Consider the following 72,089-nt stretch of genomic DNA (forward strand, 5'->3'; position numbering starts at 1 on the left):
CAACAGCCTGTGATTACTGTCTGTCTCCCAGTGGTGCCTCATCTGAAATAAACAACAGTAGCTTTTTCAAAGCAGGAGAATTTCAATAACACATTTTTCTTCCACGTAAGTTTTGCATGCCATTTTGCAATGTGAGGCTATTATTAATTTGGTAATTGTCAGCAAGGATATGTATATGTGTGTATTTTTGTCTTAAGGAAAAAAATAGCAGTTTCTTAAAATGCAAGAAACAGTAGAAGCTCTTTACAAATAGGAGAGGCAGAACATTTATGTGAAGTTATATCCAGCCATAATAAGAACTAAAATTTTTTAGTGTGGCTTATCATGATATCCTTGCTCACATTTCATAATACCATATTTTTCACTGTTCCATCAGTCTCCCTATGGTTACATATAGCATGGCATCTTTTGAGTGGAAGTAAGGGTGTACCAAGTGACCTAGATTCAGCAAAAGCATTATGACTTTCATTGCTGCTAGATCTTCTCAATTCATTGCTGCTAGATCTCAATTCAGAGATCTTAATTTTGTCTAACTGGTGCTTCAAGTTCCTCCAGAGTTTGTTAAATCTGTTTTCAACTAACTACTAAATTAAATTTTAGAAAACAGAGAATTAAAAAGGTGTATAATCAAACCGTGTTTCAGATACGCACATTCTGATAATACACAAGTCATTCAAAAGCAAATTCAGTACAAAATACTATGTCATCTCCATTGCCCAATAAACTTTCTCCTACTCACTGTTAGAAGGAGGTGGGTAGTTACCAATGCCATCAGGCCAGGAAGGGGCGTTGGTACAGTGATACCAGGATACCGTGATACCTCACTTCTACCTCGGTCCACCTGACTGCAGAAGCCGGCTCAGTTCTTATGGTATGGTCAGAACAATGGGTTTGGCCTGTCGTCCTGCTCCAGCTGCAGTGATCAACCGCAGGGCTGCCTGACAGGTACCCCCAGACAGCACCAATCTTATGGTTTGCACACCTTTTCCTGTTTCTTGACCCTCATTTTGGCCATTCTTGTACGTCCCTTTCTCCACCTCAGTATTCTCCCAAATAAACCACCTACCCCTAATTACTTTTTCCCAGTTGGTCCCAGTTTTGCTGTATCCATACCCAAACTTGTTTCTGACACAGCTACCTAGAGAATCTTGGCCTTACATGGTGTTACAGATACTTTTACCTAGGTGCTGTTGCCCTTGCAAGACTCTGATACCCAAATGGTCCTCAGTGCTCCCCTCTGATTATCTGTGGTGTTTGGCCATTTATCACAGAAATCCCCCTTTACCACCTGCAAAATCTAGCCATTCCTCATCACACTGTCTGTAACTTTTGTCAGGTTCTCACTCTTTTGTCTGCCACTTGCAGCAATTTCTCATGTCACGTCCGGCAGTTTTCCACGTCCTGTTCAGTCAGCATAACCTCAGGCCAGGACCTAGTCAGCAGTCTAGTCATTTGCCTGCAGCCCTAATGTACACTTTTTCAAAAGAAAGAACTTCATCAAAATGAGAATATTTCACGCTCATCTGAAGAAAACACGTATCATTATATCTTAGCTCTAATAGTTGTCATGTAATTTTTTTCCTCACTATTGCCTGCTTTTTGGAACTGTTCAAGATTGAAAAAGGCTTTGTTTCACCCACAGAATTGAGGTTTGGGTTTTTTTTTTCCCCCTCTAAATGAATTCCACAAAGAGGAACAAAGAGGTTTTTCAACTACAAAAGCCAAGGCATTATTCAAATACCACTAGATTAGTTAACATTTTAAATTAAAAAAAAAAAACTCAGAGAAAATAGCACAGAGAGAATAGAAATGGAAGGGGTTTGTAAACAGCTCTACCCCTTCCTATGCATGTTACGACCGAAAGATCCTCTTCTCTAAACTTGGTTTTAGTTGCTTAGTGGATTTTTAGTTGCTTAGTGCTTACTTATAGTAACATCTACATGATCTTCCTTGGGCCCAATTCTTATTTTTGTCACCCCAGAGGCCTGTGTGTTACTTAGTCTTCTCAGTGGTTTGTTAATCTCTGCATGAAATTCAGACCTCCACCCTCTTGCAGTGATTCTTTTACTTTATGTTCTTTTTGCAGAATCCTGCAGCCTCTTACTTTCTCTAAGCACTTTGTTTTCCAAAAGGGGTGAGATCTCCCTGTCTTTCCTAAAAGTCATAGCGTGACACCTCCTGACCAAGTCATTCTTCTTAGCCCTTTTCATAACACACACATTGTGAATTACCAAAAAGAAAAAATTAAAAGAGCAAATTCATCTAAGATATTGTCAACCTTTGTGTGTTTTGTGGTTTGTACATGATGGACTGAAAAAGATTTATATTTCTGATGAAAGGACTCTAAAATTATTTTCTTTAGATTTTAGCATAGTCTGAATTGATGTCATGTACAAAACTTTGTCATTTGCTTTGCTGAGCAGCCTCCATTAATAATTTACCCTAATTCAAAGAATCTCAGAATTTTTTTCCCTTACAGTTCACTGAAATCGAAAGGCTCCACTGTTGGAGCCTCTTCAAGCTTCTTCTCCTTTGCAGCTGTGCAGGATGAAAAAGATGAAGGTGCATGCAGTATTTCTTGTTCAAATACTGTATATTCTTCTTTTTAATATTATATTGTGTAGTGGTACATTCAGAAAATACTGCTTCTAAAAGATTTTCTAAGCTATTCCACACTATATACTGTATGATTTTTTTTGGTTTGTTTTGACAGGTATTAAATTTGCCTGAAGAGGAGCTGGGGAGAAGGGAAAATGGAAAGAGAGCAACATCTTCTTGTACTAAAAAATCAGATTGAAACTGATGAGCAGCTTGGGCTAAAATACAGGGGAATTTTTCAAAAAGTTTAAACATTGTTTAAATTAAATAGTTCATTTGGGGAATGCTGACACATTTCATTTCAACAGTTCAGAAAGAAGTTCTTGACTTTTCCATTCAGAACATTCTTCATTTAAAAGTAAATCTAAATTTTTCTAAAGAAATTTTTTTAAATATTTAATTCAAAAAGGGAACACAATAATTAACTTGGGATTGCTTAATTTGACTCCAAATTAATATTAATGTTTCTTTGTTTTGCTGAAGACAGCCCTACACTTTATCTTGAACCTCCTAAATCTCATTCAAAAACTAACAGGAAAAAAAATTGATTCAACCTGAACTATTTTTTTCATGAAGTTTGAATTTGACCGTGGATCATAAATGAATAATTTTCCTAGTATTATTTGAGACCCACAAAAAGCAAATATTCTCAGATAGTGAGATCTCCTTAGGCAAACATCTGCCAGTGCTTTGGGGTTTTTTTAAAGGACAGTAGATAGAGGTATTGCTGGGACCTACCACTGACATGATCAGAAATTCCCTTTGATGCTAATGGTGAGGTCTATTGATGGTGTTATAGTCAGGTTTAAAACACCTAAGTATCCTGGAGATACAGACTTAAATCCCAGCAGGACTGAATCAGTCTTTAACCTTCAAAGGTGGATAAATCAATTACTCGTGTGTGATGTTTGGTTTAGGCTTCTGAAATGGCAGTCCTTTCTGCTCTGTCCAGAGAGTGAAGTTCCAGCGGCTTTATTCCTGAAGGAGAGGAGATGCTTTTGTAAACATGGCTAGCAGCTTTCCAGAGTTGTGCAGTGGACTGGGAGAGGCACATGAAGTATTTATAAGACACCTTGGAATGAAAGACCCTAAATCAAATGTAAAATATGATTTCAGTGTATTTACATAATCTTCCCAATTAACTAATATTCTGGAGCTCAGATGTAGTAACAAAACTAAGACCTATTTTATTTTTCAATCATGTTTTTTTGTTTTCAGAGAATGCTTTTATATTTATGTGATAATGATTGGCTAATCAAGGAGTCTAGTAAGAGAGGGAAATGAAATTCTGAATGATTGCTGAAGTATAAAAAGATTTTAATAAAGAAACTTTTAAACTGTCAAAGACATGTTTCTTCCTATGTCCTGATTTTTCCTCTCTCTGAGAGATGATACTTTGCGGTTCACCCAGGCTGTGTTCAGAAATACTATTTTGCAATTATAATAGTATTTTTAAACTTCACATCACAAAATGAAAAAAAATTACAAATTTAAAATGAACTACTGAGTATGAAATAATACCCTGAATTTGAAGAGTTCCAGGCTTCTGTGAATCTGGAACGTGGGGGATATTTTTCATCTTTGGATCCTTTTCTAACAATAATTGAGGTACTTAAACACAAGGAGTAACAAAATCTTCATTTTTATATGTCATCTGTTTAAAGAAAAGTGTTTTGGAGAAGCAAAGTATGTCTTCTAGAACTATAAATATAAAATGCAAAATTAATTTTAATAAACTTTACATACCCAGTAAAGGTTTTAAGAAGATTAGTTACCTGTCTAGACAGCTTCCAGACAGATTAGGTTTCACTGGTATATATTTTTCTAACATTAATATATGTTTTTGTATCTATTATCAAATTAATACATTTTAGACAATACAAGGATTCTGCTGGTGAAGGCAATTGAAAACATTTGGAATTCATTCTTCTTTCTTATCAGCAGGTTTTCTTTGCAGCCCCCCAAGCAGACAGTCTCCAGCACAATACCAGCCGAGGCTGTCATCAAACCCTCAGCGTCTGGTTTCCGTAGCAACAGAAGAGCTCTCCCTGCTCCAGGGTCTGCGGCTGAAATCCAGAACAAAACCAGTTAATTTTATGGTGTTCTACGTTTTTTGACAGCTTAAGTCTGAGACCTTCTGTATCTCAAAACAAGTGGTAAGTAGCAGTTAAAGTTTGCAATTATTAAATTATAAAGCTGTATTTTACTTGTTGATGTACGTGCACACCAGATGGTGGCCTGCTGTATTCATCACCAGATTAGAAAGATAAAGCCTAGGCTATATGTAGGCCTGCACATGCTCTTAGGAGTTTACTTTGTAAAGTGTAAAAGGTTACAGGGCTTATAGTGCCATATTTAAGAGAGCAAATCTTGAAAAAGCTTTACTTTCATTTGATTATAATTTTGACAGGATAAACATATTCCCAAGGTAAATAAGTTAGATTGAATGTTACCGTTTTCAAACTGTTATCCCTCTCCAGGCTGACAATAGCAAGCAATACATAAGTAATATACAATGCACCTGGTTTAGGAGTTGTTATTCACAGAACGGACAACTATATTTGACTCAAAATATATAATGTCACCAGAACTCACATGATTATCATATACAAAAACTGCAAAATGTTTCTGAATGAGATTTACAGACTGCATTTTTCTACTTACTAGCATGTGTTGAATAAAAGCTTGTGTTCTTTTCCCTAAAAACAAAGACACAAACAAAAAGAGTCTTCTGAAATTAGCTTTTTCATTTTTAAGAAAGCAAATTATTCCTAAAGCCAGTAGAAAGCCCAGCTAGCATGGAAAGCTCCCAGATTAGTGGAGTTTTGAGTTTCGTTTTAGTAATTATTCGTACTTTCTCATTATATATTTAAGGTCTTATTTGTTGTTGATATTGATAACTTGCCTGATGTATTAAAGGAACTTGACTTAGACAGAGTATCCATTTTCTTGAAGCAATATATACACAAAATGTAGTTGACATATTTTTAGAAATGCCTTCAGAAAGAAGCCTGAATTACTATAATTTCTCAGTGTTCAAAATTTGGTAATGTTAATCATGAAAATTATTATGTAGTTGTGATTGTTGTGTTATTGCCTGAATTAAGCCAAGAGACTGTGCCTTTATGCTTCTGAAAATTGGGAGAAACAAAGTAACATTTTGGTATTATGAGCATTCTTGTTTATACATTTAGGAGAATATGCCTAGCCATTTTATTAATGAGACAGGACATCACTAAGGGGAAGAGATACGATAGCAAGTATCAAAGACAACTTTGCCAGAGCCATTATTTTTGCCTTTTTATGAAATCTCCGGTAATGACTTCTAGATATGTTTAATAGTTTTGCACTAAAATCATATCTGCATTACAAATAAGACTGATTTTGAAATAACTGTAAAAGTTGAGTCAAACGAAAGTTTCATATTTCATTTTTAAGTAATTTTCTCATTAGTTCTGATTATTAGTAAGAAGTATTTAAGCAACTTGATTAAAATACAATGCCCAACTAATTAAGGGTTAAACTTCTTTTCTGAAGTAACCAGGATGATAATAGTTATTGTCCAAGGGCCTTTTCCAAGTAACACTAGTGATAGCTGGCCTTTATTAAAGAATGGTGTGATATTAGAGTGAGAGCATAGTCATGTGAAAGGCACATAAATATTTACAGAAAATAGGATTATAAGGTAAAATATTATTTTAATATGTCATCTTCAAAATGTTTAAAATATAAGAAGACAAACACACCTTCTTTATACATGGGTGTATTTTAGGTTCAGAATGCAACAAAAATATCTCATGGTTCTAACACATCTGTGAAGTGGAGTTAGATAAACCCACCTAGAGGTGTTTGTGCATTTGGGTGCCTACCTAGTACATTTTCCCACAAGCGAGTAGGAAATAAACGTACTCTTGACTACATGGTATTATCCTAGCAGCAGCAACGAATTGATTTAAGGATGAGCAGGCGATGGAAACAATCTACACTTGTCAGACTTTTGGCACAGATAACTCTTTTGCAAACATAGATATGAAGATGGTAAAAAGAGAGAGCATTAGAGAGGAAAAAACAGATATCTAGGAGAAAGAGATCTCTGGACTGCATGTAAGTCATTAAAATGGCACACAGCGCCAGAAACGTCAAGCTAGCAAAAACTCATTTACGTCCACACAGTGCAGGGCAGCACTCCACGCTCACCAGTGTAGGCTAGTCCAGTTGTAGAACTCAGGCTGTATTTTTAATGATATTAAGCAAGTTTCTTAATCTAACCTTGTTATTTAGATACACTTTCCTTTCTTAAAAATGAGGTTGGTAGTTTTCTACTATACGGGTGTTGTTTCAATAATGTAATCAATGTTTTGATAATAAAAGTTTGAGATATTTCAATGATATAATTCCTGGAGCTGTGTAAGTACCTAGCTGGATCTTTGTTTATCTTACCGAAAAAAAACAAAGCAGCTGATCATTCAAACAAATGTTTTTGGAGAAACAATTATGCTCATGAGAAGTCAGCTAAGTAGTTAAGGCTGAATAGAGGCAGAGTTTGTTCATTAGTTTGTTCATAAAGTGCTTGGCCTGGAGAAGCAAACAGGGCAGCTGATCTACATCTTAATTATCCCTGTCTCACTGATATTCATGATAATGTTAACTATTTAGTAATTTTCTGTTTAGATCATATACAAACAATCCAGCTAAAAAATTATGTGAGCAAATTTTAACAAATAGTGAACACATTTGCCAAATTTGTGATCAATTTTTTACTTCCTGTGTGCAGTTAAGTTGCACAAGATGTGTGGAAATTTGCATGTAGGTTCATCTGTATTTTCTTCCAGGGAGTTCTCATTCTTTATATGCTTTCACAAGTTGTATCAGTGAGTTTTTACATAAACATGGAAAAAATATTTAGTCTTTAATATTTAATTTTTTTTTCAAAGAGCCCACACTATGAACAATACCATTCAATAGATGTTTAAAATTAAGTAATATGATAATCTGTTATTATAAACCCAAACAATCTGTGTTCCCAAAAATGTACAGGGAAGCTGATTTTCTTCCTAATGTCATATGTTGGCTTGATTTGTGGTTTCTGCAAATATATCTTTTTTTTCATAAACATTTGGTTGTGAAGAAGAAGATTTATAAGAAAATAAGATTTATTATAGAATGAACGTGCTGACAGATATTGACTGCAATAGATGCAGCAACATGGTGATTTCATGGCTAGAATGATGCATGTTGGTTACTGTTACCATATCCTCATTTTGTCAGTTTAGCATCCATATTCCTGTGCCAACACATTAGTCAGTTTTGAGCCCCAAATTCCTGAGGTTTACTTGGCTAAAGAAAATTGAGAGAAAAAGAAAAATAACATGGTTGGTTTTACCAATCAAAACCATTTCCCTGGAAAAGATGCTCATGACAAAAAAAAGTAAAGTATATAGTAGCAGAATTTTCTATACTAAGTTGCAAACTTTCAGTCATTTTGTGAAAAATAAACTTTATAAAGTTAACAAATCAAATGGACAGATGATCAATGTCAAACCTACTGAAAAACTGCCTGTGGAAATGGAATGCAAGATTAGATCATAATCTGTCACTCAAAGTGCTGATGACCATGTGTATGTTGCAAAGCATGCCTTGGACAAGAGTTGCAGTAAAAGTCACCTTGATCTTAAAATGTATTTAACATGAATTTCATACTGAAGTGTGAAAGATATTTAAGGTTAATAAAGATTTCCAAGGTACATGATGAAGAAGTTGTTATTAGGTATAAATATACCTTGAACATTGACTTTCTGGATCAGCCTAATTATTGCAGCAATTATAAATCATAATAATTATTTATTAAATCAAAAGAGACAAAGATTCATTTTTCTATAAATGGTATTAATTGGTGCAGGCTGTAAAATACCTTGGCACACTTTAGATTGTCAAGCTGCTGCTATGTCTATAGGTCCCCTCTGCTCCCCCAACTTTTTTCTGACTTTTTAAATTTTGTATGACTCCCAGACTATGTATTCCTATGGAAATCTCTATCTGCAAGGCATTAGCTGCCATTGTCTTGTGCATGAATACTGAAAAGTTAAATATGGTAAATATGTTATGCAACATGAAAGCAGTGGTTAGGTAAAGCTGCTCACATAAGTAAGTGGTTGCAAGGTAGGCCCTGGATGGCCTCTTTTTTTCATTAGACACTCTAAAACATAATAGAATAACAATGTTGGAAATGGAATAATATGTTCTACCCTGATAAGTGCATACTCTGACAAATTAAATGTAGGCACCATGTTTCTTTTTGCTCTCATTTTATCTTCAAGGATCTATAATGAATTTGAAACTGTTCACTTTACAGATTGACTGGATGCCTTTTGCATGCTTAATAGCATATAGAGCGGTCATTGGTGGCATGTATGCATTTAAATTTCAGCTAGAGGAATGAATTAAACACAAGTATTTCCTTTCCTGGGTGCATAGAACAGTGCAAAAAGTACTCTTCTACAACAGAAGGAAAGAATTTAGGTGGGAGATATGTGTTATGCAGCTCACCCTCATTGGCCATAGGGTATTTAAGGTGCCTGGAAAATGTTAATGGAACAAAAGAAAAGAAGGATATTAGGTTCTTCTAGGATAGGTAATTTGGTCTGAACTGCAGAGCTGTTTATCTTCTCCTGTAGTCAAGAGATTAATGTGGATTTCTATCACATGAGAGACATCTGCTTCTTACAAGATTTAAAGCTAATTCTTACATTTTCTTGGGGAGGGCACTAGCCTGTAATTTATATAGTTGTTTTTTTTCTGCTTACTCACTGAAAACTTACATATTGGGTTATCAGATTGGGTTAGCTTCAATGAGATACTGAGAATAGCTCAAATCCTGGTATTTAAGGAACGTTATGGAGATGGAGAACGTGCAGAAAATCTCCCAGCTACTTAGGTTAAAAGTTATTTTTCTTCCCAAATGCTAACTTTGTGAAATAGTAGCTACCTTGCATTTTTGGGAGAGGAAATGATATATTCAGTTTTAAGATGAGCACAATTTTGGGCTTGTACTGAAGAGGAAAAAAAAGGGGGGGGGGTTCCTTTCATTTCAGTGAAGAAAAACATAAAGGAACAGTAAGTTCTTTTCTTTTAATCGATCCAAACTGATTTCTCCTCTCTTTCCACATTTATGTTAAGCCAGTGAACCAAAAACATAATGTGCTTCCTGTTTAACTATATATCTTACCAGGGAATTGTAAATATTTACTTATTCAATGTTTGTGAAGTGCATAAATCTTGAAGTAATTTAATTATTGCAGACTGTCACAGAAATCAGTGTTGATGCTTATATGTCTATGAAGTGCAAAATTTGCTTGCAATATCATACTCAGCAGACATATAAACATGGCACCATTGTTAATATTACCAAAATATTATAAGAGTTTCCATTTTAATAACATTTCTCACATAGTATTAAAATTGAAAGTGCTTTTTAATTGTTTTATGATACATCAAAATAAATGGATGTGATTTGTCATATAAAAGATGTATAAAACCTAGGAAATTTCAAAAGACAGAGTTTCTAAAACAAATATGTTTATTTCAAAAATCCTGTCCAATGTGGAGTTTAAATAGAAGCAGATCAATCCCATAATTAACAGTAAAATGAAGATAACAGGATTAGGGGGGTTAACTATGCTCCTACATATGATTCTGGTGGGACTAAAGATGTTTACCACTTATGTTGAAAAATTGGAAAGGGAGTGGAAAAGAAACATAAAAATGATTAAGAGGTTGTTGAGCATAACTTCTTGTGACAGAATTCAAGAGCATAACTTTTCAAATGAACAACTGAGAGGTTGCCTAAAGTTTCTTAATGGGGACATTTCATATTAGTAAAACACTTTTCAAATAACATAAGCACAGCATAGCAAGAACTGGTGTATAGAAGCTGAGGCTGGAAGATGGAAACTAGAAACAAAGCACAAACTTTTAACAGCAAGATTGATAACTACTGAACCAGAAGTGATGGAGTTTCCACTGTCTGATAGCCTCCAGAAGACTGTATTTTTTTCTATGGAGCATGATTTTGTCAAATCTAAAGACACAGTGGAACATAAGGGCACACAACATACAGGAAGTCAGATAAGATATGTTTCCCTGAAAACATTTTCTTAGTGCACACATAAAACATGAATTATTTCTGTGGGTGGGAAAGGTAAGAATCAAAGACACTTTTAATATCCTCTGATTTTATATATATTTGGATTTTTTTTTAATATGACAGTAGTATTTTAGTCCACCATGAGAACCCCAGTAAGGCTATTTTCAGGTTCACCTGAAAAAATTCTGAGTTGAAATAGCAGAATCTGGTTCACACTTTAATAGTACTATTCAGACACATTTAGAAGGAGGATTTGTGGTAGAGGTAGCATGAATAAAGCTTGTCTGAAGCACAGCTTCGAATGTAGACACCCAATTTCTGTCTCAGGCTATCTTTAGTCTTCCCCATAGCTCTTAAATGTGAAATCTTTGTGGTTATAGCTAGGATTTAGTTCTCAGGATGCAACGCAACAGTTGCTCAAAGGAAAATCAGAAGAGTACTGTTACTGGGCTTGGTGTGCAAAATCCTAGCCATTCTCCGTCCTTGTGTCTGGTAGCACAGGCCAACAAGCTTCAGTCTTAACATAGCAAGTAGTACAGCCTGATTGGAGTGGACCTTGAGAGCAAAACAGTACATGCTGAAGGCCTAGGATCCACATAACATGCATTTCAGGATCTTTATTTTGGATTAACTCTGCTCTCTACCTGGGACTTGAATGCCTGTTAATGGGTGGATTTATTAGTCACACATCAGGAGTGCATGGTCTGGTTTAATCTCATTTGAAAGGTATCCTGTTCATGTGATATGTGATGTGATCTGAAGCACAGTAAGTGGGGACAATCAGGATATTCACTTCAAAAATGCATTCCTGATCCAAATGAAAACACAGCTTCTCATTCATCTACAGATTTAGCCCTGTACTTTCCCATTTCTTTATACACTACTGTGTGTTTGAAATAAGCGTTTTGAAAACCAAAATCAAGAGCTGAGCAATCTTTTGACTGAGTTGCCAGTCCTCCTGTTTAATCTATCTTCTCCCCTGTTTTGTGAAATACCATTTGCCGATCTGCAGGGAGATGTTCTGGAGCCCGTTAGTTATTTCCCTCCTTCCCCTCTTCTTGAGATCCCCTCTTCTTGTGATCCTTGTAACTACTGCTTCCTGTTCACCCCACTGTCATGAACTTGACAAGGTAACAGCTCTAGGCAGCAGGAGTCAAACATATTTGCCCTTATTTAGTATATCTCTCTCATCCTATATTTACTGCAGCTTTGTCCATAGGGATAAAGGTTTGGGGAAACTAAGGAAAAGAGAGTAATGGAAACTAGGAAGAGCAGTATTCTGCACCTTTGTAAATTCCCTCTTGTGACATTTCATCCTCTGCCATTCAGAGGTGTTGAAAGCAGAACAGCATCCTGGGGAACGGCTATGACACCAGTAGAAGTTCGATGCCTGCACATCATGGCAAATTTTGAGGAAGAAATTTCCTGGCAGAATATTTCTGCTAAAAGCAAGGTCATTGCATAAGGTCATCTGGTTTACCCTCTATAATGCCCTGTATATTTATCAGACTAATCTCCATTTGTTATTTGTTGTTGGGGGGTGGGGACCTAAACTCAGTGCAAAGACAGATCTTCATGGGAGAGTTACTCATCTCATTAGCTCTTTCTGTGTGGTGAGCAGCACTACAGCAATCTCTCCCTATCTTCACTTTAGGTAGGAACCTAATTGGACAGTTTCCTGACATTTTGCAAATCATGCAATAATAACTCATATGTAACATTACTGATGAGAATTTTCTGTCCCTGCTGCTTTACAACACATGCCTGTTCTTTTACAGATAAATGATATATTGCTGAAAGCACAGTAGTTATTTATACTCATGTAAACATAAGAAAGACACTGTTAGGACATCTCATCATTAAAATGTGTATGTCCTTATCATTGTGCAACTACATGGATGAATCACTTTCTCTTACAATTTGTCCTTATTTTCCCCACTTGTCACCTAGGAAATAATTTATTTTCATTCATTGTCAGATTTTGCATCTGTACAGGTTGGATCCGTGTAATGAAAATTAGATGGTGATTTATATCATAAGGGGGAAAAGTGCTGGGGCATTATGATCTTGGCACATTCCTGAATTGTTCGCATGTTTTGAAAATAGGCAATAAGGATACTTTTTGCCTAAGAGACAACTGACGCTTCTCAAATTCAACCCTGAAACACTGAGATGCTTATCATGCTTTATCTGTGTCGAATAGTTCTAAAGTAAGCAAAATGCAATAAAACTCTATATTCTTATTGTGTTCTTAAATGTTATCTCCCCTTCTATCACCGCAAGTATAACATAACAACATCTCACAGTCTTGAATATATTGATTTTCAGAGTACCTTAGCAGAAGTATTGTGAACTCTACTTAAAAGCTGTTCGTTGTATTTAAAGATGAAGAACCTACATGTTGCTCCTGCAAAGGGTATGATGTGATGGAGAACTGATCTAGCTTTCCTCAGTCCTGAGGACCCCTTACTACGTTAGAAAGGTACTAATTTGTAGGATATGCATTTGTCTAAACAAGAAAAAAAGGATTTTCGGGTTTTTGGACCAAGACTTGAATGATCATATAAACAATGGTGTAAAAGATACCTGTATTGTCATGTTCTTTCTTCAGCTTTGCATTTTAATTGCTTTATTTTAGGTTAATTATCAGGCTAACTCAGTTGTGAACCACAGCCAGCAAGTTTTGTAAATTTAGCCCATTGGTGTTAATGGCTCCTAAATAGTCAGTACAGCAATATGACTTAACTAGTTAACAGTAATGCTCACTGATGAATATTACACAGCCTAAAAGCCTGTGACTACAACATAAAGGACATTTGATATGCCAATTAATTTCTCTAAGTTGCAGAACTTTTATCTTCCAGGCTGACAAAAGACAGTAGTATGTTATTCAGTTAAAGTTAGTCATTGGAATCATTTATTATATTCCATCTTTTTCTTTTGATTTCTGGGAAATATTGTTGTTTGTTAACCTAATTGCCAAACATCTAATTAAAACAAACAAAAAAAGATTTTCAACCTTACTTTGTTATATCATGCAGGTAGCAACCTTAACAATGAGTCGGAAAACAGGATGAAAACCAGCAATGTATGAGAAGCACAAAGCATTAAAAATACAAAGCTGGCAGGATGAAGTGAGCACCTATCCTTTTGATTCTATTACATAAATCATTTTCATCTCAATGTGAAAAAAGAGGAATTTTGCCAAACATATCAATTTGGCCAAGCTCTGCTTTTTGTCCCTATTCCCCATCTTGTTTAGCTAAATTAAAAGACTTGATTTCTTGCCTGTTAATTAATTTGCATAAGTAGCAGCCTTTATCACTTACAATACAATCTCTGCATGATTCACTGTGTTGAAGGAAGCATGGATCTGCTTTCTATTTTTGTGACTGATAATGTCCAAGCAGTCATCTCCCTTATGGCATTTGAAGAGGACAGCAGATGACAATTTCAAGATTATTAAGAGAGTGGGTTTAATTTTGTACCCTGTCAAATCCTTGCAATAATCTTTGTCACAAGAAAAGATTCATGTTGTACAATTTCCTTTTCTCATTACAATCATTGTCATAAGAATGAGAATCAGTATGTAATTGACTGGAGTAATTTATGCGGTATAACAGACTACCAAACTGCTGTAAATTTAACAGCATTTCTTGAAGACTTTCACACTCCCACTAATCCAACCGTTTCTAAGAGCACAGGTTGTGACTGATTGGCAGACCAAACTGTACATTGTTGAAAGGGTTGAGATAACACTTTTGGCTGCGTATTTCCCACCACAACCCTCCCAAAGTTGTAATGTACGATTGGAAGCGTTATGTGTTCTTAGTTTCCTGCCAAGAACAAATCAGCTTGACCAAGTGCTGGCCCACAGCTGGAGGGCTGCCTGAAGTAACAAAACAATCTTGTCATACTGAAGTGCTTCACACATTAAGTCAAGCACAGTGTGATATAAGCATTGCACACAAAATGTGTCTTATTAAAAACAAAGATACAAACAAAACCTATAATCAGATCAGGACACTGAATGGCATAGATACGTTGTATTTGTTTTTCTTTTGTATCTAATGCTACTTTTACACTATTAACGTTTTAATGGCACATTTATATAATACTAAGGGCATCTCACAGTGAAACGAAAGTTGATAAAAGATGTCAATGGCTATCCATTCCCCTTTCAGGTGCAAATTTATCAAAGTGAATTAGAGGTGTTAGTGCTTCCACTAAGTCATGCTGCTTTTAATGGTCTTCATTTTATACCTCCTTACTTTTATGCAATCTGCTCTTCATTGCTCTGTTTATCCTCTGTGCATCTGATTCAAAGAGGTTATATTTGCTTCTGGTCCTCTAAGGACTGTAATACATCAGCCCAAGATGTAAACCGATTGCTTGGACCCAGCTCAGCAGCAGGATGACAGTTGTTTCATATTCTTAAATGAAACATATTCTTATACGGAGATTTCTTTAGACACTTTATTGTAGTATTGTTCTGTTTCTAATACTACTGCAGCTAAAGGTGTAGCAATTGCAAGATCCAATAATGAAAAGCGGGGCAGAGAGAAACTAGCAGTCTCTGAGATATCATCACCAGTGGAACTGGACATCATTAGCTTGCCATTTTTTGTGAAAGCAGTCTGGACTGTCTCTTTCAGTAGATTCTAAGCAGACACAGAGCATAGACTTTTTCTGCAACAGCTAGCCTCTGCAACAGAAATCTATGATACTTCCAAGTTCAAAGAATTGCCCAGATTGTGCTGCAGCAAAGATGCATGCTTTTCCATCCTTCGTGTTACTATGGAATCTTGTTTTAACCTTTCAGGAAGGATGTATTGCAACAGATTCACGTAGAGAGATTTGGTCAAGTATATGTGTAGATTACTATTCAGTTGACTTGGCATCCAGAAGTGGTCAAATTATTTCAGAATTCCAGGTGTACAGAAAACTCTTTGGCTTCCCTTACAGCAATCTCTTTTTTTATGCCTGTGACCAATTTTCCTGGGTTTCAGCAAGTATGGCAATGAAAAGTATTGCTTTTGCTTAAAAAGCAGCATGCCATTTTTAGTCTGTTCTTGTATTTTTGATGTGTGCTTTTTTACAGGTGTTTCATGTAAATACCACAGCTCTTCCTTTCTCTTTCCTGGAGACCATGAGCCTTACCTGTGTTGCACCTGCTTCATAGTTCCACTGAGAAAAAGCTTATGCAGTTTGATTCAAAGTCAGACACAAAACTAGCAGTTTCCATCTTCCTAACACAAAAACAGGTGGTGTAAGAAAACGCTGAAGACCAGAATATAGGAAAACAGTATAAAGAATGAGTTACAGCAGAGAGCATTAATGATGTGCATGCGCGCACACACATGCACACACATGCACATAAACAGAGATATATTCTTTGTAATTAGTTTGTCATTCCATTTCAGTAAAGCATAGTTAGTACCTTGCCTTTCATATCCTATACAGAGTAGTATTTCTCTAATTATGATTAATAAAGTTTCTGCACCTGAATTAGAGTTAATCCAGTTTTTAGGTTTTTTGGAATCTCATACACATGATTTTCTGGTTTTGGAAGTATCAGAACTCAGTCCATCTCCTGCTAAATGCCTCACATCTAGTTACTTAGCTATTTTTAATTTTCTTTTCCAATCATATCATCACAGCACTAGTAATCCTGTATTTTTCCTAGCACTTTCTTTAGCCATGAGCCATCATATCTCCTGGCTTCCAGCTGTGTTAAAAAACACAGTCTAAAAGAATGATACTTTATCAAGTAGTTGACACAGCAACCTTGTGAAAGGCACTACAATCTAATAAAACATCTATCTTTAAAAAAATAATTGAAGCTACACAGAGTCAAAGAAGTTCAGTCAGAGAATGTGGGTGTTCAGGACCAATTTTCCGATGGTCCAGACCACTCAGTTTTTGTTCAATGCAAGTAGTTGTATTTTAACTGTGTTAAGATTTGAGTGCTCTGATTCCCTGCTGTCTACACTGGAACAGCTCTCTTCAGAAAGTGCCCTAGATATGACTTTCAGGAATCCACATATATATTTTTATAACAGTAACTCTTTATAAGAGCCTGGATCATCTTGAAGACGGTGTCTGATGTCACTGCCTGGAGAGATCATTTTGTTCTTTAGGAGGACTGTATCAGCTAGCTCCTAAGAGGCAGCATCCTGACATCATAAAGCAGATAGATAGATAGCTAGTCATGACACAAAGACTCTATGGGTAAGGGAGGATAGGCAAAAGCCAACTTAGCTAATATTTCAAGGACCTTTTTGAGTGAAAGTTTGAAATGGGCTTTAGATAATTAATCTATGTAGAATTTTATAGTTTTGCCTGATACAGTCATTGCATTGAATATATAAACTACTTTTCAAGTGAAGCTGGAGTAACTTTTTAAAAATGGATAATTGCTTGGGTAACATAAAGCATTGAGTAGAGGTGTTGCTTAATACCTTTCTGAATCAATATACTTGATCTTCTTTCTTTTACTTTATACCTTCAAAATTATAGTGGGGAAAAAGAAGAGCAATGGTGACTACTTTGATGATAATGGGTCAGTTATGAATGTTATTAGGATTCTAGAATCAAAGGCAGATTTACTATTGTAGAATAAGGTATATTAGAGAAGGTGAGACTGTAAGATTAATTCAAAATTGCACTGTTAGGCTTTCTAAGATTCTTTATACTTATTATAATCTTTCAGGAATGAGCAGATTAATGAGCTAGGTTTTATTCTCATTAAATTCTTTGTCATGAGAACTCTTAAGAATTGTATACCTAATAATTGATGTAAAATCAGGTAGAGTTCTCCATTTCTCCTACTTTTCCAAATTTTATTTTGATTCATATGTACCACTGCTTCTAACTACAGAAGAAGGCAAACAACACACAGACTAATAAAAAAATCTGAGTGGTACCTTGATTTATAACTCACAGAAATGATCATAAAATAGTAAGTTTTAAATTATTAAATTATTAAATTCACATACATAAAAACATATGTACTATATATTAAGAAATGAATAGAGTTGTGTAAAAATACTTGTATACAAACTATTCTGAAGTTCTTTAGTTTCCTGTTATGTTAAAGTAACAAGTCAATAAAACTTTTAGTAAGGGGTTGTGGTCTGCCAGGAAGAAAAGAACAGAGCAATGTCATCAGTTTATATAAACTGATACCAGATGTGAAAGAAGAAAATAGCATGTGAATGTTTTTAAGGATAAAAAACTCATAAAACTAAAACTCTAAACTCTGCTTTGAATGAAGAGAATCATGAGTCTAACATAGGGAAAAATTCACCACAAGACAGCACAAAATTGTATCTAGGTTCATCTAACAGCCTATCATGGATCTTGTAATGCACATGCACAAGGATTGTCTCACACAAAGACTGTGCCCCTCAGGAACCTACAAACAGGCAAGACCTCTTACCCACACAAGAGAGCAGTAGCTCCAGTTTAGTCTTGGAAGAGCCTTTTATTTTGTTCAGGTGGCCTGAACTGATTGGGATAAAAGAGAATTCTTGATGTGAGATTGGCTTAATGTAGAATGAAAAGCCTTCTATATGGATCTTTGGCTGACCTATAATGTCCTCCTTTCTAAGTCCATTTTTGTGTTGATCAGTCTGCAGTGAACAGGCCAGAGAGAAGGGAACTTGTGGCCAGCTGCTGAGATGCCCAGGCTGAGAGAGAGATGAGCCTTATCTTTGTGTCCTCTGGCCTTGGGCAGGCTTGTGGTAGGCGAGCATTGCACAACATTCTCTCTACCACACTGTTAAGAGCTTTAGCTCCCCAAATTTCTTGATGTGCAGCTGGGAATTATGAAATGAAGGTATAACAGGTCTCTACCCTGTGTTTGGATGGCATTTATTATAATTAAGCCTTAAACATGAATAGGATTTTTATTTTCTGAGGTAATTTGATAGTCAGACACTTTGTCTCCTCTATTTAACCAATGTCAGAGAAAGCATTTGAAAATGCTGGATTTGTCATTTACAGAGATTTTCCTGCCATAGTGTAGTTGTGATCATAATAAAAAAAAAATCCATATGTGGTAATGTAAACCGTGGCAGGGCAGAAGGGGAATTCTTAGAGATCACAGACACAAGGGAAACTTACACACATGGTCAAAGTTAAGAAAGTGGAAGTTCCTGCTGGAATGCTCCAATTAGCTGTGCACCTATGAGGCTACCCAGCTTTTCATGTTGACCACTGAGCTGTAGTTATGGTGCATGGCTAATCCTATTCTCTGGCCATTGGGTTCTGTGGTGCTTGAGAAATCTAAGCACAGGGAATTGTTTAACCTTTGCAAAAATGCAAGCATGGAAGTGTAGAGCTAAAAATGTATTAGGTGGAAGTATATTAAACAGTGGGATATACAAACAAATTGTTAATTTATGTTGGCGAGAGTTATTTTTTGCAAATACTAATTACATAATTATTGTGCTGATACGTTTGACCAAAATTATTCATACAGCCAAAGAGATCTCACTGTATTTACCAAACCAGTGGAAAAAAAAGTCGGTATGTATTATATTTAAAATAAGGATGTGACTCTCTGGTGATTTCTTTTGAGTGATCTTTCTGGATATAGGCCACAGATATTTTAAAAAGCCACATGTTAACATATAAAATTTAAACAATAAGTTTACTTTTAGCAATGAGGTGTATTGACTCTTCTTGTTATTTCTAATCCACAGCAAGCAAACTTATTTAATTATTACATTAATGAGAAATTATTTTTGCTATGCTTATTCAGAAAAGTATACAGCAATAATTCTATGTAAAGAAAATTGAAAGATTTGAGAGTGAGAAAGTCATCCTCTGATATACACCACAGTTATTTTAAATGTGATTAAAATTATAGTGTTATTACAGAGGTAGATAATCAGAGTATCTCAAGCCACTTGGAATCCAGAAAAACTCGGACATTTCATTTCATGGGAATATTCTTTTTTCTTTTTTTTTTTTTTTAAGTAGACTGAATTTGACCTGAGCATTTACAGTTTTATGCTATGCTACTGAGTTTTTACATAACTTTTTCAGAAATATGGGGATTCCCCATTTTCACAGATCACATCAGACACTGCCAGTCTCTTCAGAGCCCCATGGCTTTGCTTTCAGTTTGAGTAGTAAGGACCATTAATTAAATATGCTGTCAAATCTAGCTACCTGGAACTGATCTGAAAGATTTTTAAAATAAGAATGCAAAGTATACAAAGAAATGGTGTAGAATTAGAAGGAGATGCACATCAAAGACATTAAAAATGTGGCCAAAGTATAGATCTCTTCACTCAGCACACTATCTGAGAGCTACAAGATTGCAAATATAACAGAGTAATGAGAATGGATTTAGCTGATGCCAATTCTCATTTTCATTACAGTCATTTTCATGATAATGGATTAATATTGTGCTATTTTGTATTCTTGTGGCAATTTTTGTCACAAAATGGATTCATGCCAAGCCATCCTCTGTTCTTGTTAATCTTTGTCAAGAAAACAGGATACCAAATTTTTCATGACCCATTGAGTTCACAGGAACCTGTAAAACTTCCACAGCCCTGTAGACTTCAAACTTCTTCTTTTAGTGGTTTGCATAGTCTAACTCTATGTGACATTTACTGAAACACTACCAGTAAAGAACAGAAAGCACAAGGAACATGACAAAATATTGGGATATTCTTGTGTGTACATATATATACACACACACACACAAACACATATAGTAGAAATATAGTAGAAAGTGCAAAAGTGTAATACCTATGGAGATGAGTGAATAGGTTATAAGTAACCTAGTTAACTATTTAGGGTTTTATATATTCAAATATAGGGATATATATCCAAATATATATATAGCATATATAAGTATGCTAGGTGTATGTTAGGTGCTTAAGTTATGACAACAGAGGGTGCCTAATTCAGATGTTTTCTATCTCATTAGAGTCTTAAGATAATGGGCTCACTAACTGCTAAAATGCCTGATCTACCTTCTGCGAATAAGCTGTAAGAGATTAATTATAACCAAAACTCAAATCTAGTATGTTCTCAGTCTAGTGAAATATGTAGGGTGGAGCTTAAAAAATGTTAGGGAGGGCACTTCACAGAACATGTACAATTCTTTGTGTATGTATTCATGTGATAAATGACAACCCTCTTTGACTGCAACTTTGAACTACCCAGTTTGAGTGAATTTAATTTCTGTATTTACTTTCTCTTCGTAATGTAGTTTTGATACATATTAAATACATATCTGAAATTCTGTAGGAGTTTAGCAGACAATTTGTTTTGAAATGCCTACTAGACATCTTTACAAACCTAAATACCCTTAAAAACCTGTACTGGACATTTTATCCTTCTTTCTACCTCTGATACTACAGCATCTTTTTGGTTGAACTGCATTTAAAAGCCAAAGGTAATACACACTGTAATGAGGAAAGGGAAGTTTCCCTCTTTTGGGAAGTTTTTTGCAAATCAAGTATGATAAACTGATGAAGTATGAAAGTTCTTACTAGTATAAGGACATAGTATAATAAAGCCATATTTCTTGTTTTAATATCATTCAATAGAAAATTTTAAATAAAAAATGAAATCATCATACCAGTACAATCATTATTTAATGATAATCGGCTTGTAAGAACACCTTAGAGCCTCTTCTACTTTATCTAATCCTTTTCACTTCATAGTACTTTAACTCTTTGCATCAACTATTAAATGAAAGACAACTAGAGGGAGATCATTTTATTAGCACCGCCTAAAGCAAACTGGCTTATCAGCTCTGAATTGGAACTCAGTAGTTTCTCCCATTTTTTGGAATACTAGATTAAAATCACAGAATCACAGAATAGTTGGGGTTGGAAAGGACCTCTGGAACTCATTTGGTCCAACATCCTGCTCAAGCAGGGACAGCTAGAGCAGGTTGCCTAGGACCCTGTCCAGACGGCTTTTGAATATCTGCAAGTATGGAGACTCCACAACCTCTCTGGGCAACCTGTTCCCTTGTTCAACCACCCTCACAATGAAGTGTTTTCTTGTGTTCAAGTGGAATTTTCTGTATTTCTATCAGTGCCCATTGATTCTTGTTCTGTCACTGCATACCACTGAGAAGAGTCTGGCTCCATCTTCTTTACACCTTCCCATCAGATAGTTATAAACATTGATAAGATCCCCCCTCAATCTTCTCTTCGCCAGGCTAAACAGTGCCAGCTCTGTCAGCCTCTCCTCATATGAGGGATGGTTCAGTCCCTTCATCATCTTCGTGGCCCTTCACTGGACTCCAGTAAATCCATGTCTTTCTTGTACAGGGGAGCCCAGCACCGGACCCAGCACTGCAGATGTGGCCTCACCAGGGCTGAGGAGAGAGGAAGGATCACCTCCCTTGACCTGCTGGCAACACTCTTCCTAATGTAGCCCAGGATACCATTGGCCTTCTTGGCCACAAGGGCACACTGTTGGCTCATGTTCAACTTGTTGTCCACCAGGAGCCCCAGCTCCTTTTCTGCTAAGCTGCTTTTCAACCAGTCATCCTGCAGCCTGTCCTGGTGCCTGGGGTTATTCTTCCAAGTAGTAAGACTTGCCATTTCCTTTCGTCAAACTTCATGAGGTTGCTCTCTGCCCATTTCACCAACCTGTTGAGGTCCCTCTGAACGGTAGCACACCCATCTTGCATATCAACCACTCCTCCCAGTTTTGTATCATTTGTGAACTTGCTCAGGGTGTACTCTCTCCCATTGTCCAGGTCATTAATGAAGATGGTAAACAGTATTGGCCCCAGTATCAACCCTGAGGGACACCACTAGTGACTGGCCTCCAGCTGGACTTTGTGCCACTGATCACAACCCTCTGAGCCTGGCAGTTCAGCCAGTTTTCAATGCACCTCACTGACCGCTTATCTATCCCAAACTTCATCAGGTTGTCTTTGAGGATGTGTAGTTAAGAACACCTGCAGAAGATCTGGCGAGGAGTCAGTGACTGGCAGAGTACATGGTAGCAGGCCCAGCGTGTGAAACTACACACTGCCCAAATTCCCGTCAGGGCCAGGCATGCATATTCCGCTTTGTCAACAACATCTAGCTGCTTCCCAGACAGTAGTTTCTCAAGTTAGCACATCTGAGATAAGGAAATAGTTCTAGTAGATTTAAGGAGCCCTTAGGAACAAGTCAAGTCCCACCTGGGCATCCAAACAGTGCATCTGACTCGTGCCTCCAGCAGCCTCCTGCTGGAGACTCCTCCTCACAGTTCCTGGGGCTCCCCATGCAGTGTGTAGTGTAAGTCCTTTATTAAATCTATTCTGTTTAATCGCTTATGAACCTTGAGTATTTCTCTCCGCTGGTATCCAGCCCTCTCTTTCCCGCCTTGTGGTCACAGGATGTTATGGGAGACAGTGTTGAAAGCCTTACTGAAGTCAAGGTAGACAGTGTCCACTGCTCTCTCCTCATCCACCAAGCTAGTCATCTCACCACAGAAGGCTATCAGGTTAGGTAAGTATGAGTTCCCCTTCATAAATCAATGCTGATTACTCCTGATCACCTTCCTATCCTTCATGACTCTGGAAATAGTATCCAAGATTAGTTGCTCCATCATCTTCTCGGGGATTGAGTTAAGGCTGACAGGCCTGCAGTTCCCCAGATCCTCCTCCTTCCCCTTCTTGAAGATAGGAGTGACGTTTGCTTTTCCCAGTCCTCAGGCACCTCTCCCGATTGCCATGACTTTCAAAGATAGTCGAGAATGGTTTTGCAATGACATTAGCCAGCTCCTTCAGCACTCATGGGCGCACCCTATCAGGGCCAATGGACTTCTAGATGTCCAATTTGTTTAAGTGTTCCCTAAACAAATCCTCCTCCACCAAGGATAAGTCTTAATTGCTCCAGATTTCCCCTCCGGTCTCAGGGGCTTGAGATTCCTGAAGGCCAGTTTTACTGCTAAAGACTGAGGCAAAGAAGGCATTCAGTACCTCTGCATTTTACCCAGCCTTCCCTTTGCTGCTTACATACCTACAGAAGCCTTTCTTGCTTTCATATCACTTGCCAGTTTCAAGTCCAGGTGGGTTTAGCTCTACTAACCCCATCCCTGCATGCTTGGACAATGTCTCTATATTCCTCCCTGTCATGCTACGACGGTTTGATAGTAACAACTGAGACAGTAATATAATAAAATCTATGTTTACTTCCTCACACAAGCTCTTAGATTAGTAACATCCATTAAAATAATGCGATTACTAATTTAGAAAGGATAGCCTGAAAGGATAGCCCAAAATCGTCAATTATTGATTCAAGAGGATGGCGCAAAATCATCGATTACTGATTTAGAAAGGATAACCCAATACAATGCAATTGCTGATTTGGAAAGGATAACCCGATACAATGCGATTATTGGTTTAGAAAGGATAACCCGAGATAGTCAGTTACTGTGCTGAAAGCACTGCATATCCCTACTTGAAAGCTTTCTTGGTTCACTCTCTCAGCGAAAGGTCTCTCAAATTCGAGGAATCACTACTGGCCAGCCTTTTGGTTCACTCTGTTAGCGAGAGGTCTCTCAAATTTGAGGAGTTGCTACTGGTTCACTCTCTTAACGAGAGGTCTCTCAAAATTGAGGAGTTACTACTTGCAAGCTTTTGGTTCACTCTCTTATCGAGAGGGTTCTCAACCTCATGAGGAGTTACCTTAACCCAGCATCCCAGGAAAAGGGGAGAGGGGGAAATACTCACGGTCCAGCCAGAGAGGATGGTCAGGTCACGTTCCCGTCCCTGCTCTAATTCTCCTGCTCGGTGACCCTCTTTTATAGCTGGCTGGGGTTCTGGGCAAATGCCATCCATGCTGATTCATGCAGAGTTGCATATTCGTAGAGCCGCTTCTCATTGGCCCTTTTTTGCTTTATTATTCATTTCCCACCCCTTCCTGATATGCTAATTAGGAGCGGGTGTGCGAGATAATATTAAAATAGGGTGTAATGAGCTGAAGGTTATCGTGGGTCAGAGTTAAGTCCTGTGATCATGGTCTTTTGCTGCTTGCGAAACAGGGAGGTGGACTGCAATGTCTTCACATTGCTTCCTCCTTTGCCTCGTTTGTCTTGCTACCATCCTCTTGTAGACAGCTTGACCCGACCATGCTCATTTCTCAATCCTTAACTTCCCTAATTTCGTTGATCTGTGGGCTCATAATAATAATTTTGAGACGGTCTTTAGTACCCAAGTATCCTTTTTTATATGGCCGTGACTCTGGGCAAATACTGTTTTTGCTGACTCCTGCGAGTCTCATAACAACAGGGCTGTTTGTCTGTTCGGAAGGACCCTGCTAGCAAGGCAAGACCACAACACCTCCACATCGCTTCCTCCCTCCCTGCAGGTCCATGCAGACTCCTTAGTTGGCAGACTTTTTCAGTCCTGTTAACCCTTCACTTGCTCGACACTCCTGGATCACCTATTCCTGCTTCCACCTCTTGTACACTGCTTTTTTATTTTTGGGTTTAGACAGGAGCTCTTGTTCACCCATGCAGCCTTCCCGCTGCCTTTACTTGGTCTCCTGCTCATTGGGATGGACAATTCTTGAGCTTAGAGGAGGTGATCCTTCAATATCCACCAGTTCTCTTGGACTTCTCTTCCCTCCAGGGCCGTATCCCCTGAGACTCTTCCAAGCAGATCCCTGAACAGGCCAGTCTGCTCTCCTGAAGTCCATGGTTGTGATCTTGTTGTTTACCCTGCTCCCTCCTTGCAGGATCATGAACTCCATTGTCTGGTCGTTGCTGCAGCCAAGGTTCTTCCCAGCTTTCACATCCCCAACCAGTTCTTCCTTGTTTGCAAGTAAGAGGTCCAGCAGAGTGCCTCTCCTCATCAGATCCTTGTCACCCATGTTGGTCTGCTCACTAATCCTGATCCATAAGCTCTCAGTTGGCCCCTCACCCATCCCCTGTCAGAGCTCCAGGCATTCCAGTTGCTCTGTGACATAAAGGGCAACTCTGCCTCCTTGCCTTCACAGCCTGTCTCTCTTAAAGAGCCTGTGTCCATCCATTGCATCACTCTAGTCGTATGAGTTATCCCACCATGTTTCTGTGATCTCAGTGAGATCGTAGTCATGTCACTGCATTTTAAATGATCTCTTTTCTCCAGAAGTGACATTTTTGTTCATGAAACAGAAACAAAAAGATTTTACTTTATTTGAGATCAGTGGGAAAAATTCTAACGTGATTTTTACAGAGAAATCATTATTTTCCAATCAATGTGCAGATGCTACCAGAACTTTATTTCTCTGCAAATGTATTTATAATCATTTGGAAAGGGAAATTTATAAGATTTTCAAATTCTGACTCAGTAGTCCTTTTCTGAATTCCTTTTAAAATAAGAAGCCCCAAGATGTTGTCAGAGATACTGACCAACAGGTGGCAAGAGTTCCTTAATTTCTCTGACTATGTAGCTACAATCTGCTTGACTGGTCGTGAACTGTTTCAAAGATATGTCAACTTTTTCAGACTAGCTTTCAGGATAAAAACATTTCATGGGAATGTTCAAAACACTCCTTAAATATTTTCCTACACATCATCTTCTGGATGTTAGTTTTCCCTCCATGTTCTATTTCCTGGTTGTCATATTACATATTTTCCAGCAACTAGATACCTTTCTATTGAACACCACTATGCTTCTGTATTTTAATACAACAATGTTCATATCGCAGTATGGGGTTCCTTTTATTACCTGATGCAAATTTCAATTGTTTATTTTGCATATAAATTTAAAAAGAGGAAATACTGTTTGCACAGTATCAGAGTTATGGGAAATATACAGTCTTGGAGCATTCTACAGAGTTGATAAATCTTCATGAGTATAGCCCTTTGTGTATCTGGGATCTAATGAACAGTGAGCAAATCTGCTCATATTAGCACTTTTCATAGCTTTCAGACTTAGCCTCAAAAAGCTTACTAGTTATTAAGCATTGGCAGCTGGACTGGTCCTAGACTAGTTCCTCCTGATCACTATATGACTATACTTTGTTCAATAGTCTTTCATTTTCGTGGGAAGAGTTTGTAGACCAACAATATCAGAACTTGGCTTCAAAACACTACAGCTGCTTTTCCTGTGTCTCTAGGACACTGCACTGATATATTTCAGTATATTTTTAAAAATGAGTAATAAAAACATTATTTAAAGTACTATCTTGTAAACTCATCGTTGTCTACTTGTGCTCCCTGTTTCCATTTTTTTAAAATACTTATCCTAAAACACATATTCTTCAGCCCTATAAAATTGAAAAATTGATCTCTGAAGATTAGATGCTTAGTCAATGTCCTCAGGTTTGTTTTCTGGTTTACACTTGTCAGAGACCAGAAATGTCAGGTATAAAACAATGCTTTTTACTTTTTTTTTTTTTTAAGTATTAAGATAGTAATGAATGTCTTCTCTATTATCTCCAGAGCTGATGACTCAGTATAATTCAAGCAGTTTCAATTTAAAAGCTGGGTTTGCAGATGAAACGGAAGTCCTTGCTCAAGGGACTGTTGCTGAATTAGGCATCAGACTATAATCTCGTAAAATTCATATAAGAGTTTTGGGAACGAGAACCAGAGCTTGAAACTGTTCTTTCCTTCTCTTTTTGCTTATTCTTTTTCCAGCCACCTGAATCTTGCTTTCCTAGTTCTACAGACCCTCACTTTCACAAAGAAGGAAAGTGAATTTCCCAGGATCTTAGTAGCCATTATCCTACTAGCATATAGATTTGAATGCCCTTAAAAAAGGAAGATACTGAAACTCGTTATCACAGTTCTCTTGCATGAATGCTCTAATAAGAAGGCTACTGCTCCAAAGGGAGCTGTTGCCAGTAGCCATGCCTAACCAAAAACAGTAAATGTTGTTCTGTTCTTTGAAATTTATCACACTGGCACCTATTTCTAGGAATGAGAGTATAGGGATGAAGTGCATCAGTCCTGAGTGAATGAAGACATAGTCCTGAACAGAGTGACTCTTGTGAGGGGATTTTGAAGTCACCACTGCCCTCAATGTTTCCTGTTTGCTAGCTATAGATAACTATAACTATGGGTAACTGCTGAATGTGCTAACTTGAGGTGGATCCCTGGTCAGTGTGCAGAGGTTTTGGATTCAAATCTGTGTTGCTCTTATGTATAAAAGCCTGTGTACCTAGCATTAGCTATGATCATGCTCCAAGGTCTAGACATCTAAAAGCTGAGCACTGGCATGTTCAATGCTTATGCATTCAGTTCCCTGGATCTGGACTTCCATTACTATGAAGTATATGTTGCAAAATTATTAATGAAGAAATAGATATTAAAATTAAACAGTTAGTAACAGAACATTATACAGCTTCATTTGTTGAACAGAATTAGCTCTCCTTGCATTTTGCAGTCCTAAAAGCCCTATGAAGCATAGTCTATAAGAAAATTCTGCTGTGATATTGCAAAACCAGTCATCATTACAATGAAAAACCCTCCAAGTTCCTCCAAGCATCAACAGACAAAGGTTACATGAAGACACCTACTGTGTAAAGGGCACTGACAAGTACTTATGTTCAAATTTTCATCACTTTTTATTGTATGTAAAACTCTTGCTGATGAAATGTTCCTGCCCCTATTCTTTTTCATCTCTTCACATACATCCTACAAATCAGTAACTGCTGCACAAAATAATTCACTGTTTTCTTTGTCAATTTTCTATGATTATAGTCATATTGGAGTTAGAGGAAGATAGTCTCCGCTTATTCATTTGGGATAAGAACATGAAAACAGAATAGTCTTAGGTTTGCATATTAATAAGGCTAACCTGTGTTTGTTTCTCGTTAAGATTCATTTTCTGCATCCACTTCAGAGGGTGCCAGAACTTCCCAGAATATTGAGCTGAATGTGGAAAGAAACTAGCAAACTATATAGCTATAGAGAGACAAAAACTTCATTCCAAATGAAAGATTTTTAATATTTTTAGGTTTTATGCAAACTTATTAAAATGTAAAAGTATAATTTCTGGGTATACAAAGCTAAATTTTATTCCTGAGTCTAAAATCTAACAGCAGCATGCAAGTGACACAGAAAATATCTTCAGACAGTTAAAGAACATATCTGAATCTTTCTAAGGATGAAAATGTTTAGAACCTGAAGAACATTCATAAACAATTCTAACTGTTTTAAAGTAGGTCAAGATTTTAGACCTACACTTTTTGTCTGTGTTCTTAAGTTTTTAAAAGCAATAAAATTTCACAGTTTTAGTTAATACTGGCTGAAAATCTATTTATAACTGGTTTGTGCTGCCTAGCGCAGCACAGTGCTGTTATAGCAGCATGTAATGTTATACTCTGTGTATATATAAAATAATGCTAATTTATAAAGGCTATTTTACCCTTGAAGCACTGTAACTGAATATAAATGATAAATTGTGCATTTCCCTTATGATTTTTAACACATTGGTCATATGAGACATGATAGTCTATATTTAAAATGTTTAAGCATCAAAACCCAAAGAATGGCTTTAGAGGATTCAGCGAAGAAAGTCACAATGTCCCTCTCCTTTCCTCTTAGCCTCACTTGTCTTTTGTGTACAGCAGGGCAAGCCAAAGGTTACACATACCTTTGGGATCTGTCCTGGCTCCTAGTGCGGCCTTCGGGTGGGAATGGGAAAGTGGTTGGGTTGGAGCTGAGTGAATGACAACGGAGAAGATAAGGGAGGCAGATACAGTTTCCCAGGTTGGCCTGGCAGCCATTATAAGCTCCCTTTTCAGCTTTTAGTTTGCACTACTTTCCAAGTGCTAATGTTACCAGGGACTGGGCTGATCACCAGTTTGTGGGGGGAATTAGAAGGCTGGATTTATTTCTCCATACCGTAAAGCTGACAATCTGCTTTGTGTGCATTCTCACCTACTACTTTTCACCCCAGAGGTCCTGGGACTATAATTCTTTAATTTGTTATAGCTTACCATTTTATCTGGAGTAAGGAAAGACTCTGTTGCACTCCTAGCTCAGCAGGTTCTTGCACCTGGAACTGTACTGTCAGGAGAAACTACCTTCTGTCTCATGTAACATGTGGCTTTCACTTCTTCGTAGCATGTTGATCCCTGAAGTCATGAACAAGACTGCATAAATATTCTAGCTTCCCAAATGGCAAGACTGACATCACATCAACCTTGTTCACTTCCAGGCAGGTGTTAGGTGGCCCGGATTTCACTTGTTATTCCTAAATTTGTAACTAGAACTACCTATGCCACATCAGATTTACATGTCTGACTAGTAGTCTGCATTAGCTTTCTCCAGTTAGGTAACAGTCTTTAATGATGGTGTAGCCTCTGCATTTATCTGCATTATAGTGTCAGCATTCAATATTTTCATATCGAGGAAGATTCATTCAAAGCTAAAATTTGAGCTTTATAATTTCTTCTTTAAATCCAGCTTGTGAATTTCCATTGCTTTTATCAATATCAGATGAGAGGTTGTGAATATACATTCTGTATTTGCTCACTTTACAACTTACAATTCTTTATGATTTTAATCAAGTATCAATTATTAATCAATATTTACATAGCCGCAATTAGTTATCTGTTTTCTCCGTCAAAGGATATCTGTACTCATAATGGAGATAAAGACCCTTTTCCTTCTGGAAGATGTGAATTCTCCATGGGTCTTCAGTTTAATTCCTAGTTTGATTTAAAACAGTTTCTTAAGGTGTGTGAAAAAATAATATGGAAGAAAAAATCTGAACCTTCCCACAAAGAAGGAAAAATCACATTAATATTCAACGTTGCTAATAATCTGCTCCTGTTTTTACAGCATTTGATAGCATTCTTGACCAAATATGTATGACAGTATACAAAGGAACACATTAAGCTGGAAAATGAGAATGAAAAACATTCACTTTTAGTCTGAATAAACAAATATGTGATTTTAAGCAACTGATATTTTTCTAATATAAAATATATGAATTTTTTATTAAATTAATTAAGTATAAGCAGTCTTTGCCTCCTTTAACCACTGCATATTTGTGTTTTTGTATCCCCCTTTTATCAAAAGGTCATTAAAAAGGTAGGATAACTCAGTAACATTAGATACTCCCAAGGTGGGCAATACAAAAGATTCATATTCATTAACCATTACTGGAATCACTGAGCTGAATCATTTTATATCTCAACAATTGTCTTGCAAGAAATCTACCCGATAACTTTTACTAATAGTTTAAATATCCTACTTGACCTAAAGGCACTATTTTTTACTTGCTAATGTATTAATATACTAGAAAATCTTTCATACTCCATTTATTATAGAATATTCCAATTTTCATATGCAGAAATAGAGAGCATATTTTGATACCTTTTAATCTAACATTTGAAAAAAACATGAATAGATTCTTCAAATACTTTTTCTCAACATGGGGGTGTGAACTGTCCCAGATTATAATCTATACAAGTTAGAATATGGCTGAAAAGAAAATTAGGTAATTTAAACTTTCCATTTATACATACATGCATACAGATAAATGTTATATGCACACACAGATATTGTGTAATATTACTTACAAATATATACACACCATTTTTTAGTTGAAGTGCACAGGAGTAAACAGTAAAAAGAAGTTAGTCATAATTTCTTACAGAGTATTTTATTGTGATTGTCCTGTATTTTTAATCTGTAATTATATGTACATTCCTATGTTTCATCAGGCTACACACTTATGCAGCTAAAGTATCAGGGCAGAAGCGTGTACCTGTTTCTAACATTACTTTACTTGCAAATATCTGTGCTTTCTTCAAAGGTTTAAAGCTCAGCTATAATAGTGTTCTTGAACACTATTGAAATAATACCCTGAAATCTCCATCAACTGTTTTCCTCTTAAGCACAGAGAAAGACGATTTGAATCTGAAGCATCACACCCTAATTCTCCTCATCAAAATCTGCAGAAGCCTCTAGGATCCCTAGTAAATACAGGGGTAGGGAAGACTTGGGAGAACAAGGAGAATATGAAATGAGTTTCTGCCTATTGCTACAGTAATTTGTGCCAAGATTTCAAACAGAAAAGAAGGAGGAATTTATAGTACATAGTTCAGGAAGACTTCACCATCAGTTCCAAGATTTGAACTATAGGAAAAACGTTCATACCTATTTCCAAGACACTGTATAAATGTGATTTTTTTTTTTCATGAAGGGATTAAAGCCCCTGCTTTTTCATTTATTTGAAATGTAATGGTATTAGCTGAACACCAGTATATCATATTCTTGAGCCTATCCTAATGAGTCCTAGCTAAAATATATTACTAGCAATATAGCTTTTTTTCATATTACAACAAATCATCAACTAACAAAAAAAACCCACTTCAGTTTTAAGAGATTATGAAAAGAAAATGCTCTCTCATCAATCACTTTTTAAGCATACAATAGAGAAACTCAAGAAAAATATGCAATGCTTGTTAATTTTACTTCTGTGAGCTATAGAATGAAGAATACATGTGTGTATAGGAACATACAGATGTATCAAGTTATATATGTAGAGATAGGCAGTACAGGCCAAATGATGCTTTGAAGAATTTTATTTTCAGTAAATTAGTATTGCTAAGTAGCTCAGTACTGCTAACTGAATGTTGCTTGTTTTAAGCCAATAATTAGCATAATTTGGCTTTTCCAAACAAAGTGTCAAGAAGTGTTTTTTTCCCTTAAATAAAAGCATTCTCTTTTCCTTTACTTAAAAAAAAAAAAGATATATAGAAATAGGTAGAGATAAAACAAATAGATTGCTTAACAATTTTTAATAGACTTTTAGACCTTGTTTAAAAATTTTATACCTCCAATTTTTGCAGCAGGTCTTTGAAAAAGAAGCTCTTGAGCTAGAACAGTGCCTTTTCTTTTTCCCACTGAACTCCTTCCAATTTTAGCTGAGTTAGAATGCTGCTGTTCCTTTCTGTTCCTGCTAAAGTTTTGCTGAAAAAGTATTCATGTATAAAGCAAATTATTTCCTAACTTTCAAGTGTTTTACTTAACAATTAAATTAAGAAATGATACCAGTCTCCATTACAAAACCTATTTCAAGGCAGTCTAAACATTAATGGGAGTCCTTGTTCTTCCAGGGGTACAGTCACAATATTACCTGGTCTTAACAAGGCCTCGAAACAGGATGTTTCTGTATGGAAGTTAATCTCACTTTCTAGATACTCAGAATATAGGAAAGTCATCATCACATATACACAATGAATACTGTGTATCAAAACCTATTTTTCCCCTGTCTCTTACCAGATTGCTCTTACCCATAGCCAAGAGGGTTATGAGATGTTTCAGTTGCCCACACATAGACTTCTGGTGTCATTTGAGATGTCCTAGGATTGCCTGATTGGCCTTCAGCTGCCAATCCAGAAGAGTTAAAGGTCTGTGACCTACGTGCCAAACACAGTGTGGATGTTTCAGATATCCCAGGGTTTCACAAAGGACACTAGATGCCTATAGATGGGCAACCGAATTCAGCCCTTAGTGTCTTCAGTCCTTGTTAATGATAAGCAAAACTCAGATACGCTCAATATCCTGTGGACTTTTCTTTTATACAACATTATTAAATTAGGTGTAGCTATTTTAAAGCTATAGATTCAAAAATTTAACTTAATGGCATTTCATATTTTTAATACTAATTGCTTATGCTTTCTTAAAAAGTATCTAATTTCAGTTTTATTTATACAAATATATGAACAGTGAATCAAAGTAGTTAGGTATATAAATTCTATAATTGCAGCTGCATGTGTCGAAAATGCTACAGTTGATGTTGAAAATACAGAAGTTGATTTAAGATGTGCTTGAACATTTTCATCAAAAGATAATTTTTCGGTCAAATTATTACACAGGACTCAATTTTTTTTTAAAGCAGATGAAACACTAAAATTTATTTATTTTTGTACTAACTAGATTTAGAAACCAAAATAGAATTTTTAACATGTTTCGGTTGCTTAAATGTTAGAACTGGAACAACAATTTGTCTTAGGTCTACTTCATTATTTTCATAACCTTGCCTGTCTATCAAAGTCATAATAAAGACTTGAGATAGTTGAACTACAGGATCATTAAACATTTCAAATGAGATATGTTATTAAAATTCATTTTATTTTGATGCTGCATCCTAATTCATTAAAAGAACCATGTTTTAGCAACTAATGGATTCCAACCAACAATACCTGGAAAAATAAATACCTGAAAAATAAATTATTACCAGTCTGCGTTTCCTGGCTGTTGGAATTTAATATAGAAGACCCAATATGTATCAATGAACATACTCTAGAATTTATGTACTTTAACATTTGGTATGATACAGGGAGATACATATAAAGTCATGACAAGCAAATATAGGTTGTAAGTTATCTAATATTTAGATATTTAATATTTAAAATATAATGCATGACAATCGTTGCTAACCATTGCAGTGGATAACTCAAGCATCGCAAATTCTTTTGTTTCTGTCCAAAGAAATTGTATGATAGTTTTAAAGGCATAATTTTAGATTAATTTCTTGAAGTAATAAGATATATCGTATATTGTCTTTGAGGAAGTGAGATATAACAACCTGTATTAATAAGGAAGAGGAACTGAGCCCTCCATTAATCTACCTAACATCCTCAGCCAGGTTTTATAAAAGGAGCTAGGAGACTTTTATTCCTCCTGAAATTTGTGGCATCTAAATCTGTTTCAGGCATTTTTTTTTCCTCTGAAGAACTCTCACTTCTATATTTTAAACATATTCAGCTCCTCTTCATCGTCTCTAAGCCCTGGTTTCCCACTGCTTGTCATATACACCCTGCCTCTTATTATCTCAACCCTCTAAAAGTACTAGGACATTTGCTGCAGTTTGTATAATATACAATATTCTTTAACTCTTCATTAGAGCTTCTCATGTTCAAAGTATTTTACAATTTCTGAATAATTATTTCTCCAAATAGCTGAAAATGCCATTTGATCTCCACCAAGAGGTAGGAGTTGAGCATCTTCCCTAGGAACCAAAGAACTTCTATAAAAACAGATGTTCAAAGAAAAACTTTTCTTTCCTTTCAGTCCCATACTATAATCACAAGAACACATGGCTTGGCAGTTCTCAGTAGGTGGGAATGAGAAAGTGACTTACACATGAAAAATTTTGCATAACCTGTAGATAATTCTTTAAAAAAAAAAGATGTGTTTGCAAAGGGAAATACTCTGCTAGACTTGATTTTATTTTTATGAGCTATTGGAGCAAATGCATGAAAAAACATTTCTTCTTGCAAATCTTTTTAATAAGCCCAAAAGGTTAAGTTATTCTATGTCGTAACTATGACTAACTTGTTCTTGTTCCTGAAGAAGCACCACGGAACTATTTTTTAATCTAAGTATATTTCAGATAAACTTAATTACTGTTTAATTAAGCATATTTCATGACTCTTAACAAAATCTAAGTATTAGATAGCTTTAAACATTGTTCAAAAGTAAATTCATTGTTTAAAAATGTGATTAATTTCATTATCTTAGTTCTTTATTTATCCATAAATCACGTATTATATGTACAGTAAAAACATCCCCCATAATTGATTTCCAGTGTTTTCAGTGCTTAGATAGAAGACTACATTTCATGACTGAAAACTCTTGACCATTCATTTTAGGTTTTCTCAGCCAAGACTGGCAAATGAATTACATTTGATACCTACCTCATAAGTTATTATGTTGATACTGCTGGAAACTGGACATAACACCATTTCAAATAATACGTTTTACCTTAATATTTACAGCTTTTTTGTTATTGTATTGACAGTCTTTACAGTGCCTTCTCATGAACTTTACATTCTCAAAAGCATTATTATTTTACTGTTTTGTCTGGATAGTGAATATGAAATTTCCACAGCATACACGACTGAGGAAAACACCAGTAAAAGCCTGGCTATATTTTTGATATTTTACTTCTCATTGACCACTACAAATAAAATATTTTTTTATGTTATCAGAAATAAAACAGAGATATTGTACTTTTTTAAAAAAACAAACACTGAAGTTTTTTAAGCTGTAACTATTCTTTCTTATGTATCATTAATAAATAACACTCAGATTTGTTCCTTACCTACATATTCAAGTCACAGATTACTATACAAAGCTTTTGTTTCATAAAGATAACATTCATAGTAGAAGCTTAGTGGAATTCTGGCTTTTATTTGTTTCCAGATTTCTCAATGAACATTTTCTGTACACAAAGGATATACCATGCACTATGAAGTTGATGGCAACAGTTTTGCCATTATTTCCTTAATGTGCTGTGGTTTAATGAACGTTGAAAATTTTACATCATGCCTCTAGGCAGAGATGGCAAAAAGAAGATGTTTTAAATACAAAAACTCTCTTTTTTTCCTCCTAAATTCACCCGCTACTATCTTAAAGTTGTTTGTTTGTTTTTGTTTCTTGTTTTTATAAAGATTGATACTAGCAGAGTTTACGGTAGTCATCTACTACAAAAATATTCGAAAAGAAGAGAGAGTTATCTTTATGAGGAAGGTAACAGATAGTAGTATTTATAGATAAAAGATAAAGCTATTATGTTATTCACTAAATTAAATGCAGCTCATCACTGTGGTATCTGACAGCAAGAAATGTTTGACTGAAAAATCTTTTACTTATCCACAGCATAGTTCTTCCTGTTTTTGTGTTCAGAATGAAGTTTGGGAACTGTGAATATTGAGTAGCTGTCTATTGTTTACTCTTACTTGTATGTATTTTCTTTCTTTTAACTGTTTAAACTAAATCCAGATCATGAAAAACAAGCTAGAAGAAAGCAATTTCTGTGGTAATGATTTCAATATTAACTCCACTGCTATTATTGTTTGTATTAAGACACTTTATATGTGAATCTCAGACATTTCATACATTAAAAGTACCCACATAGATCTGTAAGTTAGACTAAATTCTCACTGTGCAATGATTGATTTTGTAAATAATGGTTTTAAGATAGTTTGTAATTTGTAGAGCATTATTTGTAGCAAGAGGTTTAACTAGGTATGCTTTTGTAATTAAAAAGGGCTACTCATTCACTTAAAGAATCCTTTAACCCCAACGTAGTTCAGAAAGCTCTATGATCCAAGGAATCAATACTGAGTTTAACAGAGAAAATACCAATTGACTGAGGCACTAGAATCCTTAGTGGTTAGATGATGAAAGCTTGTAGTTATAAGGCTAATTTTTGATCTTGTGCTACTTGTCTCCATACAAAATAACATAATATACAAAGGATTTTTACTCATTTAGCATCTGTGACTTCCTAGCCAAAAGAATTTCTAATCAACAATTACCTGATAAAGAGAGAAAAAGAAAAGAAAAAAAAAAAGAGAACTGCACTTACAATCAAAACTTTTATATTACACCACTCTTTCTATTATTTTCATCTTTGGAGCCTGAACTTATTATATTGTTTTTGCAGTTGCTTAGCAAGTACAGGACTTTCCCAGGCCAGGCATTAGGAAGTATCTTATAATTTCTTTTTTTCATCTCTTTCTGAAGAAAAATATTTCTTCTGAGCTGTATCTCTATGAAACTTATCCTCTCTCCTCAGATTTTTTTCTTCTTTTGCCATTCATCTGTCAAGGATGAATATTCTGGTCTCCCAGCCAAAACCTGTTTTCCTTTATCTGTTATTTAATAGCACTGCACTTTCACATCAACTCCATCTTCACATACCTCCTAATATATAAAGTCAGGCCACCTGGGGTTTCCTGCATAAGCTGATGAACTTTAACACCTGAAATAGATTAGGAAGATTTATTCTTTATACAAATTTAATTGTAACAGAGGTCATCTCTATAGCAATAGAGTACTGAAAACTGAACTTGATTGTGGCAGATTAAAGAATTGACTTTAAGAAATTTTGCTTGGAACGTTATGCAGTCATATGCATAATGCAGTATAGGCTGGATGACAAAAAATAGATGTATGGATGTGCAGAATTTCATTATTGAGAAATTCATTAAAGCTTTAGCACAGCTTGGTAATTATCAAACATTTTTTTGGTGTTTATTGTATGTTTAGTGACTTAAATTAAATCAGGAACAGAGGTAAGGACGTTGCTGTAGTCTTCCACAATCACTGAAGACAATATGTCAGAGATTAATCAAGAAGGTTCTGTGGAACAAAGATTTTAATTTTTTCTAACACCAAAAGCCTTACACATTTTTCAGTATTTTATAACAGCCATATGATCCATAACAAAAGACTAGAGCCCACAAATATAACTCAGAAGTTTCAACTAAGGTCCTACTGGGCCTTAAACTACTTAAGTTTGTATTGCTTAACCTTTAAGCAATACAAATGGCTAATGTTCACAGCCTGCGCTGATCTCTGTTTCAGAGAACTAGGAGAACATTCTGAAGATGTATTGCAATATGCCAACTCTTTTTTTATATTCTTCCCCAGGCATCCACCTCTGGCCACTGCTGGAAACAGAACAATATTTTTATGTTCTTTTACATAAGGAAAATGTACTCAGACTTTTAAAAATGTACTCAGACATTAAAACCTTTTTTTTACTCTATGTCAAGCTTGCATTACTGTTGCTACCACTGAACTATTTACTGTCAATACATTATTATCTTTTGGATTTTTTTGGAGCACTGAATTATTTTTTATAAAACTTTATGTATCTGTTAATAATTCCTGTATGCTAATACTTTTTTAATAAGGAGAAAATATTTTATATAGACTAAGATTAAAATTTTCAGACTTTCCAAAATTAAAGAAGAGATCAGTATTATTCTGTGGTTCACTGGAAATGCATTTACCAGTCACTAGAGCAGCTCTTCAGTTGGAGTGATCATACACTAAAGGTGAAATTATGGAGATGACCATAAATCCAAGGTTTGTAAAATAGGAGATAATGTAGATTAGCAGAGAATATTTTATTAGAGCAAAGATATCTGTAGTAGGAAAGAAATAAAACATGTATACGATGACCTGAAAACCTTAAATACAAGCATATTAATCTTCTATATAGATCTTCATATTCAGCAGTAGAGTATTTCTGAATATTAATTTAATAAAGGAAATAGAAATGTGTTTCTATTTGAAATGTAGGTTCTAAGTGGTTCTATGTGAACCTTTCTCATGTGTTTAACAATATGGTAAATATTTCTTTCAGTAATCCTTTGACATTTTCAAGGTAATGAAATGTGACTCCTGGACTCATTCATAGGAACAGGACTGGCCAACTTTTAACACTGATTTCTGATAGCTACTTCTTTATCCCAGTCTGTCATTCTACCAAATTGTGGAATTAGTGTTCTTCATGTTTTATCATTCTCATTGAGATGTTCGCCCTACTTACTATTGTATGATGAATTGGTAATTATGTGAGGAAACAGCCTATAGAATGAATGTACAGACTGAAAAAACTACATTTTACTCTAAATAAAATATTTGAAAAGCTGCTTAGCTGCATAAAGCTATTATGACACATACAAATTTTGGGACTTTCTCCCTACCAATTGACTCTGCCTTCAAGTCAATGTTTCCTGTCTGGGTATATGCCTTTTCAAACTGTATCCACATTTTCCTTTGTCCTGTATCTGTCTCCCTAGATTTGGGGGCTGGAGGCTTACCTTATTTTATTTTTATGATATTTATTTTGGACATCTTCTTTTTCATTCACGTTTAAAGAAGCAGAAATCGAAAGGTCAGCACAGTTCTGATTATGTGGCATCCTGATACCTTCTTCTCTTTTTACCTTATTTTTCAGTATGGCAGTGCCTTTCTCTGTGTATAGCTTCACTCTACTGTGGGTAATATTTTCATTTCTTCTGAGTTCTGAGCCAGGAAGAGGAGGTCTATTTTAAGAGATACCTGCTTTATACCAGATTAGTGGTGCTAGAGGATCTTTTCACGAAATCTCGTTCCTTCTTATCTCCATCCTGAGCACTCTACCATTTTCATTATCCTGGAGAATACCACTTTCCAAATTCAAGGGATTATGGAAGTCTTGTCTTTGCAAGGACTCTGAAATCTTGCTCTTGAAACAATGGCTGTAGACTGAACGGTCAAGTTTAAGGGAAAAACCTTATTCGAAGTATGACTGATATTCTGCCTTGAGCAGCAGAGCCCTGCTCTGAGTGTAATCCTCACTGAGCATTAAGCCTCTTTCATGATACCTGCAGTTGATTTTTTTCTTCAGTGACAGAGAAACTAGCTCTAATCTGGGACTACTATTATTGTTAAAAGCCACAAAATTACAAGAGCAGGCCCTCTTTCCTTCTCAGCCAACACTGCCCTCCTTGGAATTTCTGAGATCCTACTTTTCTTCATTCCTATACATTCTCTAACATAATGTGCTGCATCACTTAAAGACTTTTGCTTCTGATTTGCTTCTTTTTAGGAACATTCCGGTGTCTTAATTTTGGAGATGTTACATTCATGCTACTTTCCAAACCACACTGGATTCCAGAAGGCTACACTTATTGTAATTAAGAGATTGGCTGTGACAGAAGTCATCTTCAGAATCTTCTGGCCATGTGTTCTGGCTTCTTAAAGGCGATGCAATTTCTCATATCCATGGTTCAGACTTCCTCTATGAAAGTATAAATGAGGTATTGCTCTTTCTCTAAAGAAAGAATTCGTCTTTCATTGATCTGTAAAATCACTGATTATAATGTCCCTGACATCTACCAAGTCAATGTTTTTCTAACTCAAGTAGCTCTCTCCTTGTCTTTATTAGCAGGAAAGGCACCAGGGCCACAAATACAGATATCTGGGCCCACATTTGCAATTAGCAAATCTAGAGGAAGGTACTCTAGGGAGTCACCAGCAGAAGAAATGCATATGTGTACAAATGCTCAAAGAATAACGAAAAGTTACTACCCACTAAACGGAATGATTTCATGTTGTTTTTTCCAAATGTGTCTGCTTCCCTTCTTCCTCCTTTCTGAGCTCTCTCTCATGTATTAAGAGAGCTAAGAGGAACTGGCAAGCACAGAGACACACCGCAATTTCATGTTCATAAACACAGAGCAGGGTCTTGGTGTATTCTGTGGACCTTGCTAAGACAGATCTCCAGCTCCAGGTGCTTGCAAAGCATGTTGTAGTATGATGTGTAAACAAATGAACCATTTTGAAAAAAATACATGACTGATAAAGAAACATTGACAATTATGCATATTTTATTGTCCCAAACATTTGAGTACATAGACCACTAAAAAAATATTGTTTTAATTGGCATTTAAGGGGCTATGACTTTTTCATTTAACACATACTTTTTTAAGTTATAAGATGCAAAGGGGTAATTGTGGTCTCCTAGTCTGATATACTATATAACAGAGGCTGAATTAGTTTTTGTTTTGGCTAGAACATGTTGTTTCAATAAGCAACTCCTTGATTTACAAATAGCCAGTAATGGAAGATCCCCATTATTCCAAAGCTTAATTAGCCTCACTTTGAAAGATGGATACTTTATTACTCAGGTCACAATATGTATGCAAGATATTGCATGCATTATTTCTTCTCCAAATTTTCTACTTGATGAAGAGTTGCCTTCATGCCACCCTAGCCAGTCTGTCTAGCTTTTCCTAGCCTTGGTGTCACCCCTACCATTATCTCTAGCTTCTCCTATCCTATTGCTAGGCCTTTGCAGTAATCCTCTTGAAGTCTGTCTTCTCGTTGCAGCTTAACAGAGCAAGCCTGTGACCTATCTCGCTTTCTTCTGGACATTCTCTGGAGCTTGATCATTAGCCTTTAAAACTGATTAGGATAAATTTGGTGGTATTTGCTACTGCACTGTAGTAAATAAGCGGTCTGAACTCTTGCTTTGAAAGGAAACAAAAGCATATTTTCAAACACTGTTCAGTAGCTTAAACTCATTTAATTGTAACCTTACATTTTCATTTATTTTTAGGTATTATCTTTAAATGTACCAATCTGGCTACTATTTAATTATATTCAGTGTACCAGACACAAAGTTTTGTTAGAAATCTTTGAGCTGGACATATCCCAGCTTCCTGCAGCTGGATCTCTATCTTTTACTGGGCCCTTCTTACTGAAGCATCTAGAGGCAGCTTTTCACTTGAGCAATGGCAGCTGGCAGAGTGCTCTCTAATGATCAGAGGTTGCAGATTCTTTTTCTAGCACCTCGTTATAAAAGCTGGAATATGGTTGCTTGTTCCTCTAAATTCCTGGTATTCAGTTTCCACCCAGTCCCGTATTTTACATAAATTCTTTGCAGCTCTAGTCATCTATGTTTATGGTTTAAATTATCAGGGTCAGGTGACAGGAAAAGCAGGCAGACACCAGAATCCTATGCATAAGATTCAGAAATGAATGAGTTTTGACTTAGGGATCCAGTATACTCAAAAGTAAATGAGTCCTGGTGGCTTAACAAGCTACTGCTCACCAGCTGAGCTACTGCAAATGTCCATATGCATTCTTTTAGGCTGCCTCAAATACCTGAAACCCCTGCCACTGGAGTTAGTTCTTTGAAGTTTAGAGAAAAGGTCTCATTATATTTTATTGTTTGCAAAATGCACTTTTTATTTATGGAATGGGCATCCAGAATCTTAGATGGTGAATGCAGAAAAATTATCATTAAATAAAAATCTTAAAAGATTTCTGTTGTTTTCTCCCTTCTCTCTGAAATTAGTTCTAATTACTTCTGAGGCTGGAAGTGGGAGTGGACTTGCAAAATGGAACATAATCCTTATTATTGATATTGTTAAGACTATATAAAGAAAGCCTAAGTAATTTAGGGGAATATGTTACTTATTTATTCAAGCCTTTCTTCTTAAACTCAGCCTCTACTTTACACTATTCTTATTTCTTTTTCGAAGCTATTTTTCCTTCCTCAACCAGAGACTATTTCCTAATTTTATCAGGACAAGAAAATATGAAAATGGACAAAAAATACTCATTGTCTTTTAGAATTTTTCTACCTGATTTTATTTTGTCTGTAAAACTTTTGCAGGTGCATAGTATTTGACTTTATGCATATGATTAAATTTGACTTTCAATCTGGGCATTTCTGACTTTAAACAGATTAATATTGCCATTAGACTACACTTGTTTAAGGCAAGGCATTGCTTAACTGTGTTATTGAACTGAAGCCATTATGACTAGAAATAAGATCTGTCTGTCCATCTATCCTTTTAAATAGAACTACAACTTAATTTAACTGTTATTTCTGCTAAACAAATTTTACCTGCCGTTTAGTAGTGAAACACAGAAAGAAGAAGGGCATGTTTTCTCAAATCAATGATATTGTAACTTTTTTAAATTAACCATGAAGGAAAAATCATTGATGAGTGTAAGCTTATAGTTTTAGAATCTGAAAGCCTTTATGTAGCTTCAGCAGTCGTAAGATAAACTTCTCTTTATTTTTGGTATATATATTCATATGCACACACCATACAATAAATCACTTTCATAAGACTACCAGGTCAAGCACTGCAAAATTAGAAAAAGACAGAATTCCACTTGCTTACAATCTTAAATCAGTTCTCTCACATTGACATTATGGTATGTTCTTCAATTGCATGATCTTACTTACTATTTTTTCCACAGTGTAAATCTGGACATACTCATTGCACAGAAGGAAACAATGCCTGCTTTTATTTTAATTTTGCTGTTGTGTGGACATGCAATTTATTGCATGCTAATCAAACTTCCAATCTGCATATGAGGAGTAATAATTGTATTATGTTGTTGTGATGAAACCAAAAGTACCTAATAGCTGTAGTGAACAAGTTTAAGACAGAATGTCACAAAAGAACTATTTGACTTTGAAAACCTGAATAAGGAAATGGGATTAAAGGTAAAGTTGTAGTTTATACTCTTCAGAACAGTTAACATGAAATTTTGTTCTAAACTGAAAGTTCATCATGGGGAACAGCAAAAAAAATTAAGACCTCCGTGTGTTAGCCAATTTGGTGATGATGATTATGATTCATTAGTATGATGTGGCTGTGAGGAGTGCAAAATGACTTGATGATGTGTAAAATGATGTATTTCCTAGTATTTGGAGTGAATTTAGGTTGAATCACTTTGTCTTGAATAGTCATTCGTGGTGTGAAAAGAGTAAATGAAACTAAAAAAAATGTTTTAAAGTTGTTAATATGCTATTCAGTACAGCAGAAAGTAGGCTGAGAAAGAATATCATTACTGTATGCAACTATGATGTAAAATCTAAAAAGATGAACTAATTATATTAAAAGTCAGTGTTTTCATATGATTCTCTAACATTCTTACTAACGGAAGAACTGCATTACAGCTAGAAAAGAAAGGAAGAAAGAAGTTCAGTCTAAATCTGCACTAATGTTTATTGAACTCAATGAATATTAGAATCTTAAACCCTCTATCCATGCCTTTTCTTTTTAAATTGCCAATATTGTTATGCTAGCACTTGTGATCTTGACATCCACCTGCTACACTTATCATATTCATTCAACAGATAAATAAACATCAGAAGAGGTAAACATCAGGAGAGGTTCCTCCATTATCATCTAATCATGTATATTTGAACTATGAATCTAAAAGAAAGGTTCAATGTTGGTTGAGTACCTAGAGACTACAATTTTATGTGGAGGAGAAGAGTGTTTGCTTTTTTTCATGTGATAATAAAGCCATTCACTCTAATTACAACACAGCAGGAACAACAATTTCCAAAATCACCAGTAATGTAAATTAGAGAAGAAACTCGTGATATTCTGAGAAGCAGAACAATAATGGTTCTTACCTTCACTTTTTACTACTGTGTTAATTTGATCAATGTTTACATATGGTAATGAGGATTTGATAAGCGAGAAAATCCAATTAGAGAAGGGAAACAATAAGTTCAGAGAAGTTAGCATCATGTTCTGCAACAATTGCCAGTAACACCTCACTTCTTGAGGGGTAGCTGCTTTATGTATATTTTTCTCTTGTAAGCTCTTCCAAAAGAAAACCAATTTTCAGGAAACACCTTGTGTTTTATTAAGAAATAGTAATAGCTGAAATATTTCATTCAGTTTTCTTTAAAACAGTGTTTTTCATGTCTCTAGGCATTTATTATTGCCTTTGTTAACTGAAATATCAAGCTTTGTGGTGCTGTCTACCCATTTATGCTATTCAGCTCTTTGTCCTCATGAGGAACCTATTGTGGGAGCAAAAGTCTACCTGCATAAGGCTTAGAGGCACAGGTCATGCTTTTGCAGGTGCAGTTGTCCAATATCTGTGCAGTACTGCATGATGTTTTCAACTGAAAAATAAAAATCAGAGTTTTTTTCATAGGAAGGATAAATGCTTTGATGTTTTAAATAATTTATCAGCAAAATGAGATAAATAATTTAAAGCCTCATGTATTCTAATCCCAGAAAGGTAGCATAAATTTAAAAAGTTTACTGTTCAACAGGGAGAAAATTATCATAATATTTGCCAGTGTATCCAAAATTAAAATGTTCAATGTATACATGCATGTAAAATACTCAGTTTTGGAAACTATTTGTAATATTCATAATGATTTAAAATATTGCACATAAAAATTTTGCTTTTGTTGGAAATAAGTAGGTGAACATTCGTTGTCATCTAGGATTATTCTCTGATACCATAAGAGACAAGAGAAGAAATGGAATTCTTTTAATATAGTAGTTACACAAAACATTTATAACAGTTTATGTAGCAGATGGTCAGAAGCCAATTCTGGCATGTCTCATGGTTAGGTGGTTTAGTAAACTGTCTCTCACAAACAGCAGAACATTAATTGCCCACAATTTGAAGACTATAAGAAGAGACCACTGTTGTCAACAAAGAGACACCAAAAATAAGACCTTTTTAGTTAGTATCATTTGCAGCTATACATAATACAGCAATTTGTCAAATGTTTTTAGATGACACGAAAAAGATAGATCTTCTCTGGAAGAAGAAAGGGGACAACAATATAAAATACTATATATTTTGCCTTGCAGTTATTTTATTAAGGGATAAGTCAAGTTGTTTTTCTCCAGAATCTCGCATTTGTTAACCAATGAAAGTATTATTGTAGATTACACTGTGCATCTGGACAGGTAACTTGTGAAACACCAAAACTGCCAGATTAATGATACATGATCTACCAAAGCTAAAAAAGTAGCTAGGGACACCTTCCCTGGTTCTTCCTTATGAAACAATGCTACGTAATTACATACGGGTTTCTTCTAAGAGACAGTCTTCAGGGGGGACATCTACTGTACCAGAATTACAAGCTCAGACAATAGTGCAATTGTTTATTGTCAAAACATAAATAATACTGAGAGTTTGCTTTACAACATATATCATTCTGAAATTACTGTGGTATCCTAATTATGTTTTTGTTGCTTTCTTGTAGAATATTAGGCAAAAATGTGAATTGGGAAAAAAAGAACTCAATTCCACATATGAAATGCTTTATAGCTTACTCTTTTGTATTTTAAAGATAAAATTAATACACTTTTTCTTAAGTTTTCTAAGTATTACTGTCATCCAAAAAAGTTTGCTTGAAATGTTTGAGTTAATACATATGGATAACACATTTAAATATTTTCTCTATTCTTAAGGGGAGAATAAAGTGGAGAAATCTTAAAATACAATATAAAATAAAGTGTACCCATATATAGATTAATAATTTTTGTCCTTTTAGTCAGGAACTGCACTGAATTAAGTGAGATACTCTAAGATTTATCTGAGATTTCTAAAGAAAGAGAGAATTAGAACTGTACTATGTTTAGTTAATTCAGCACCTATAAAACATTCAACATCTTCAAATATCACAACTTTTCTGTTCAGATGGATTTTTTTTTCTTATTTTTCCTGATTTTTCTTATTCATGCTTTGAAAGCATTTATAATTTAAAAAGTTCAGGAATTAACATGTGCATTAGACCTTCTTCAGTACTTTCATTTGCTCTGGCTATTTTCAGGGGTCTATTGCTATGTATTAATTATATTAATTAACAGTGACATTCTTACTTTAACACCACAAATATCTAAGACCAGGAAATATTGCATTTCTGCTTTTTTGCATATTTCAAAATTCTTTGTTATTCACGTGTAGAGCCAGTAGGAATTCACCACAAATTGTAAAAGGATAATGCTCATTTTATAAGTAAATTTATTTCATTTCTAATTACTTCTTCCAAAAGAAAACAGAACATAGGACTATGGAGGAAGAAAAAAAAGAGTGTGATTCTTTCAGAGTACGACCCTTCTCTCATCAAAATCTCATTTACTTCAATGTGAAAAAAAACTGCATCCATCTGCATACCATTTCATTGTTATTTATATATTTATTTGCTATTACAGAATTTTAGCAAATTATTGCTGCTATATATAAATGAATAATAATTCTTGCACATATCTATTATGAATCTGTTGCCTGTTTTCTGCAACTGTTGTCACTTCAAAGCTATATCAATTTACCTTTACCATGTCTTTTGTCATAAAATATTGATATATAATTAAATATGGATTTTTTAGATTTTAAACCTTAATTTCAGAATAAATTGGGCAGACTCTGAACAGTACTGGTCAGATAGTTAAGGCAGACTTTCAAATACATTATTATGCAATACATGAGACAGTATTGCAGCCTCTGAAATGAAGAAAAATAATACGTTATTTACAGGTGCTGCAGTCATGCAGGGTATGAATGAATGACACAGAATTCCACCACCAAATGAGCAAAAGGCAGGAGTTAACTGTGTGTTGTGCTTAAGTCTTAACATATCTGCATTAATTGAAATATGGGATGCATTTTTTTAGGCCTGTTTGTCAATTCCTTGATGAATATGTGCTGATTATTATTAACGTATTAGCTGAACTTTTTGTCCAAGCTTTGTCCACACTTTCAGTTTGCTTTGAATATAGACTATTCATTCTTTGCATTCAGTATTTGAAAAATAATAGTCTGTTGTTGGCTTTGATGGTTGTTTGATCAAGATCCAAGTGACTGAATATTTTTAAGTAAGAGAAAATACATTTTGGAATGGATTATGCCTTATTCCATTTCTATATTAAAGTTCATAAATAAGAAATTGACAGCACTTTGTAATTATTAAGGAAATCAAAGTTTTATAAAACTATTCATTTGCACTACCATGATCCTTCTCTTTCTTTTTGTCCATTGCCATTGAATTAGAAAAAACAAGTAGGATGCTGTGACTCCTAAGGACCAAAAACGTACTCCAAATTGCCATGAAAACAAATTTCTTTTTTGCATCAGTTACACCCCTGAAGTGCAAATACCTGTGCTCAAGCCTCTTCTACAGTTCCTGGCAGCAAGGGTGATGTATATGAGATATACTTTAAGTCACAGGGATGCAAGAGATGTTTGCTGAAGTTAACTGAAATATTTCTTCTGTCTTGAAAACATCCTATATAATTATGGAAATACAAATTATAATTATCTTTTACTTGAGTTTTGATTTTGGAATCAACTTTCAAAGTACTAGACAAAAATTCTGTGAGAATATCACAGCAGACCAAAAAAGTTCCTGAAATTGTTTTGCTTCCCCTCCCCTATACTGCAATTGTTCCAAGAAATTAGCATCATCATTTTCAAAGCTAACTATACTGAGTGAACTTCTCAGAACTACCAGTTCACTTAATGTGAACTGTTTCTGTTATACAACCCTTACTGTCATCATGTCATGGAGATCTTTTTAGTCTAGCCTTTAAATAGCAAAGTGACAACAAAATGCGCAGTTTAAGCTTACACTACTCTATTTCACATTATTTTCCTTCTTAGATTCTTACAAGGTGATCTTGCACCAGATGTTTCCATTTTCCTGCCACTTCTTCCACACACTTTACCCTTGGACAAAAGGTTTTTCTGAACTTCTTCCTTATCCTTCTCCTGCTCTACAAAGTTGGTCTAGCTCTGAGCAGTGGGCTCGATTAGATGGACTGCAGAGATCTCCCTTCAGCCTAAATTGTTATAGGATTCTATGAAATTGTCAAATAGCTAATCAAACAGCAAATAGAAAGTTTCTTCAAAGTTCTGAATATTTGATTTAATGTGGGCATGGTGCTCACCAAATAATAGAACATTAGAGTCTTGGCTAGACAAAAATGAGAAAAATAATTTATCAAAGGTTGATAACAGTGAACCATTACTAATGACCACTAAAATCCCCCACTAGCCAGTTAAATAAAAGTGCTTTTCAGAAATGCCCATAGCAATACAAGGCCAAAAACCCACTTCCTCTCTTTTTGTGATGTGCAGATTGCTAATTTCCACTCTGCAGTTCTTTCTTCACTCTCACTGGAGGCTTCAGAATTAGAAGCCTTGTAAACTCAGTCAGTAAGCTCTCAACACTGCAATTATTTCATCGAGATGAATAGGTGACAAATAACAGTTCCTTAAAAGAGCTCTAACTTTGTAGAAGGTATGTGTGAATCGGGAGCAATAGCCACAATCATTTAGGTCCATGCCTCTAATTTCTATGTTTGAATGCAGATGGCCTGAACTCCTGATGCTGTTTCAGACACAAAATGCCAGTGCCAGCAGACTAAAAACCACAAGCTCTAGGCTTTCTGTGTCTCCTAACACCAACTCTAGACCTAGTCATAACCCTTCAGTAGGCTCTGAAATCTTGGAAACAGTGGAAATGAATGTGAAATAAAGACTCACTCTATGTTATGCTAATGAGTAAAAGTTCATATATTGCATAAAGTACATCTGGAGTCTTTGGTGCAGAATGCTCACTGAGCAACACACATAAAAATGCCGTTAGTTCCCCTAGAAGGAAGAGGAAGAGCTGAGCTGATGCATGGGATCTGAAAATCCTTGCAAGAGAGATCATGTCTGAATGCCATATCGCCCCATTGACATCACAAGCTTCAAGCAATCTGCCTGGAGGCAGATCTCCCTGGACTCCCAGGTTCAAGCTGGGAGATCCCAGATTCAACCCATGGCTAAAAAAAAGAGCCCTCTAAGAGCTCCCTCTCTCCCAGACCCATGAACGAGTCTTGAAGAGCCAAAATAGCATAGGCAATGCTCTTGATTCTTCAGCAGCCTGATGAGATTCCTACAGAACTAAATCCCTGAGTTACCAAAAGATCACTCAGTCCATCTGAAGCCCTTTTCCCATCAGAAAGTTTGGCACTAACTTTAATCGCCCGTTCAGGATGACTTAGATATGCCAGGCACATGAGAAAGTCTTAGGCAGCATTTGTACGGCACTCACCATGGGTCAAATCTCACTAAATAGCAATGTAAGCCACTCTGAGCTCAGCTTTGAACTAAATTGTTTCTCTCTAGATGCAAAATATGCCTGCAGCATAGTCGAGAGCAGTGAGGCATCTCCCCCAATCTTTAAAAAAAGGCAGCCAAAATATTTAATAGATTTAGACCTGTTTTGTTGCCTTTTTACCTACATCTGTACAGAATTTACTTATAAAATGTTGTTTTGCACAGTTCAGAGTGGAAAAAAGTTTATCAAGCATGAATCACCCTCACAATCTATAACATATCTCTTGGGGCCTGACACTTAGCCATTATTTTCTCATTTCCTTACAACTCAGTGCTTATGAGGGTAAGTTATGTCTCTTCTCACTTTCAAAATCTGCTGGTTACTGTCTTCTTTGCCAAAAAGATATCTCTTAAGTAACTCGTATATCATCAGAAATGTTCAAATTTCACTGCCTCAAATGTATTCCTAACCACCAGCACATTAGCAGTCAGTGACTATTCTTCACCTGACACAGACTGAAACAGTAAGGTCATAATTATTTTTATGTTAAGAAATTACATGCTTTATAACATGCACCTGGAAACAAAATGCCGTCAGTCATTATACACTAGAGAATATAGTATCCAGAAAACCTGGAAAGTGTTATCCTAGAGTCCTGTTTTTTAATGCACTTTGATTAATTTGAAATATCATCTTAACAGAGTTGAAGTTAAATTACAGTATAACAATATTCCAAATGATCTCAAAATTATGGAAATGTTATTTCAGAAATGTTATCTCACTGTTTTGCCTAAAGGAGATCATCAGTGAAACTGGTAACTGGCAGAATAAAAGGGTAACAGGATTAGACATTGTCGGGAGCAGCTCCCAAAAGCACTTCAACAAGTAGAACTGGTTAATCTGTCTGGGCTACACACTGTTGTGACCCTTCAAATGACCAGAGAAATGTTAAATATAACATGTCTCCAAGCAAATGAGGCAATCAGTATTTTTCAGCAGCACATTGCCTATTAGAAAATTTTTGATCAGCTCTATGCATAGGCACAGCTGGCTTCAAATATCAGTTTTTACATAAATAACATGCATGAGTATTGTAGCAGGGTTGTGACAGCTTGTAAAGTACAAGACAATGAGTTCTGTAGTTTATACAAGTCTGTACTTGTAGTTTAGCTAATGTATGGGGAGCATAAAACATCAGTTGTGCAGAACTAATTTGAAATCTGTGAAGAAAAAGCTTTGTCTGTGTTTTAGTTTTCATCTGAATTAGTATTTCAGCAATTTGTTTGGATTATCAGTGTAATAGTTTTTTTCTCATTTCAGAGATATTTTAGACCCTTTTTGTCTCGTGTGTTCTTTGCTTATGTTATATAGTCAAATTAGTTTTCATATATTGCAAATCACTTCGTTCCTAAGTCCTCCTGACCACTCTTGCATGCAAATAAGTGAGCTGCTATATTGCATGTTCATACATTTAAATTAATCATTTTATCCTGTCATTGATCATTATAGTAAGCAACCGATCAAAAGAACTGCAGCTTTGGACAACACTAAGACTGTGGAATGTAAATGGCTTATATTAATACATTTATATATTCTTTTCCTCTGAGAAGATCTTGAAGTTACATTTTGGTAACATCTGAATTATTTAGGTAATATTAGTTTAATGTGGAAAATAACATAGATCTAGTATGCCTGTAAGCTTTTCTACTTTTTCAGTCATTTGGTAGCATCTGCTAAACCTCTTTCCACAAAGTTTGACTCTCCTTAGTAATAATAATATAGTGCTTTTTTACTATCAGGCATCAATGCAAGAGCTGAACAAATGCAGCTAATCAGGTAAACAATGATTATCCTAATGTATGTGCATTCTGGCTGATGTGAATTAAGACTGCATGAACAACTCTATTTTTCAGCTCTCTAATGATTGATATTAAGGCATTGTCAGTCTCTAATGTAGCTGGGTTTTTTATTTTGTTTTGTTTTGTTTAAGCAACCTGAAACTGAAAACATCCAAACATCATAATCTCTTTTAGCTTCTGGGTCTAAGATATGGAAACAGTGACATAACGTCAATCAGTCACTGGTTTTAGTATGAGTAAGATATTAGAGATGGTCCAAATGTCCAGTAGTTTATAAGATACTGAATTTTGAGAAATTCAAGTACTGAAAACACATAACAGATCCATGGACAACAGGTGAAGCTCATTAGATGCATTTCCTCTTTCATAGCTATGTCGCATCTCTCTTCATCTCTGTGATACCTATGCATAAAGGTTACTTTCTTGCTGGTGACTCTTGCCAGGCTTGAGCTATAGTTTAAAAAAAAAAAATCTTAACAGTTACTTGGTATGAACTACAGTACTGGATAATTTAGAAAAGACAGTACATTATACTGTTTAAGTCAACACTCCAAATGTTTGCAAAAAGAATATCCAAACTCTTGCTGCATTGTCTTTCTGAACAGTTTGTGCACGAGAATATTTTCCCTTAAAACAGCTGGAGATTTGTTGCCCTGGTCTTGCTAACAGGGCCATTTCTTTCCTTTATTGTCAATGATTGCTAGTCTCATATTTTTTGTCTCCATGTTGAGTTGAAGTGTAAAAGGCTGCTACTAGGATGATTCAGAAATCATTTGAATAATGTAATCAAAGTCTAATAGCATTTTTAGCATAACTGGAAAATACCTTTTTTTTTTCAAACCAATCAAGGCCTTCACACAACAAGAAAATGTTTGCAGCAAGTACTTGAAACATAGCTGTGGAAGGGAGCTTCTGTGTGTTGGAATCAAATTCTGTGTCATCCTGTGTTGTCACAGTGAGCATGGCTTGAAAACCCTTTAAAATTCATTTTTAAATAGTTGGATTTTCCTTTGTGTCAGTTTATTTTTTGTTTTTGTTGTTTTGTAGGTGATAACCCTCTTTCTACTAAAAGGCTATATAAAATAGCTGTAGTGACAGTTAGACGTTTTTCTAATGTCTGGTTCAAATGTTTTCACAGCCAGAGTATACCCATCCATTACTGTGCCAGTAATGACTTGTGGTTTAAACAGTAATATTTTCTTGGCTGATGTTTATCTTCTTGATGTGTTTGTAAAGAGATATCATACTCTGTCTTTCTTCGACTAGATTGCGGTTGTTACAGACAGAAACTTCCACTGCCTTTATTCTAGCAAATTAGTAGTTCCTTAGCTAATGTAAATATTTATGGCAAGCCCATACATTTCACATCTATAATAAGCTGCTTCTAACACTGTATTTCTACCTCCTCACAATATATTAGAAGTACTGTATTCGACTAATCAAGCCATACTTTTTTCTGTCTCCTAAGGTCAGCTCCCTATTTACTTTATCATTGCCATTGCTCTTTTCAGCATCTTTTTTTTTTTTTGGTGCTTGAACAAGGGGAAACAGAATGGTATTCAGCATTTCAGAACATAATTAAAGCTCATTCCTATGTCTTTTTTGGAAAACATTTTACCTGAAGTATCTTGGAATTAATTTTACCTCCACTGATCCACACTGATAGCTCGTTATCATTCCATGATCAATTTGTATACTCAGGCTTTTCTCCTCCACAACTATATTCAGTCAATAAGTTTGTAGAAATAGTTGTCTAGCTAGTAGGCATCTCCAGAGAGCAATTAATTCTAAAGCAGATGTCTGAGACAGAAGGCGTAATATATCTCTTTCTTGAGGTCTATCTTTCTCTCTTTTCGTCGATGAGGAGATCCAGCAGGACTGCCTTAAACTGAAGGCTTAATTTTCGGATGGCTTAGGCAAAATGAAGCACAGGACCATGCACTTGCATTTGCCTTAATTTAAACATGTAAATAATGGAGAGTTGCAAAACAATTATTTTTATGTGACAATCAGATATTTGTTTTTAGACCAGCAATAATAATGTCCAGCTGTACGCTATGTTGTCCAGTTAGGACTTGGATCATTTTTTAAATAAAATCTGTATTTTCCAAAATTAAAAAGTCTAATTTCACAATGGGTACATGTACTTTTACCTGGGTGTGTAAGGAAACATTTATTTTTTCTCAGACATACAGTCACTTTGAAACTCCTTTACCCTCAGTTAAATTTCCAAGCATTTTACTGATAAAACTTTATTCACACTATTGAAAGTGGATACTTACCATGGCAGGAAATGGCATGATCATTTCAGGCAAAAATGTGAATTGACTTTGTCATATAATGCTGTTAAAAAAGGACCACACAGATATGAAAGACAGAAAAGTAAAAACCTTTACTGTAACTTTGTAAGACAGATGCCTAAGCAATGATGCAATATGGGAATGGCTGGATATACAACAAGGTGCAGTTCAAGGTTCATATCTCTCTTCCTATGTAAAATACTACCTGCAACAATATTTTTTTGTTCTATTCTATTTTACTCCATTCCACAGAGACTAGATAGCTTAATGTGTATACACTGTCACTTTCATTATTTCAGATTTCATTCTCCAAAACCAATTATGCAGGGAGTCATATTGCTTTAATGATATGGACACACAGGGATTAAGACAAGCTCAAGAAATATAATTTAATTTGTGAACTAATGAGGATTTAAACTTTGGTCTCCAGTGACAAAAGACAACAGTTCTGGCACCTCTTATTAATCTGTATGTTGTATAGAGGTAATCCCATAAGTAATGTGTTGTCAAGTGATGTTCTGACACTGCATGAGATATTTGCAGTGTTGACTATAATATATATTTAAAAATTGCAAAGATGAGAGTATCATCTGAAGGTGCTGAAAAGTATATTACATTTGCCAAATGGATTTGGCAATCACAGGAAAAATATAAACACTACTACAGATCAAAGATACATTTTTGAGGTTGTCACTATCATTAACTACACCATCATCCTCACCTACTAGACTCTTCATTGCACATTTATTTTTCTGCGACACCTCTTGATGATGACACCCACTGCATAGCAGTGTAACTCTGTCATTCATAGGTGTAAATGATCCAGGACAGGAGGTCACAGTGTTAGGTAATACCAGATACTTAAGACATTTTGTTTTTGCAACAAGCTAATCTAATAGGTCTCATTATGTAATGTTTATCCTTACGGAAAAGTTCCTTAAATGACCTTCCATTTTCTGGAAAGAAAATCTGAATTTTCAAGCACTAAAAGTCATACTGTGTATTTTTTCAGATATTTTTCTGGGATATGCATCCTTGTTTATTTCCTGCTGTAAAAGTCTTGGTCAAATAGCATCTGGAAAAACAGAAATGAGTCACATGAAGTAAGAGACACTAGATTACATGTCTGTTTCCTGATCATAGGTGTTTCACATTTTGTCCTTTCTATAATCCAGTGTCATTTATCCTAACTTTATTGCTTTTTGACAATGTATTACATTCAAACATAGTAGGAAATCTGTTAAGTTTTTGTACATTGCTTTTATGTCAGTAGCACATTTTGATGGTAGAATGAATGACTGCAAACGAGGAATATTCTTCCCCATTCAAAGCTGACATTTTTGATAATATTTACCATTACAATCAAATTCAAATATCTTTATTTCTTGCCCTTGACCATTGACTAATGCTATAAAAATGCTGCAAAATCTTGTCTCATAAGTGATTCATGGTATTCTTTCAAAATCAGGGCAGGACTGGCCCATTCATTGGATCTTTTTCAAGAACAGATAAGTAAAATGTAGGATCATGTGACTTATTAGCTAGATTTTTTAATTTTTACGTATCTTATGTATCATGATTACACATTGTCAATGAAACTTAGCTTCATATACTTTGAGCTAATAGTTCTCTAAAACACTTTGATTTCTTTCAGTATTACACATTTTGATACTATACTTTCAAATCTGGCAACAGTATGTAATTAGCTTTGTCTTGTCATCCACATCTTACTGTAAAAGTCACAATGGTATAAACATATGCAATGATAGAAAATCATCAATATACTTGTGATTTTTCAGAAGGTTTTAATGGTCTTTGAATCTGTCACACATTACACAGGGAGTATAATAGTTGATTTTCTACTGAATTTATACAAAATTTGTAATAGTTGGGAAAAGTCTTATCTGTCAACATTATTTGCTTGACTGGTAGACTTAACTTGGCGAATAGTTAGTCCTGTTATGTCTGTCATGAAACATTACAGTTATAAAGGAATTTGTACCCATTGATAGATACAGACCTGAAGTACTTAGAGAATAATTTCAGGAGTACTTTTTAAAAATGAATTCTATCCTTGGAAGACGCTTTAGTTTTTACATAGTTCTTTATCCTGTGGGTACAGAAGTCACACCATAGGTTTTGGTATTAGACAGGTAATTAGAAGATCTAGCTTGATCATTTTTGTCTCAAAAGTCATTTAATTCTTTTATATTATCTCATGTAAAAAATACTGTCTTTTTTTTTGGAAGGAAACATATTTCCAGAAATGTTTCTCATCCTGATTAAGACAAAAAGTGTGTAAATTCATCCCCATCTTCCAAATGGAGCAGCTAACTGTTAGACATATGTTTCCTTCTTTAAATTAGTCTAACTTCAGGTTCCAGTCATTAATCCTTGTTGTGCCTTTCTCTACATTGGAAAGTCATTTAGAAGTTTTTCCATTCTGTTTTCTTTTTCTGGAGAAAGGAATTAAAAATTATAACCAAGTTACTTCTGAAATTTCTTTTACTTAAATAAGGGGTGAAGTTATTTAAGCTTTTTGATATAAGGTGTTTTCTTCAGATCAGATTTGTAGATCAGATTTGTGCTCTTCTTTGCACTCTTCCTTGAGTTATGTTACCTTTAGAAATGTGATTATAAAAGATGAATGAAAACTTTTAGCCTGGCTTCATTAATGCTGCTTACGACTGGAAAATTTTTCTAACTCTACGTACTATTTTGTGCTAGATCATGCTGAATTGTTTCTTTATTCGGACCTAGATCTTCTTCAGAGTCATTAAGTTTATGAATGCAGTATCTGCAGATAGGGCCTTCATTTTGTGCTCTAAAACCTATTAATATTCTTTGCCTTTCTGTTTGACTGGCCCCAGGTAATCAAATGATACAGAAACACTTCATGAATGAATGACTTACCTTCTAATTCTTTATCATACCAATAGCCTTTGAGTGACCCATACATTTTCTCCACACAGAAAAATTAAGATCTATAAAGTGAATATTTAATTAAGTACATTTAATTTATATTTAAGAGGCTCACTGTTTTACTGTTACTAACCTGTTATACCAGCTTACTAGACGACCTTCTCAAATGATATTAGAATTACATTTCATAAAGAAATATAACACATTTCCTTACTCCAAATGTAACTGGAATCCATTCGGGAGAAAAACGTAGAGAAAAAGTAGAAAACTTAATCTCTATCAGCAGATTTTTACTGTTGTATGTTTTTATTAAAGTCTTTCTGAGCAGTGGAGAGTTCAGTGGAATAATTTTACATGAAGTTTGGTAACATGCTATTAATAAGTTTCTAAAAATCGGTATCTTAATTGCCACATACTTTTATCCAGTTTAGCAGCAGCTGCATCTTCAACACTGTTCATGTTACCATTTCATTTACGTTAGCAATATTCTCTATTACATTTGAATTTGATTTATGAAACCAGTTACCATTTAAAATATTTGTATGGATACAATTTTTTAATTAATGGACTATACAGAGAGTATAGTAAATTAATTCCATAGAGGCTAAACCCCTGCTTTATCCTTAAACATACACAACTCAGCAGAAGTGGAAGCTTCCCCATGATGCTTTACTAACAAAGCTTTAATCTCTTCTAGAAGGTAGAGGAATTGGATAAGCATTGCAATAACTCATCAAGAAAGCTGAGCGGGTAGACAGAAGTAGATAAGACTTTCTCCCTTTTGTTGAGCAAATAACACATTGACATGGCGGAAAGATGTTTTTGGCTTGGGAGGAGAAAAATGGATATTGTTGCACTGATAGGTTTGTTGGTTTATATAGTCATTGTACCCATCTCTCCTATGTTTAAGAAAAGTTCGGTAAAAGCTGTTTCATTTTGGAAATAGAGTCCAGAGGCTAGGATCTTCTGTTCATGGCTAAGGTATATCAGTCCTGATGGTGTGACGGTGGGTCAGGATTAGGAACTAATAGGGTATTGATTTTGCACTGTACAAATCCTATATATTTTCTCAAATGTTTAAGGAGACATGTATAGGCCACTGGTGTGAGCAGAGGCTGATGCTGTTGTTCTTGTATAAAACTGACTGACTGAGGTTTGTGTTTAGTGGGTTTGTTAGTATTTTCTTCAGGTATTGTGTTCTCATTGTAAATAGTACAGGTATGCTATGGCACCTTAAACACTGAAACAGTAATTTTGTAATGGGAAATAAATGGAAATAATAAAATTAAGACGAAGTCAAATACTTCTAGAATTTTCTAAGACTGTAAAATCCATTGAAGAACAATCTAATGTGTAACATATGTATATTTAGTTTGTTCAAGGCCTCCAACTGATATATATATGGACAATTAGGCATATAGTGTTATTTTATTGCATTGCAAGCAGTTTATGCTAGCAATAAGTATTTTTTTCTATTGATATATTATAGCAGATTTTTTCCAATACATTGTTAGTTAATTGTACACATAGAATAATCAGTGCTAGAATACTGAAAAAATACTGGTGACCTATAACGTATACATGCAGTTAATACTATCTTCTTAATCCAATGCAAAAAGGATAAATATTTGTTACAATAATCAATGACTACTAAGATAAGTATTCTAGATTATTAACCCAACAGGTTAATAATAATTGAGACTATGTCTCCGTCACTTCTAAAGACATGTTAAATACTTGATGTTTTCTGAAATGCTTCTGATTGCATGAAATCACAATTTTTAATAAAAACTGTTTTTAGAAAGGTCTTTGGCAATGACATTCCTTTATTTTACATTCTTGCTTATAATAAAATGAAACATTGTCTCCATTTATAATACTTTTGTATTTTCTAGTAATTATAATATTCATAATCAATCCTTTTATCTTTTCTGTGTTTACCTGTAATTTAATGCAAGATGTTTGATATCTTTCACTTTCTGAAGAAACGAGTAACCAACTTTTGGTCATTCTCTAGTTATGCCGTTTTAGACCATATGATCTGAAAAACACTAATGTCTTCTGTGCATTTTGGCAAACAACTAGTACATTCTGTTTACAGTATCTATAATCTAATGTTTATAATAGATACAAGCTAAAGTTTACAATGCAAACAACAGTATCGTCTGTTGGTAGGAGTCAGGAGACAAGCATTCCAGATTCCTATATTTGGAAATTCCAGTTCATTTATCCCTCTTTGGTTTGGTACTGCTCTCCAAGTGGAAATAACAGTACATCCATATCTAACAAGGCATGGTGAAAAGGTTGATATAATTATAAAATATGATATATTTATAGCTGTAGTTATATACTCTGTATTTATAGCTATATACACATATATATAACTGTAGAATATAGATGCTTAATACAGCAAACTCTTTAAATAAAATATGCAAGACACTAAAATAACATGATAATATGGGTCAGAAAAGCATGACAGAGCGCTTTACCCTTTTTAAATAACTTTGTTTTCCTTGCACAAAAAGAGCAATTTTTTTTTTTTATTTCTGGTATCCTGTCCAGTTCCTATACACATAGACTATTATTAGCTCATTCCCTGAGATTCCATTTTAAAATCATTTAACATTCTTCCATTAAGAATATTGTGGCAATATAAAGCAATAATTCACATAGAACTTGATATGATTCCTGTAGTGTCATATTTTCTTACCACCACAAGCCTCATCAAAAGATATTTTAATGCACATTTATTGAAATATTAATTCCTTTCTATATAGCCTACAGTTCAAAGTAACTTGTCTGACAAGGAGTGTCTCATATTTCAATGAGGGGCATGTAAAAAAACCTTTCTTTTCCAATAAGAGTATTATACACCACACTTCCTCTTTTCTTCTATTTCCTTTTGAAATATATACTGGATACAGGGAAATAAATTTCTCCTTTGCATCTTTGAAGTGGTATTTTACTGTGATCAAATACAAAGAATTTTTAGCATTTCTTGCCTATGTATCCTGTTCAATTTCCTTTTTAAGAATTTTTATTTGGTAAATGGAATAGAATATCAAAACTATTGAGGATAAGAGATTCTTTCAATTGCTTGTAATTCATGCTTTCTCTTAGTACTGTATGGTTGCTTTCTGAAGCACCTTCAGTGTGATTCTGATAGATCAATCCAAACATATATCAGTCTCTGAATTAGACCATTTTAAATCCTTTTCCAAAATAAGATCAATGACTAAATTTTCTAAAACTATGTCATAATGTTATATATTTCTTAGCCTACTCAGTGATCTTATTATAATCACTTTAATGCCAAATTAAAAATTCATAGCATGTTCAAGCTTCCTTAACTCTACAAGTGCATCTGTTATTTGCTTCCTTTGCTTTCTTATCTCTTATATTATCTATAACATGGAATATATATGACATTATTCAGACTAGTTCATACTTTATGTGTAATCTGAGTGGGTAATAGTCATTAAGAGTGATTCAGGCTGATTGTAATGTTTCTTTCCATTAGTCTAACATTAATTTTTTTCATTTTCTAATTTAGGGCCATTCAGTCACCTGATTCTATTTCTATATATTCAAAATCATCTGTGTACTGAACCCAGGAATTTGTTTTTAGTCCACTAAAAACAGTGTGATGGTTACAAGAAATGGAGTAACCAACATTTCTAAGGGAGTTTGTTCCACCCTCACTCAAAATAGAAAACATCCCCAAAATTTGAATGTGCCTAGTTTCATTTCCAAACCAGTGATTTGTGAAAAGTGAATAATAACTCTCTAAAGGTCCTTCCTGGTGCGAGTGTTGCTGATTGTGACTGTCTTCTGCAAAAAAGCCCTCCAAACATGCCAGAGCACTGTCAGAAGCAGACACTACCTTCTTCTGCTTTGTTGCAGACTCTGCTCTAAGCTCTGTTTTATCTGGAATCCTAATCTAGATCCCTTCCTTTTTCCCGAGTCCTTCTTCAAAAACTTTCCTTGCTGCATGGATTAACACTCTGCTTGACTTCTGACCATGTATTTGTCTGACCTCGGGATTATTACAGTCTTTGCTGTGGTCATATTATACACTATTGTCTTTCAATCTTCTTTTGCTGAAATAATGGTTTCAGCTATTTAAGTCTTTCAGAGGCACTTCTAAAAGATTATTCTAGTCTTAGATGAGCAGGATCTTCATCTCTTTTTTTCTGCCGATGATGACTGAGCTCCTAACTTGGATGGGATGTTTGGTGGAATCAACTTAGTCCTTAACTATTACTAAGAATTTCTGTAATAAATCAGGGGGTCTTCAATATGGAAGGACAGAAGAGGAAAAAGGCATAGGTAAATTCGTGTCTCACAGGATGGTTATGAGCCAATTATGCAATGTGACTGCAAAAGAATCAAAATCTAATTTTTGGATGTGCAAAGAGCTAGTATCTCCAGAAGTGATAGGTAAGTAAAAATGTCATTGTACAAGACCTCAGCTGGACATATTTTCAATAATGAGGAAATAAGACTGCAAGAGATAGGGTAGAATTCATGGCTGTAATCAAAGAAACAGACAGCTCATCTATGGGACGAAAATAACAGAGTTTGGCTTGTTTAACTTAGCAAAATAAAAGCTGAATGGGATGCTGCTTATAATACTTTTAGAAGGTAAGTATCAGTCAAGAAAAAGCTAATGTCAGAATAAAAACAAAAGGGTATAAATGCACCATGAAAAAATTGGTGCAAATTTTAAAAAAGATTTCTAAAGGACAATAAGGGACAGCCATCAGCAGCATAATAAGAGAAAAGTCTCAATATTTTTATGATGGAGCTGGTATCTTCATTAGATGAAAGGAAGCCTGCAACAGCACCAAGTTATACCAGGTTCCTCCTAGTTTTACGTTTCTCAGTATTTTTATCCCATTTTCCAGATACATTAGAATTCCTCTGTCTTATGTGGCTGATACTTCTCTGTAATGTTGGAGTCGTAGCACAGCTATAAGAAAAGGAATCATGATGACCATATCTTTGGCACTTTGTCTCTGATATGTCAGGAATGCTCCCACCAAAGTCTTTTAGGTCACTTTGCATACAGTCCCTCTTAAGAATAAAATATATATCGTATTCAGAATGTCTGAATGATGCAGCATTTTTATTTAGAATTTTTGAATCTTTGTCTCTTGTATCTGACACTTTTGATTTATGTTTTTTGTAAGTTTATGACTGCAGAGTTTGGTAAGCATTCATTAGAAAAGATGGCACTCTTCATTACAGACAAAGGGAAAAATTTCTGATTTTTTCAACAACATTAAAGCTTTGGATCATTAGATTCTAAGAAAAAAATGGAAAGTTTGTCAGTTTTGAGTGTCTATCAACTTCTCTTACTGTTTTAATTCTGTAAATGTATCAATATATTTATCAAATATATATTTAAAAGTACATTAAATGCTTACTGAATTTACTGCGACCGTTTGCTTGAATGGGTGTCATTCATTGTTAGCAAGGGTTGTCACATGGGGCCCATCCAAACTTCCTGGTTTGATAGTTGTGGTTATTAAAATATTCAGTCTCTAGAAAAGGCACTCAACTGTTCAAAACAATCCAGCCTCATCTGTAAACTTGGTTTTATTATTTGTGTTCTGAAATGTTCAAAGTCTATAATCAAGGTGAATCTCTTCTGAGTTTAACATCACCCATCAGCTTTGAAACTATGCACAGTACCCAGAACATGATGAAACAAAAAAGACTGTTTTAAAAATAAATCCAAGGGCAGTCAGGGGAAGTCTTAGAAAGAAGAGTGTCCATGGCGGACAGTCTACTAGGCAGCAATAAAGATTTCATGTATCACCAATACAAAATGTGTCTCTAGCCTAGGCCACTCAGAAGTGTCTCATTAAAATACTCAAAAAAGTAAATCCAGCCTCCTGGAGGAGAGTTTCTATTACCAGAAAGAAGATAGATAAGAGTGCAGCAGACGTGGGCTATAATGACATTTAAGAGAATCAATGTAAGTTTTCACCATTCCTAAACTAAAAAACCCTGTTAAGGGTCCAATACAGTCATTTGCTTCAGGCAGTCGCTTTTTATTTCCATGATATTGGGAACTTCTCCCTATATAAAATGACTTTTTTAAGATTCATTATAATTTAGAATGATTAATGATTTCAAAGGGAAAGTGCCAGAAGTGTGGAAACCTCCACCTCAGATCTGGTGTTCATATTAACTCTCTTACCTCAGGACAACAAAGTGCAAATTTCTGAAAGAACAGAGATGCATTAAGATAAACAAGGTAGATTATCACCTTGAGGCACTAGGTGAGATCCCTTTATGCTAGGAAAAAAGGCTTATTTCAGGGACACAAGCTGTTAATGCAGTCCTTCTAATAAAATGTATTTTAAGGCCTTTCATGACAAAAAAATTAACTCTTCTTTCCCTTCTTTTTTAAATCAATGTCATCTAAGTGACAAGTTTTAAACAAGTTTTTTTTTATTATCTTTATTTAAAATTATATAGAGTCTTAGTTTAACCTCTCTGCATTTCTCTTGATAAAGGAAATATTTTCTCGGTGTGATCTGCCAGGCATAACTTAGGGGGAAAAAGTACTGTCAAACAAGTAAATACGCAAAGATTTATCTAAAGTATCACAGTGAATATTTGGCTTGTTAGGACTCTGTATTGTCCATTTTGAAGCTTTGAGGTTGTGATTTGATCATCAGTGTTATTTGTTTGTCATATTAGTGGAATGGTCATAGAATAAGTTTGAAACTTGTATCAGCTGCGGAATATAGGCCCACAATTACTTTATTATCCTCCCTATTTATTGGGAATCCTTGAAAGATATTATATAGTTTTTAATGTGTATTTCAAAACCTGTTGATAACAAGGTCTCCAAGGTATCTATAGCTACGTTTACCCTTGCTGAATGTCAGCAATACTGCCAACTACAGCTGGGTGCAAGTTTAACATGACATAGAATGCCAGCACTTAGCCCAAAATGGTATATCAAACATAAGATACAGACGATAGAACTGAGAACAGAAAATTTACAGTAAACTTTCAGGACAAAATCAGACCATAAAGGTTATTCACTGATATTTTGCCTATCTTTTGTTTTCATTTTTTTTTATATTTCATTTTTCTCCATTCACTTTTCACCAGTCCAAACTTTTGAAAAACTTTGATATTTAAAGAATTAAAATAATTACCCCTACAGTATAACTACTGAAAACCCTAGTGGCAAAGAAGTGAACCACCATCATACAGTTTGTCAAAAAAAAGGTAGCTCTTAGTTGGAAGACAGAAACTGCTTGAAGGACAAGGAGAATGGGAAAGAGGGAATACAGGAATGTTTTGGTTCTGACCCATTTTCTTATCTTGATAAAGATGATGAAATAAAAATGTTGGAAGTGGAAAAACAGTTCAGAGAAATCAAGTCTTCTAAATATAGAAACTAAAGCTTAAAAGTATAAAGATATGGACAACAAATTAAAAACTAACTAAGCTACAAAACTGAGCTACAATACACAGTTCATAAGTACAAAACCCTGAATAAAACCTCCATAATTGGTAGGTACTAGCAACCTTGGGGATTAGGAATTTTCCAACAAATATTTTAGGATTATTCTGCTTGCCAATACCTGAACTACCTTAGACATTTTTTTCTGAATTCCTAAAATTTTTAACAATGGCTAAGTGGAATATTTAGGATGAAACAAGTTCATCACGCTTGGATTAATAATAGTGAGTTGACCACATTAAGGAAAAATGGTAGAGGGTCAGAAAATCTTTTTGCATTTGAGGTAAGCCATGAACATAATTAGCACCACTATTTTAAACCTATTATACTGCGGTTTGGTGTGTATAGTATTGGGGGGAAAAAAAAAATTGACTTTAGGACTTGACTTATTCCAGCATAAGAAGGCTTGATCTGGTTCCTGGTAGGTTTTATGTTAAGTTTGTATTCAGGAGTGTCACTAACTGACCCAAATGACATTGCTGCTTAGCTTCATTGGCATTTTATTTACCTTAGCATCAGCATTAGAATCACTGACAGTGATGACTTGTGTAACAGTGATGACTTGTGTAACTCATTTATTCTGTCAGTTTTGTCTCCTGGATTTTACTTCACGAGCCTGTCACTGCTTCTTATTTTCAATTCTGTCCATATTTTAAGTCAAGGTTAGTGAAACTCTTGCTATACAATCTAAATAAAAAGACTAGAATAGGAATACTTGGAGTGGGGTTTGGTTCATTCCCCACTGGCTGACCTATGGCAAAGAACCACTGCTAGTGACAGCAAGGGGAAATTTTATGCAGTTCACAGGGCAAAGCCTTAAGATAAAGATGGTTTCCAATTTAAGAGTGTGACTGTTGTCTGTGGCCTACAGATTTAATACAGTTTGTTTCGGGGTATGGTAATTTTAGGCATCGCTGACATCAGGCACTAGAGTTGCTATACATCTTGTGCAATGCAGAATTACCTGTATTGAAGTTCCAAATCCCATTTCCCTTATTAAAAGCATATAAGTCAGTATGTCATGTTGTCTGGAATTGCCTTAAAAGAATTAAGCAGGAGCTGAACAGAGTAGGGCCTATAGGAGTCTATCACGTCTTTCCAACAATATCTGCTTAGCTGAAATCTCCCATCATCTTCTACCCTCTCGGCTTCTCCTTTTTCCTTGCTTCTAATTCTTTTGTAGTTTTTCATCTGGGAAATATAATGGTCTAGCAGTGTGCCTCCAGACTGAGTAAGCTGTTATACCTAGAGGTGAGGAGGCTGCTGCCACCTGCTCAGCTACCCTCCTCATTTTACTTCCTGGACAGTAAAGGAAGTGGCAAGGAATTGGTGGGTGATTGTTAAAAACAATGTCCAGTATTTGCATGTCCTGTATTTCCAAGGTTTTATTTGACTATCTTCATTTTGTGGCTTTGCACAACAGCACTCTCTCTACCACTTACTTCTTTTTTGAACTGCACATCCAAAATGCACATTTCACAGGAAATAAAAGTTTTTGAAGTTTCATAAACACTTCTCTTTGCAATGAAGGTGCAGATGCGCTTTGGATTTGGACTTCCACTCCAAATACTAGATAAGCCCAGCACTTTTTAAACAGATAAGATAACATAACATAAGAGCTGTAAGACTGTAGAAATGAGTCTTGGTAATGTTACAGTCATATAAAAAACATACATGACTCTCATAAAAATGCAATTAGAAAAGTCATCAGAATAGAATACTTCTCAATTAACCACTCAACATTTTATGTCCAAGGGAAAAAATAAATGGAAGTTCTTACTGAAATGAAATATTCATAAATAGCAAAACTTAAACTATGCATGATTAAAATATTGATTCAGAGACTGTGTTACATCTTTTTTAAACTGCTTCACAGGTAAACTTTGTCCCTAAGATGATGTTCCCATCTAGGAGGTTTGTGTCAGGCTTCTTGCTGAAGGTGTTGATGTCAGGCCTAAAAGAAATGATTCACAGCAGCCTTATTATTGGTACTTAAACTGTGGTCAGCAATAAGTAACCATGTTATCCCCCATCCCTGCCCTCACCCCGTCCCTTCCCCATAAAACCAAATAAAATCTAAAATGTAGCAAGTAATTGGTGTTGAAAAGTTACCTAGGAACTATAAAAAAATTTGAGTGCTGACAGCGATCTATTGATTCAAAACATTCAACCACGGCCAGACATTACAAAACACATTTTTGGTGTAACTGAAGCTTGTTCTCATTTGCATGTTTTAAATGGGATGAACCAATTAGAAATAAAATTAAGATGCATATGAGTATATTCCGGAATTTAACCTCTCTCATAATTTGCTCTATAAGCTGTACATATGGAAATAATGTAATAAAATTTAAGGCATAAAAATGAAATCATGATAACAAATAAACTGCTGTATCTTCCACTATGGTAAAAAGAATTTAAATATATAAAGAGATATACAGGGAAGATAGCTATTATATATGATTCAAATAAAAAAGAAGACAAGAATAAAAGACATCCTAAGATAATGAAAGCAAAAGCAAAGTCAAGATGGCTGTAGAAACGTTTCTTTTTGATCTAGGAATAATTTTTGTAGAAACAGTAACTCACAGCACTCATCTAAAGGATACATCGTGTTAAATTTTTAAAGGAAAGATAACAGCGATTTTTAGCACAGTAGGTAGTGAAATTATTCATCAGATTCAATTCCATTATGGAGACAAATCAAGAGATTCCTCTGTATGCATCTTTTTAAAAAATGCAGTGAGGTGAATGATATGACCTAAGAATGTGAGTGAAAATTAGACCCTGTCACTTCTTTCTCTTCATCTTCCTAATAGTGAGTCTATTGTTGTGTAGACAATCTGTGACTAATAAGAATAAGGCACCCTTTGGAGAACTGTTGGACTGCCACAGGGCTTTAAACTATGTTGTTATACAAAGTGAAAGTCCCCATAAGACTAAGCTAAATGGCTTGCATCTGGAAAGATTGTATCTGATTCCAAAGTTTGCCAAAGTTTGGCAAAGTCTGCTAAAATTGTCATAATCAAATGAATTATATTATAATAGAACTATAAATCTCAGTATGAAAGATAGATTCTGACGAGTTAAGATTTCTTGAGTGGTAGTTTGTGTACAATAAAAACATTTGACTTCTGCTTTTGGCTCTATAAAAGGGCTGAAACACATATGCCATGCCTGAGGTTGGGACAATGATAATGTTCATTTGGGGCAAACGCTGTCATTATTCTTTACGTTGGGAAAAGAACTACCTCTCAGTTGTAATGGCACTATTCATACATTGCAACAGACAACATCAATAGTACTACAAACATCAAGCACTCCACTAAAGTCAAGAACAATATGTTTATTTTTACATCATTTTCTAGCCAATAATACATCTGAAAAATTGTTATTTGCATTCTGGATAGCTGCATTGAGTAAAGTTCATTTACATCATACCATCACATATAGATCTGTACCCCAATGGGTAAGACTAAGTTTTTATCCTAAATGAAAGATTAAGTTTTCCCTATCAAATGCTTCCAGAACAACCTTTGCATTTACATAAAAGTTCTCTCTTAGAGCTCTATTTTTTGCACACATTCTTAGGTATGTGAGGTATGTTAATCAATCACCCTAGACTTAGTAGTCAATGGAAACAGGTACCAAGTCAGTCTAACAGAATCATTCTCTGGAAGGGACAGTTTTGTTCCACTGATGGTAGAGTGTAGGTAGATCATTGAGGTTCCTAATTTAGAAACCTCAGGCAAGTGCCTTAGATTACCTGGACTGAAATGAGTCTTTAATAAATAATTATAGAATTCCTTTGAACAATGTAAATGAGTAAGAATAAACAAGGAAACCCTCTTCAGTGTACCTCCAGTATAAAAGAAGCATTGGAAGGTTTTTTTCTGTCATAAAATACTTGGAGGTGTCAGATTCAATGCAGATCTTGCAATATGCTATTCAGATGTGTTACCTACAGATTACCCCACTGAAGCAAGCTGGGGGATCTCTGTAGATGATATTTACTGTACCATGCATTGCATACTGTAGGATTGGGCCCTAAGAGTGAAAAAAAAGATAATTTCTCCAACATTTGCCATCTAGTGGGAGGATTACTAATGGTATACAGTTTCAGAAAAGGTATATGGTAGGTACAAGAAGAAGGCTCACAAAACAGAACGCTAGTGTTTGAGAAATATCTGCAAAAATGCCATCTATAGACATTCTTGCCACAAAGTAAGAAAAATGATCTTCAGAGAGAGTCTTCATTTCAATAAAATAAACTTTTCTGAATGTGAAAAAATATCCGTAATCTTTTGAAATGCTGCAGAGCAAGGTGTCATATTGCCTCTCAGCCACAACAAATACCAAACTTGGTAAAATATAGCTACCCTTTCTTTCCAGACAGATGCCATGAAATCCCTGATGCAATCCTCCTTTTTCAGTTAACCAACAGAATGGTCATCAATGCAACTCTAGTTCCTTAGAACTGTTTTTTTCACTGTACTCCTCTGCTTTCAAATAAGTCACTCAATCCGAACTCCATCAAAATAGATTGACTTTTAGGATCATGGAAGAAAGATACATTTCTTTTTAAAGAAAGGTCAGAAGGACATTAATCACTTTCTCAGACTTCAGATTTTGTAAATATTATACTCCTACTTCTTAGGCACAAGTAAGAATTAGACTAAATGGCACAGGCTGCCATTAATTACATGAAAATATTACCCATATCTTTAGCCTTAAATACCACATCTGATGTAAAAACAAAGAATTAGAAATGAAAACTTCATAATGACAAATAGATGGTTAATCATATCCAGGAAGACGTTTTCAGAGTTCAAGATTGTAATGTTTAAATGACATTTACACAAAAAGTATGTGCTTTCTGTTTGATCCATCTGAAGAAAAAAAAAAAACAGAAGAAAGTCTCTAAGATCTTAGTGATGCATATACTTTTTAAATATTTTTAAAGTAAAAATATTTTAACTAATCAGCTTTCTAAAAAGATTTCCACCTTATGATGTATATAACCTTTTAGTTATTCATGTACACTCTATACTTCGAGAACTTTGACAACATAAAAATAGGCAATTTTTTGTGCAATTTTAGTTCCTTTCACAACATGTGTTGCACAATAAAAATTTTAAGGAGTTGAAATTTGATGCAAAACTTGGTGATGCAGATATGGCATTTTAATGATTATATGTCAAAAGCCCACTGTCAATAACAAAGTTAAATGAGGAAAATTTAAGCTTTTCCATAGATACAATAGTTAATGAAAAAACAAAAGATATTTTATATACCATGACATCAACAAATGTCTGATTTAACTTGATAATTTACACTGCAAAGTTGATAAAATGGTAACACTTTGTAAGGTGATAATGGTTTTGCCTAGCTAATACTTACTTGAGCAAAACCATCTTTTCTAAAATGGTGAATTGATTGGGTTTATCCCTAAATATGGAGCAGCAGTTAAATTGATCGTGAACAAGAAGTATGACTTTTTATGTGCTGATAAAGTGCTGAAATCAATTAGTTCACTGCACACATATAATTGCAGTTAAAAACTTACAATACTGATAGTACATTTTAAATACACCAGCTAAAAAAAGCAACTTTGATACCACTGTAAACTGTGCGGAAAGAAACTGTGACTTCTAGAAATTTTCTGAAGACATTCTATGGATATTACTTTGAGTGAAATGAACAGCTAAATGAGTATTGATATGTAATATACAATGCTTACTATTCTAAGAATTGTAACACCACTTTATAGTACCAGCAGAACAAATTTAATATATCTCAGAATTTGTTACTATTTTTTAAAGTGTTTTCAGATGTTTTATCTCCCACTTGCCTAAATGTCCCTTTGCTTTTTCACACTCTCCCTATTCATAAATATAATACACCCACACATCTTGTCTTTCTCTGTGTGTGTGTGTGTGTGTACATACATACATGAGACAGACTGTCAATACTATGCATGCAGTTTTTAGTTTGCATTCAACCAATGACTAAAGGACTTAATTAGCAGTCACAGGAAGCTTTGAGAATATAGCTACAGATATTTTTTATGTCTATACAACAATTTGGTTACTTTTTATTTAGATTTTTAAAAGCCAAACATTTTCAGTACAAAACCTGAGCTGACTATCACAGACAAAACAGGGAACATTGAAGAAAGAATACACATATTGATAGTAAAACACATGTAATAATTCTTCAGAAGTCTGTACATCAAAGTCGTATCCTTCAAGAGGCTAAAAAACCTGCTTTAACACTAAATAAGTTGGGTCAGTTTTCTGAAATTTTATTTATTACTTCAGGTTAGAGTTTGCTTCAGGATCCCTGGTCTCATGAAAAAGAGAGGTAGCTAAATTGCTTTGAATGCAAAAGGGCAGAATCTGTGGATATAGATACATTAAAAGCTTTGCTAATGGTAGACATAACAACTCTGCAGCCCTTCTCAAAAAATCCTGGGTCAATGCCATGCACCTTTAAAACTGCTGTGCTTCAATAAAGTTAAGTAGCATTTTCACAGAGGCAAAAATGCATGCAAGATTATTTTGAAAAAAAATTACGATATCCATGGAAGAGTGTAATTGTGAAAGCAGCTATCCAACATATGCAGTTCATAGGAGCAGTAGACTTCCTCAGCTACAAACTGCCAGGGAATATATCCAAAACAGAGGAATTCCCACACTTCTCTATACATGCATCTTATAATTTGAGCTACATAATTAATACAAATTGATTGTTCTGAAACAAGAGACTGAGGCTTTTATTTTCATGAGATTAAGTCTGAAATTTTAAATATAAATTTATTAAAAATAAAATGTAATTTAATATAAAAATTTTCATGTTTAAAGCTAGAACAACTCTCAGTCCATAAGCAGTTTTTATGGCACTAGAGTATAGCTTACAATGGGGACATGAAAAGAGTGAGAGCAGAAAACATTCAACTATTACTGCTGTCAAAATCTTTGACTCAGTAAACCACTTATTTGAAACTTCTGATATACACTATCTAAGAATCTGGTCCTCAGATATGATAACTAATGGAACAGATAAAGACAAAATATGCCCCCAAAACCAAGCCTTACACTCTTTTTTTTTTCTCCCTATGATGTTAAGAGCCATAAATCTGGATTCTAAAATGGGATACTGAAGAAGAAAAATGTAATGTAAGAGGCTGAAAGCTGTTCTTTTGTTTTCCAAATTTTTAATGGAATATTTACACTTTGGCATTTGAAGTCATTGCAAAGGTTTTTTTTCATTTAAACTATTTGAACAAACTCTCTAGAAATACAGAAATGGAAGCAACCACAATTGTTGGCAAATTCTCTAAATAAGTGAGGAAGATTCTGATGTGCTACAGCTGCTGGTAGAGTGATTTGATTTAGAGTTATTAATACCTTTGCTCTGATATATTGTTTGCACATTTTAAATATGTTTAAAAAGTTTTGCTTGTGGAGCTCAAGCAGTGTGTCTTCAATCAAATACAGTTGAAGTTATATCACTGAAAGCTAAGCCATGCTTAAAAAACAGACATAATAAAATCTTGCTTGTGTTTTATGAGTTATCTAAAGCACTAATAATTAAAATCCAGCAGCTACAATCTGCTTTATTTTCTTGGTCATAATCACAGAAGTCTATGACAGCAGCACTT

Source organism: Apteryx mantelli, chromosome 3, assembly GCF_036417845.1.
Source record: "Apteryx mantelli isolate bAptMan1 chromosome 3, bAptMan1.hap1, whole genome shotgun sequence".
In the NCBI taxonomy this organism is placed as follows: domain Eukaryota; kingdom Metazoa; phylum Chordata; class Aves; order Apterygiformes; family Apterygidae; genus Apteryx; species Apteryx mantelli.